Source organism: Alligator mississippiensis, chromosome 6 (genome assembly GCF_030867095.1).
Source record: "Alligator mississippiensis isolate rAllMis1 chromosome 6, rAllMis1, whole genome shotgun sequence".
In the NCBI taxonomy this organism is placed as follows: Eukaryota; Metazoa; Chordata; order Crocodylia; family Alligatoridae; genus Alligator; species Alligator mississippiensis.
The window spans coordinates 66,554,999-66,617,731 of NC_081829.1; the positions used below are offsets into that span (position 1 = coordinate 66,554,999).

General features: G+C 45.6%; 1 protein-coding gene and 1 pseudogene across 2 annotated transcripts; both read left to right on the forward strand.

Annotated features, from left to right (window-relative positions):
• The first annotated feature begins 654 nt into the window (after positions 1-654).
• On the forward strand, positions 655-11,245 carry LOC132243308 (uncharacterized). 2 transcript variants are annotated; one of them, XM_059729945.1, is made up of 4 exons: positions 655-787; positions 4,054-4,164; positions 6,554-6,671; positions 9,873-11,245. In XM_059729945.1, exon 4 carries the CDS (start codon positions 9,907-9,909, stop codon positions 11,077-11,079), a length of 1,173 nt encoding a protein of 390 aa, XP_059585928.1. In that variant the 5' UTR covers positions 655-787; positions 4,054-4,164; positions 6,554-6,671; positions 9,873-9,906; the 3' UTR covers positions 11,080-11,245. The 2 variants fall into 2 exon arrangements, with proteins under 2 accessions (XP_059585928.1, XP_059585929.1); XM_059729946.1 differs by having other exon boundaries at positions 9,885-11,245.
• A 2,112-nt stretch (positions 11,246-13,357) lies between these two features.
• On the forward strand, positions 13,358-31,433 carry LOC109282395 (lipase member M-like; annotated as a pseudogene).
• Positions 31,434-62,733: the final 31,300 nt, after the last annotated feature.

Here is a 62,733-nt window from a genome sequence, read left to right on the forward strand (position 1 = left end):
GTTGCTTCTCTGTGTACACCGAAGTGAGAAGTAATTGTACCTTTGGTTTTACCTTCCAGTCAGCGGGCTGAGTAATAATCAATGTTTTAAAAGACAGTTTTGCTCTGCTAAGGGACATAGATGTGGGACTGACAGTTTAAGGAACAGCTCTTGGGAGAACCTTACTTATCTCCAAAGGGGGATAGGGATTTTCTCTCTTCATGAATCTGTGACTTCAAGAATAATTTTGATGCTGAAAATTTTTAACATGGCAGAAGCATGTGTTAAAACAACAGTTAGTAGTCACTGGAAATGCTGTTGCAAAATACAACTGAGATAGTGTTGAATGCAGAGGGTGATAAAGAAAAAAACATCTTGGATAAAAAAAACTCAGAGATCAAGCAAAGAATTGGATGTTTTCTCCAGCCCCAAATTGCAGCCTCTTAGCAGATTGTTTGTTTAAATGTTCATTGGTGTGCTCTACTGCAGCATCATTATTGCAATCTACTTTACTTTTGTGGGCTACAGCTTGGGATTTGTTTCTGGTAGTGCCTTAAACATCTGAAAATAACAACTAAGAAACTAGCAGAGAGAGAGGGAGAGGTTGTGGAACAGGTTCTCAAAACTGCTGCTCACAAGGCTGGGAGGGAGGGGGAAAAGGAAAAATGTGGGTTTTTTTCTTTTAATTTTTTAAGCAAGTGGCAGTTCTACTTATTTCTTTACTTTGCTGTTGTTTTAACACTAGAAATATCAGCGCCGTTCCCCTCTGAAGTTTGGTACTGCATCTGGATGCCACAGGAGGACTCTGGTGAGAAATATCTTTTCCCCTCAGTGATTCAGATGGGCATGTTGGTATTTACTAGGGCAGGATGAGGGATTCATCTCTTCTCAGTAATTTTCACCTTGAAAGACAAATTTGTAGTTACTGATGGTGGTCCAGACATGGCAGAATTGGTGTTGTCTGCCAGGGACTAAGTCTGTATTGAATGGGGCAAGTTGTCCTCTAACCAGAAAGACAAACAACTTCAGTTAGGGTCAGCATTTTCACCCTTTTCTTCTGTTGTACATAGGTATTCAAAAAAAGGATCTAAAAATCTGTAATTTCAGTAAGTGAAATGCAGGTTAAACCAATTCTTGTTTTCAAAGCTGCCTGGTCAAGGAGGGAGTTTCTAAGCTTGCATCTCTCATTTATACCATCAATGTACTTTGGAGTGTCTTAGCAGCTCTCTGGGATCACCTTAATCCTTTTTTTTTAAATTAAGTGTTATGTTTCACCTTTGAGACAGAGCCCCCTGACAGAAGTCGTACAAAGTTGTGGTCAGTGTGCTGACATTTCAGGATGTTGGACCATAGTCTAAGGCCTCCTCTTGAGGTCACTGAGCATAAGGTGGCTGAAAAATACAAGTTGCTATAGAGGCATTGGAAACAAAGATGCACTATCTGGGCTAGGGAGCCCAGAGAGTGCATCATGTAAGTTTTTTTCACCTGTACAGTTGAAGCTAAGGATATATTCCTTGGGGAAAAGAAATATTCCTTCAGATACAGCCCACATGGTAGGTCTGGATTATTTCATTAAATACAATATAGATGGGCAGTTGAGGGCTACAGTTAGGAAACATTAGACTTCAGGTTGCTGGTGCAGGTCTTAACAGCCCCCTTATGTATATGCTTTAGCATGGGGTGTTCAGTTATGAGTTGATTTACCCCTTCCACCCTTCCCCTCTGCTCAAAAAAATATATAGTTGATGGAACAAACAAATATTTCCCCTTATCTCACTCTCAAAATGATTTCTATTTTTTTAAAGAGAAACTGGTTTGGAAAATTGAAGATGAGGCAGACCCACTGCAGGGTTAGTTTGTGTTTGAACCGAGTTCATCAACATTCAGCACTTGACTATAGGCACTGCCTGGTCTACCTGTTACATGGAATTCATTTCCATTGTTGTTCTCAAAAAGCTTCCGGTGGCTCTGAATCTGATCAAAACCTCAAAGAGAATTCTTGCTAGGGAAGCAGCTCCAGAAATTCTCATTTTCCTGACCTGCTCTGGGTGGTCTCAAATGGAGATATGATGGGGCTGAGCAACTGAAAGTTGAAGTTAGGGAGACCTTTGCCCAAATAGGCCCTGCTTAGCTCTTATTTTCTTATTCATAGCTTGCTAATGGTTTGTCAAAGAATCTCCATTTTTCTCCACTCCCAATTTAAAACTTTAAGTTTGTGAGAACATTAAGAACCAGTGTTTACTGGTATAATGTGAATGTAATATGTGTAATAGCAGGAGGAACCAGGGGGCAGTCTGCAGAGCTGTGCTGACTGTTAATTTGGACTACAGCTCCTAGAAAACCCCAGGGATGGGAGTGGGGGGGTGGGGGGGTGGAGGGAGGCAAGGGAAAAGGGAAGAGGAAGCTTGAGGCTGGCATAAGGGGATCAGTGTGCAGAGATCAGTGTACACATGAAACCTGTTCAGTCCTACGCAAAGGAGTGCACAGTGGACTTGGAGATCACACTGGTGTGGTTACCCAGGACTGTAGACCAGGTGTTCTCAAACTGTGGGTCATGACCCCCTGGGGAGTTGTGAGCAACTTAAAAGTGGGTGCAAACTTCCCAGGAAGTATGTGCAGTAGTGCAAGGAAGTGGTGTGTGATGATGGCACAGAGTGGTGGATAGCTGCCGCGTGCGAGCTCCCTGTCCCACGCCACCAACATCTAGCACTCAGGGTCACAGTATCACAAAGTTTGAGAACCCCTGCTGTAGACAATAGGTGGAGGAAGAAAATAAGATTTGGGGTGCCCTAGGAGCGGTGCGATGACATGTACCTCCTGCACGCTGGCTGTGCCACCTGCCCAATGGTGGAAGGCATGTGGCATCATGCAGCTGCTGGGGCTGCAGTGACAGCCACCTCCACCCCATACATAGATTGGGGGGGGCATGTGCCCCCTGTGCCTGCCCTGTGGGTGTGGGTAGCGGCAAGAGCCTTCCCTCCCCTGCGCCCCTGAACAAGCCCCCCCAGGCAGCAAGCATTCCACAACCCACCCCAGGGTTCCATTCACCCCCCCCCCCCTGCAGGGCCTTGATCTGCACCCCCCATACCTCTTCCTTCCCCCATGCCTCTTCTCATCCTCACTTTTACCTGCTGGGCGCTGCTCCACACATGTCCGGGCTGGGCTGAGTTCTCAGCTTCCTTCAGGGTCCAGCTGCTCATCCCTTTCTGTGCCTGCCCATTCTCCTCACTGCAGCCACCTGGAGCCCTTGCCTGGGCTGCCTATGTTTGGTGGGGGCTAAGGCCCATTAGCTCTGGAATTCTGCTGCCTATGCTGTAGACTGAAAAAATTGGATTCAGACTTGGGGGCAGCTGGAGGCTACTGTTTGAGCACTTTAGGAATGAAAGATATGTTTGGGGACATCTCTGGAGGTGGGTGTGTGGGGAATTAAAGCACTGTGTGAATGTTACCACAGTGTTGATGTTTCTGTTCTCCAAGCTTTTTGTTGATTTCTTGCTGTTTTTCTCTATACCCCTCCACATGATCAATACCTTATTTAAACTATAGAATCCAGAAATGGGAGCACAGATTTTTATGGCTTCCCAAAATTCTCCTGTTCATACATCAAGGGATTCTATTAGTCATGTTATTGCATATGATGCTCATGATCAGTTAAGTGTAAGTGCCAACTTCTTTGCAGGGGGTCTGCTTAATAGGATACAGTCACCATTCTAGTAAATAACCTCAATTCTGTGTTCCTAAAACTGTTTGGTATGTCCCATTTCATTGTGCAACCTAAGAGTTGAAAATATGATATAAAAGTATAGTTAATTTGTTTATCAACATTTTAAATAGCTTCCCCCCTCCTCCTTCCCCTCCCCACCCCCCCCCCCCCCCCTGCTACCCCATGGTAATGCTAGGTTTTTGCCTGGTGTTAATGTAAAGATAGGTTGCAGCAAACATGGCACTAGTTTCTCAAATTCTATGTTGATGATCATTTAAAAAAAAAATCACAGTGTACATTCCTTAACATTAAATGAAGTCTGTGTTAATATTTAATAAAACTATTTTTTATCCAGTACATTTATTTTGCAGAGAATGGAGATGTGGCTGTTTATTGTGGCACTGTGTCTGACGCAAGGAACAGGCAGATCAAAGGATAATGGAGGAAAAGGTCATGTGAATCCTGAACAATTTATGACTGTTGTAAGTTGTCTTCACTGCCAAGTCAACACTACAATACCGCTGCAATACTGTGTAATATGACTGAGCAAAGAATGAGTCTATGCCATTGAGAAAAGCCTTATCAGGTTGCTCCTGAAAGAGGTGGGAGATTAGTGCAAGATCTACTAAGAAGGAGCTATATTCAGCCTTTTTCTGTGTTTTCATCCTTTATCGTGATGAGCTTTCAATAATAGTGGGTGCCCTCAGCCTAATAATATACATGTTATTATTACATGATTAATTATTTGATGGTGCAATGTGTTAAATCTCTCAAGTTTCATTAGAAGTTTCACTGGATTCTTGTATGGAGTTGTAAAAAGACACTGAACAATATTTTGCTCCTCAGTTTTGCTAAATGAGTGAGTAGGCAGCTGTAAGTAGGCTTGTGCGAGTAGGCAGCTATTTGATCCGGGTTTGGATCTGGCTGCTTCAGATACCAGCGATCCAATCTGGAGCTCTGGACTGGGGTCCCACTTCGATCCGACCAAAGTAGCTCTGAAGCTTAGGAGCCGCCTCGGAGATCCGGCCATAGGGTATAATGGGGAATCAATGAAATATCTATAACTTTGTTGTTTTTTGTCTGATTTGGATGAAACTTGTAGGGCTGGTAACCTCTGCTGAGAGCATGAAGTCTGCCAAGACTCAAGGTGATAGGTATAGGGGTTTGGGGGAAACTGCATCCCAAATTCTTGAAAGCAAAACTCATGTCACGTCTATGTGTTACAACACTGGGGAGTGAAAACTGCAGGGGTAGTAGCCCCTGCAGAGGCCACAAAGCCTGCCAAGTTTCAAGGAGATAATTGCAGGGGTTTGGGGGGAACTGCACTTCAGCTGCAGACAAACAAAACTCCGAGCAAAACTCATGATATGGGTGACAGTGTGTGTGTTAAGGCAGAGCAGGTGTTAATTGTTGCTCGTTAACTCATTAAGACCTACAAAACCACAGACTAAGGAGAGGAAATAATCAATACAGACAATCAACTGCCCCAAGACAGAGACAGTCAGTTGCACAAGCATCCCTGTCACAAGTTTTGCCTGTCAGTAGCTAGAGGTACAGGGCCCCAGAACCCCCCTGCACCTATCTCATTGACAGCTGGCAGGCTTTGTGGCCACAGCAGGGGCTACCATCTCTGCAGCTTTAACCCTGCTGCACTTTAATACACACAGTGTCACCCATGTCATGAGTTTTGCTTGTCTGCAGCTTGAGGTGCAGTTCCCCCAAACCCCTGCACCGATCTTCTTGAACTTGGCAGGCTTCATGCTCGCAACAGAGGCTACCATTCCTGCATGTTTCATCCAAATATACTTAAAACAACAAACTTATAGATATTTCATTGATTCCCCATTATACCCTATGGCTGGATCTCCGAGGCAGCTCCGAAGCTTTTCTGAAACAGTTCAGAAGCTCCAAACCACTTTGGAAAGCCTAAAGAAGCCAGCACTTTGATCCAGACATGCTGCTTCAGATGCTGAAGTGTCCAAAGCTTCTCTGGATCCAAAGCATGGTCTGAAGCCTTGCACAGCCCTACTAAATGGCTCTGGATTCTTAACAGAGGCATAGATGGGCAGATCTATACCTGAGGCAGCCAGGATGCATGCAGAGGGAAGCACATAATACCACCATGCAAAGTGCAGTGGCAGCTATTGCACTGAGGCAGCAGTTATTTTTTGCCACCCTACAAAAACAGTTGCTCCTCAACCCAGTTGCACCCTACTGCCCCAGTTGCTTCTTGCTTAGTTACATCACTTGCTCTTAAGTGTTCCTCCAAAGCTGAATATTTTCAGGATGCCTCATAGTTATGCTACAGGAACTGAGGTTGTCAAACATTCAGAAAAAGTTTGAAAGATCAGAATTTGGGACCCAGACTTGCTTTTGTTCCATTGGTGCAACAGATTTAATATTTGTATTCTAAGTTCCTTATTTACAATTTTATCCAGAACTGACATTTTGTTGTCACTGACAATTGTTTCTACATGGAAAAGGAAACTCTAACTCTTTAGAAAGCATGATGACTTTTTTCCTTAATACTCCCTTATTTCATCAATATGCTAAAATTTGGATTAGTGAAAAGGTTGAAATTTGTGCAGATTTGGAGAAAAGTTTTTTCAAAGTACGGAGATGCTTTTACACAGCTAATTCAGTTTGAACTGAACCTCTGACTTCTACAAACTAGGCACGATTTCAGAAGCTGTACAAATTCTCAGAGAAGTTTCCTACTTTTTTCTGGTTTGTGCCAAGAGAACAATATAGTTTTGGAAGCAAATTCACATGGCTTTTAGTATTTTCCATGCCTTATCTGAAATCTGGGAAGGTCTAGAGCTTAAAATAATATAAACAAGACACTTTGGCAATTCCTGTTTTATTTCATAGAGAGAGATGATCCACTCCAAAGGATACCCCAGCGAGGAGCATGAAGTCCTGACAGATGATGGCTATTACCTTGGCATGAACAGAATTCCTCATGGTAGAGACAGTCCTGGGAGCACAGGTTGTTCCATTTTGTTTGACAATAAAAATGCAACATGAAATAATGGTTCTGCTCTGATCCCAGAGCCATAATTAGCTACTAAAGCAAATTCTTAAACCCCAACTATGGCTTCTGAAGCCTAAAATATGATACTACCTGGAATCCTTACATCCTCATGCATTTCCAAACTTATTTCTGAACAAGAAATTTGCATAGTATAAAAAAACCCTTTGTCCTGGCTTCAGTGTGTGGAATGTGACAGTATAGGTCCGTGGCTAAGGACAGACATTCAAAAAACCTGAGCCTGAATTGATTCACTCTTTGCAGGTTAGTATAAGCTGTGCAGCTTAAAATGATTAATAACTGGACAGACAAGGTTCCTTGGGTGAATTTGATATCTTTTATTAGACCAACACAAATGGTTGGAGAATAGTTATTAAGCAAGCTTTCGGGTTCAAAAACCCTTCGCCAGGCTAAGGACACTGCAGCAGTTGCTGTGTGCTCTTCCTGGATGGAATGAAAAGTAAACAAGCCAGGGGCTGGGCTGGGCTGGGGAGTCAGTTGCCAGGCAGATTGTAATGTATCAAAAATCCAATGTCTGTGTTTAGTCCCTGATCTCTAGTATCCAGCAGGTTGATGAAATGGAGCTCATAGGCTTGTCTCTGGGATGTGTTGTGTAAGTTTCCCTTGAGGATCAGGACTGAGAGATTGGAGAGAGAGTGGCCCTCCTGTGAGAAATGTGCACCCACCAGTAATTGGGTGTTTCTGTCTTTGATGGATTTCCGGTGTGCGTTCATTCTAGTGCGCAGTTGTTGTCTGGTCTCTCCTACATATCTTCCATCAGGGCATTTGGTGCATTGGATGAGGTATGCTACATTCCTGGAGGTGCAGCTGTAAGATCCTGGGATGCTGATGGCTCTGTTGTGGGGTGTAGTAATAGTGGAGGTGGTGGAGATGTGGGGGCAGGTTTTGCATTTCTTGTCATGGCACGGTCTGGATCCTTTTGGTGTGTTCTGGGGTTGAGGAAGTTTGCTTCTGGTGATGAGGTTGGCAAGGTTCGGTGCTTTTCTGAAGGCTAGGATGGGTGGCTCTGGAAAGATTTTTTTAAGAATAGGGTCTTTTTCTAATATGGGTTGCAATTTTTTGAGGATTTTCCGTATAGGTTCAAGGGATGGGTGATAGGTCATAACCAGCGGTGTGCGATTTGTGGGTGTTTTTCTTCTGTACTGCAGCAGTTCTTCACGTGGTATCCAGGTGGCTCTTTCAAACGTGCGATCTACCTCTCTGGAGGAGTGTCCTTGCTGGGTGAAAGCCTTTTTAAGATTGGTGAGGTGGTATCTGAGGGCTTGGCTGTATATCACAGCTTTTTTGGTGTGTTTCGGGTGATTGCTGGTTCTGTGCAGATGCGTGTGTTGGTCTGTGGGTTTCTTGTATACTGTGGTCTGTATTTCACCCTTCTGGATACTGATCATTGTGTCTAAAAAGGGGATGTTGGTGCTGGAGTATTCTAAAGAAAGTCGGATGGAGGGATGGTGATTGTTGAATTTCTGGTGGAACTCAATTAGAGATTCCCGGTTCTCACTCCAAATGATGAAGATGTCATCGATATATTGTAAGTACAGCAGGGGTTTGATGGTGCAGTTCTTGAGGAAGTCTTCTTCCAGGTGGCTCATAAAAAGGTTGGCATAGTGTGGGGGCCATTTTAGTGCCCATAGCTGTTCCCATCATCTGGAGGAAGTGTTGATTATTAAAAGTGAAATTGTTGTGTGTGAGGGTGAAGTGTATAAGCTCAGTGATATCTTTGGGTCTGTATTCTGGGTTGTAATCTTGCTCCTGTAGATATGTAAGGCAGGCATGGATGCCATCCTGGTGTGGGATGTTGGTGTATAGGCTGGTAACGTTCATGGTGGCTAGAAGTGTGTTGCTGGGAAGGTGGTCTATGTTTTTAAGTTTCCATAGCAAGTCTGTGGTGTCTTGGACAAAACTTGCTCTGTGGGTGACAAGCGGTTTTAGGATGGATTCAACAAAACCTGATATTTCTTCAGTTAGGGTCCTGTGGTTGGATATGATAGGTCTGCCAGGGTTCCCTTGTTTGTGGATTTTAGGGAGCATGTAAAAAGTCCCTGGGTTAGGTAGTGGGGGGATCAAGGTCTGTAGTTTTTCTTGTAATCTCGGTGGAAATGATTTGATGGTATTGTTGAGTTTTTTGGTGAAAAGGGGAGTAGGATCTTCTTGTAGTGCTTTGTAGTAGGTGGTGTCAGAGAGCTGTCTGTTGGCTTCCTTTATGTAATCCTCACGGTTTAGGATGACTATGGCTCCTGCTTTATCTGCTGGTTTTATTACTATTTGGTGGTTCGATCTTAGAGATTCTATGGCCTTTTTCTCTGGTAGAGAGAGGTTGTGGTGGTGGCGGTGTGTGTTGCTGATTATTTCATTGTTCATTCTTTCCCTGAAGTAGTCAATATAGCGGTCAAGGTTAGGGTTTCGTCCACTGCGAGGTGTCCAATCTGATGTTTTTTTGGGTTTTTTGGTATTGATCTTTTCTTGAATGTTGTCAGAGGATGAGTTGTTGGGAGTGGGTTCAGTGTGGTCGTGGAAATATTCTTTGAGGCGCAGGCATCGGAAGAATTCTTCTAGTTCTCCACATTGAAGTATTTTATTAGGGTATTTTTCTGGACAGAAATTTAGGCCTTTAGAAAGGACAGATTTTTCAGTTTTGGTAAGCACGTGTGGGGAGAGATTGATAATATTTGTGGGTTGGTTGCTGCTTGCAGTTTCATCAAGTCTGAGGTTGGAAGGTCATAAGGTGTTGGTGTTGTTCCTCTGATGGTTGTTTTGTGGCTGGGGACCTTATTCTTGGAGTAATTTGTCCCATTTTTTCTTTTTATGTAGGATGAATGCTGTAGAAAGTTTTTCGTAGTCTTTTTGTATCTGCTGTTTATTGTCAGGGAACATGCATGGATTTCTATCTTTTAAGTTGTTGTAGTGTATGACGATTTCCTTCCTGAGTTGGTCTCTTTTGGAGTAGAGTAGGTGAAGTAGATGATTTCTAATTTTCTCTGAGGTTCTTCTGCATAGCTGTACAGCATATTTGGAGTTGTGTGTAGTAGTCAGGGGATTGTGGATGTTTAGTCCTCGGGGAATGAAGTTGTGTTTCTTGCAAAGGCTTAGAAAATATATGTCGCTGTTGAGTCTGGCTTCTTTCTTTTTCATGTTGTACAGTTTCCATTTCAGACGGCTGAATTCGATATCTTCCATGTTGTATGCCAACCTTTTTATGAGCCACCTGGAAGAAGACTTCCTCAAGAACTGCACCATCAAACCCTTGCTGTACTTACGATATATCGATGACATCTTCATCATTTGGAGTGAGAACCGGGAATCTCTAATTGAGTTCCACCAGAAATTCAACAGTCACCATCCCTCCATCCGACTTTCTTTAGAATACTCCAGCACCAACATCCCCTTTTTAGACACAATGATCAGTATCCAGAAGGGTGAAATACAGACCACAGTATACAAGAAACCCACAGACCAACACACGCATCTGCACAGAACCAGCAATCACCCGAAACACACCAAAAAAACTGTGATATACAGCCAAGCCCTCAGATACCACCACATCTGTACTGAAGAGAACACCCGGGATTGCCACCTCACCAATCTTAAAAAGGCTTTCACCCAGCAAGGACACTCCTCCAGAGAGGTAGATCGCACGTTTGAAAGAGCCACCTGGATACCACGTGAAGAACTGCTGCAGTACAGAAGAAAAACACCCACAAATTGCACACCGTTGGTTATGACCTATCACCCATCCCTTGAACCTATACGGAAAATCCTCAAAAAATTGCAACCCATATTAGAAAAAGACCCTATTCTTAAAAAAATCTTTCCAGAGCCACCCATCCTAGCCTTCAGACAAGCACCGAACCTTGCCAACCTCATCACCAGAAGCAAACTTCCTCAACCCCAGAACACACCAAAAGGATCCAGACCGTGCCATGACAAGAAATGCAAAACCTGCCCCCACATCTCCACCACCTCCACTATTACTACACCCCACAACAGAGCCATCAGCATCCCAGGATCTTACAGCTGCACCTCCAGGAATGTAGTATACCTCATCCAATGCACCAAATGCCCTGATGGAAGATATGTAGGAGAGACCAGACAACAACTGCACACTAGAATGAACGCACACCGGAAATCCATCAAAGACAGAAACACCCAATTACTGGTGGGGGCACATTTCTCACAGGAGGGCCACTCTCTCTCCAATCTCTCAGTCCTGATCCTCAAGGGAAACTTACACAACACATCCCAGAGACGAGCCTATGAGCTCCATTTCATCAACCTGCTGGATACTAGAGATCAGGGACTAAACACAGACATTGGATTTTTGATACATTATAATCTGCCTGGCAACTGACTCCCCAGCCCAGCCCCTGGCTTGTTTACTTTTCATTCCATCCAGGAAGAGCACGCAGGAACTGCTGCAGCGTCCTTAGCCTGGCGAAGGGTTTTTGAACCCGAAAGCTTGCTTAATAACTATTCTCCAACCATTTGTGTTGGTCTAATAAAAGATATCAAATTCACCCAAGGAACCTTGTCTGCCTATATCCTTAGACCAACACGGCTACAACCTAAACCCCTAATAACTGGACAGACATTCTCTGTTAAATCAGGAAATACAGTGACATGCCTACAGTGGCTGAAGCCAGAAGCTGGGTGGCACTGGAGCATGCCTGCCAGCCACTGCCAAAGGGGAGGGAAGAGAGATGCCCTTCAAGGCTCTCACCCCTCCCTGATGGAGCAGAGGGGGCATGGCCAGGCACCAGCCAGGGTTAGCAGGACACACAGGATGCCAGCCACCAGCCTGGCGTGGAGGGAGAAGGGGGAGTTGCTGCCAGATTCAGTAGTAGGGATGGGATCAAAAGTCCTTTCTCTGAAGCAAACATGTACTGAACACAACAATTTGCAAAGCATACAAAGGGGAACTACCAAAAATCTCTGCCTAAGTTAAGATACAGCCCAGTCAAACACAGCATACACAATTTAGTCTAACTTAAAATGTAAAGTAGGAAGACAAGAAAAAGTCTAGCATAAGTCTTACTAACCCTGAAGCCAGAGTGTCTCCTTACAGCCAGGCATTCAGAAAGGCTTTGTTTAGATTTTAGAAGTTCAGCTTTATAATGTAAATGTAGCTATCTGCACCTTCCAACCTTTGGTCTGCAACTTCCAACCGGAAGCTGTCTGCAACTTCCCTTAACTCCATCTCCAGCACATGTGTGATGATTGTCATGTCTTTGCCAACACTTCTCACCTCTCAGTCTGGTCCTGCAGGTATTAGTTCTGGGCTCACAGGCACAGGGCTTGGATCTGCACATAGGGAACTAGCTTGCCTCTCTCCCCCTCTCTGGGACTGCTTTGGAATTAATCTCATCCCTGGCCGCAGGCAAGCTGGACAGAGGTAGGCATTAGTTACGTTTCTGTCTGGCTACAGGAAAGCCATGGATGTGTGGCTGGGGTTGGCAAACTCCAGCTGTGCTCCACTGCTTTGCCAGCTGAAGAGAGATGGGATGGAGGGAGGAATTTGCCTTGGGGGCCGTGGCAGGAGTCTGGCCATGCCCCACCCCTGCTTCCATTAGAGAGCAGAGGGGAGGGGATAGCCCAGCTCTCTGGAGCAGAGCCTAGCTCAGAGAGTATGCCAGGATGCTGGGGGTCTCTGTTTTAACTGAAACCAGCAAGAGGTCTGAGACAGACATTACATAAACTGGTTTGGGCCAAATCAGTTATGTCTGATACTACATTCAACCTGGTTTATCTCAAACTGGTTTCAGCTACTTAGAAACTGGTTTATATGCATGTTATGTGCACATCTGTTCTGTTACAGCTTTAAATCAGTTTCTGATCACTTAAACCAGTTTATGTGTAATGTCTAGCCCATGTGCCTGAGCCCAACAGGGAATTTGATTTTTCTCGCCATCTTCTTGAATACCTATATTGATTGCAAGGGAGAAAGTTGGGAATCTGTACAGTGAGAGTGATATTTTAAGGTTATTGGTCATCAGACTGAGTCCTGATTCAGCAAAAATTGTGATGCATAGAGTTGAATGTGTATGGGGCCTTCATATGAACTGGTATGGTCTGTTGTTCACAGAAAGGGGATAAATAAAGTTTTAGGCTTCAGGTGTGCTAGTTAATTATGTCATTGAACAAAGTAACTATACTGCTGTGGAGAACCCTTAAAGTTCCCTTGCAAGTCAAAATGTTTACCAATTAGAGGCATTTAAGAGATGGGGCTAGAGGGACTCACCTATGAGTAGAGACAAAAGTTATATGTGAGTAAATTTCTGATGAAATCTGAGTAAGACTAGGAAAGCCCACTGTGATCCTACAGAGTTCCATTGGTAAAGGAGGAATGGATTATGCTCAATCATTTCTCTCCCAAGAATTTTCACTAGTCTTTCTGTCCAGTCATTTCCTATCTTCTTGGAAGCCAATCATGCTAATAATGGAAGATTAATATAAATTATCTTGAAAAGGTGATGCCAGCACTCGCTGTAATTCTAATTCAGTTCAGAACTACTCTCCCCCAGAAATTTTAAATAAAACATTCCCTTGCAGAAGAGGAAGGGGTCAGGTTATGACCATACAGTTGGGAGTATGATTTTGTTTGAAATCTTGAAAAAAATTATTTTGTTTCTTTTTCAGGCCCCAGGCCTGCTGTGTTGTTGCAGCATGCTTTGGCTTTAGATAGTAGCAACTGGGTTGCTAATCTTCCCCATAACAGTCTGGGCTTCATACTAGCAGATGCTGGCTATGATGTTTAGCTGGGAAACAGCAGAGGCAACAGCTGGTCTCGAAGGCACCGGAATCTCTCTGTTGATCAAGAAGCATTTTGGGATTTCAGGTAGATTTCATACAGCAAATTGTATAGAAACAACCAAGAATGGAAATTTTGTGATTCATCCTAGAGATGCTATCCATGCGTCTATATGGAAACCGGTGATCATTGTCTAAGCAGTCAGATCTTTCGGCTTAGTGGAAGCAGGTGCTGGTCCACGATGGCTGAGGGGAATTTGCTTTGTGCTGGACTCATACAGCAGTGCTAGGCTACCAGGTCCTGTCTCCCACAAGAAGTGAGTGAAGGAAAGAAACATGCACTATTAATCCTGATAAATATTATGGAAAACTATAAACCAAGGCAGAAGTAGGATAAATTGTGTTTGGAAGAAGCAGCTCTGGATGTGACTCACTCTGTGAAATCCTCTGTATTGCATCCTTTGGTTCTCTTGTTGTACTGGAGATAGGTAAATAGATTTCCATTTCAAGGGAGCAGGAAATTCTGGTTGCTCAAGGGAGATCCAGTCCCATCCCACCGTTGTATAGGCAGAGGTGAGTATCCTCACCTGGCTTTCACTTGATTTTGCAATGCACCTTTAAATGTATGGATCTTCAAAGGCTAAGAGTGACAGGCCTGAGGGCTTGAGTATGGAAGTTTAGGGTTAATGAGAGACTGTTTGTTTGTTTTTTCTCTTACAGATAATTGTATTATTTTCCTTCCTAGATGTAGAGATGATTTATAAGCTAGAGCTGGCACTAACTTACAGAGCTCAGTTGAGAGTATTGCAAGGAGCTTTTCTCAGCTGCAACATGCATTAGCACAACTAAGTCCTCAGTTTTTAAGGACTAAATCTGCTTGAAAGTCAGTCTTTTCCATTATTAGGATATCTGCAGCTATTTATAATTTTAAACTGATCTGATTCAAAAAGCCATGGTATTTACTATTACAAGTCCAAAAATCAGTAAGACATTACTACTACAGCATGTACAAGAAATCAGTAAGACATTACTACTACAGGGTCAAAGATTGAAACTTCAGGATGGCAGAATTAACTGTTGTACATATTAACTAATATCTGGCATACCTGTGATTTTCTAATGATCTTGTTAGTGTAGATGCACAGAAACTGAGACTTGAATGCAATTTTATCTTTTTGTTTTTCAGTTTTCATGAAATGGCCATCTATGATCTTCCAGCCATGATTGACTTTATTCTGCACAAGACTGGACAGGAGAAAATATTTTATGGTGGCCATGCTCAGGGCAGTGTTATAGGTATGTTTCAGGGAAGAATCTGGTTGGGTATACTAGAACCCAATGTTTGGTAACCTCAAAGAGCAAGGAGAGTTTGGTTTGGATTTCCATTCCTTTTTGATGGGCCAGTGTATAGAATTGGTTAAATCAGGAACTTTTTCCTGGAATCTACACTCAAAACTTTGTTGGTTTCTATTTAAAAAAAAAAAAAAAAAAAAAAGTGCAACCTAAAAAAAAAAGCGATTCCCCTCCTTCCTCTCCTCCCCCTGCCGCCTGCCCCCTCCCACTCACCTTTTACCCCTTGGTTATCTTGTGGTCCCACCAATTATCTAGCTGGCTTCCTGCTTCTGTTGTACTTTAAATAATTTTATTAACCTAAGCAGCTTTTGCCAGATGCTCCTTGAATTTGCTCTTGTTGTTTGCCTTATTACACTTTTATGTTTAATTTGCCAGTTTGTGTGCTTTCCATTTTCCTCATTTGTGCAGGTCTGTTATTTGAACAACGCCTTCTGTTTTGTTTTTATTGGACAGCTGTTTCCTTTTTGTTTTCTTTGTATGCTTTCCCTGAGCCTCTAATACAGCATTATTTAAAAGCTTCCAGTCTGCCTGTAGAACTTGTGCATTTTTGTCAGCTTTTTTTAACTTCTTTCTAACTAACTTCTTCCTTTATATGTAAAAGAAGTCTCTTATTTAGTGATTTCTAGCAGATTGAGCTGGACATAGAAGATCCATTAGGTAATAGGCCTGTGCAAAGTGGAAAGTATTTGATTCAGATTCAGTGGGACAGTGATTTGATTTGGTGATTCTAATCACTGCCCCAATTCAATTTGGTTGAATCTGAAGATATTCGGTGTCGAATCTTATTTGACCATGCAGATAGGCAGTGCTGGTGGGAGCAGCTGGGAGAACAGCCGGAGAAGCCCCAACTTGAGCCAGCAGCCCCAGGAGAAGCCGCTGCTCCCCAGCTTGACCCCTCCCCGCTGGGGTGACACAGGGAGTGCTGGCAGCCGTGGGAGAAGTTGCAGGGCCTGGGGAGGATTGATTGGAGATCTGTAGGGATTGCACTGGGAGCTGGGGAACTGAATCTGAAGCTGGGGGAAGCCCCTGTTCATTCCTCCAGTTCCTGGTTCGATCCCCCCCAGCTTCCCAATCCTGCCCTCAGCTCCCCAATCATTTCCACCAGCCACTGTGGCTTCTCCTGGGGCTGCCAGCACTTCCTGCCTTACCTGGTTTGGCGGGGGGGGGCAGCCAGGGGAGCAACTGGATGAGCTGCAGCTTGAGCTGGCAGCCTCAGGAGAAGCCGCGGAGGCTGGGGGATCAAACTGGGAGCTGGGGGGCCGAAATGGGAGTTGGGGAATTGAACTGGGAGCTGTGGGGAAACCCCTGTTCATTCTCCCCAGCCCCATATCATTCCCCTTAGTTCCCGGTTTGATTCCCCCAGCTCCCTGGTCACAGTGCCCAACTCCCCAGTCATTCCCCCCCAGCCCCCACGGCTTCTCCCGTGGCTGCCAGCACTGCTTGCCTCACCCCAATGGAGGGCAGCCATATGAGCAGCCAGATGAGCTGTCACTTCTTCTGGGGCTGCCGGCTCCAGCTGGGGCTCATCTGGCTGCTCCCTCAGCTGGTCCCACTGGCACTGCCTAGTACCTACCTGTACAGTCTATGGACAAAATTTCTGAATCTCTCTGTGAGGATTCTGATTCAATTTGGAGAGATTAATGGGTTTCCTGATTCAATTCAAATTTGGAGATTCAGCTGCTGAGTCAGGCTGAATCTCCTCCGAATTGAATCGGATACTGAAGCTTCGCATGGCCCTATATTAGGTAGTAGGACTTAGACCTGGCTTTACTTTCCCATGAAAGATAATTAAAGTTTTTGACACTTTCTTATAATTGTACATTCTTCAGTTCACTCTAATGCTGTACTTGTTTTCCATCTGATTAATTATTCAGTAGCAAACTTGATTTTTTTTTTTTATGACAAAGATCTATGAAATGAGGTTCAGGATAGTTATTTAATTGAAATCTATGAATAAATGCTGGTCGGCATTATCATTTGTATCTCTCTTTCATCTTTTGTATGATTACTGTAATTTTTGGTGATTTCTCAGGTTTCATAGTGTTTTCAGTCATGCCACAGCTGGCTCAAAAAGTCAAAATGCTTTTTGTGTTGGGTCCTGCATACACACTCCAAAATATCAAAGGCTTTTTACAGATCTTTGGACTTCTTGATGTGATGCTGAAGGTAGGTGATTTATCTATAAGTTATTAAGCTAATGAATAAATCATTGTGTCTCAAATCAAAATGGAACTTCATTTTCCTGGGCTTACTGTAAATCTATTCTTTTGTATACCCCTATTTGGCTGACACAGATCCTGGGGGGAGAGCCAAGAAGATATATGGAGGGAAAGAAAACCCTCCCAGGGCACTAATAGATGTGACCCTTTGTCACATGATCAGTCACTGAAAGCATTATACAGCTGTGCACTGACAAAAGTGCATGACCCATACTGGACAACCAGCATGGGTTTGTTGCAGGTAGGTCTTGCCTGACCAATCTCATCTTCCATGACCAGGTGACATATCACCTGGACAAGAGAGAAGAGATTGATATCATATAACTGGACTTTAAAAAAGCCTTTGATTTGGTGTCCTATGATCTCAGGGGACAGGGGCCGCCATCTGAGACATTGCGGAGAAGATCCCTAAGCTCCTCCAGCCCACAGTCCACTATCCCATGCTCCTTATTCATGTGGGCACCAATGACATGTCTCGGAGTGCTCCCAGCCAGGTCATGAGGTGCTACAGGGATTTGGGAGTGGGCTAAAGGGTCTTGGGACACAGGTGGTGTTCTCTTCAAGCCTACCAGTTTCGGGGTATGGGCTAAGGAGGGAGAGGAGGATCTGGGGGGACTACCACCACTGCTGGCCCACTGAACAACCCTTGCAAAGCCTGCAGGCCAAGGCACTTAAGGGAGGCCACCCCTGCCCCAGCCATGGTACAATCTGTGGGCAAGGCAAGAGCCCCCAAGGGGACACTTGCCTGTCTGTACACAAATGGCAGGAGTTTGGGGAATAAGCAGGAGGAACTCATCCTCCTGCTTAACACAAATAATTACGATGTCATAGGAATAATGGAGACCTGGTAGGACTCCACCCATGACTGGACCAAGGGTATAGATGGCTATACCCTATACAGGAGAGATTGAGTAGATAAAAGGGGCAGGGGTGTAGTTCTCTATGTTAAGGAAAGATATGAGTCCCTGCAAGCTGATATTGGTGACCAGAGTGGATGACTGGAGACCTTCTAGCTTAAAATCCAGGGGAACACAGCACAGGGGACACAACAGTGGGATCCTACTACAGACCTTCCACCCAAAGTCAAGAGCTTGATTAGGAGTTCACCCGGGAACTGGCTGAGGCCACATGCTCCAGGACTATGGTTATCATGGGCGACTTCAACTACCCAGACATATCGTGGGAGGGTCACTCAGCAAAATCTGAGTGGTCGCAAAGCTTCCTATCATGCGTGGATGACCTCTACCTGACTCAAGAAGTCTACGGGCCAATGAGAGGTAAAATGCTGCTCAACCTTGTACCGGCTACTGGGAATGACCTAATCAGTGACCTAGCGATTGATGGGAAGCTGGGTGACAGCAACCATGAGCTTATCACCTTCCCCATTTCCCATAAAGCTGGCAAGTCAGTCAGCAACACTGAAGTCCTTGACATCAGAAAAGCCGACTTTGACAAGCTCAGGAGGCTTGTCAGTGAGGCCCTAAGGGACCATGATTCCAGGGGGAGGGGAGTTCAGGAAGAGTGGTTGCTCCTCAAGGGAGCAAGCCTCAATGTACAAGCTAATTCTATTCCATCTCGGAGGAAAGGCAGCAAGAGGGCACAGCAGCCCCCCTGGCTCTCCGGGGATCAAGCAGACCTCCTGAGGTTAAAAAGAAAGGCCTACAAAGGATGGAGGATGGGATTAAATCAAAGGAGAAATATTCTGCACTGGTCCAGTCCTGCAGGGAGCAAACCAGGAAAGCCAAGTTTGCAACTGAACTCCAACTAGCTTTGAGCATCAAGGACAATAAAAAGTCATTTTTCAGATACGTGGGGAGCCGAAGGAAAAGCAAGGGCAACATGGGACAACTGACACCCAGGAAAAAGCCAACCTATTAAATGGGTACTTTGCATCGGTCTTTCATCAGTCCCATGGGAAGCCCATGCCCACTACGGGACAGGGAAGTCTGGGTGAGGGAGATCCCCTGCCCTCCATCAATGCCGACCTCGTGAAGGAACACCTTGAGAGGCTGGATGCTTTCAAGTCAGCTGGCCCTGATAATCTACACCCCCGGGGTACTCAAGGAGCTGGCGAGCATCATAGCCCAGCCCCTGGCACAGATCTTTGAGAACTCCTGGTGCTCTGATGTAGTGACTGAAGACTGGAGGAAGGCCAATGTGGTGCCTATCTTCAAGAAAGGGAGGAAACTAGATCTGGCAAAGTACAGGCCCATCAGCCTGACGTCTATCCCAGGGAAGGTCTTAGAAAAGTTTATTAAAGAGGCCATCCTTAATGGACTGGCCAATGCCAACATCCTGATGAATAGCCAGCATGGGTTTGTTGCAGGTAGGTCTTGCTTGACCAATCTCATTTCCTTTTATGACCAGGTGACCTATCACCTGGACAAGGGAGAAGAGATTGATGTCATGTATCTTGACTTAAAAAAAGCCTTCAATCTGGTATCCCATGGTCACCTCTTGGCAAAACTGTACAATTGTGGCCTTGGGCTGACCACGATCTGCTGGCTGGGAAATTGGCTCCGTGGTCAGACCCAGAGGGTGGTAATTGATGGGAGTCAATCGTCATGGTGCCCTGAGACCAGTGGGGTCCCCCAAGGCTCTGTCCTTGGACCCATATTGTTCAACATCTTCATTAATGATGGGGACATTGGAGTCAGAAGCAGACTGGCCAAGTTTGCCGATGACACCAAACCTTGGGGCAAAGCATCCACACTTGAAGACAGGAGGATGATCCAGGCTGATTTGGACAGGCTCAGCAAATGGGCGGACGAGAACCTGATGGTGTTTAACACTGAAAAATGCAAGTTTCTCCACCTTGGGAAGAAAAACCTGCAGCATCCTTATAGGCTCGGCAGTGCTATGCTGGCTAGCACTACAGAAGAAAGAGACTTGGGGGTCATCATTTACCACAAGATGAACATGAGCCTTCAATGCAGTGCTGCAGCTAGTAAAGTGACCAAAATGCTGGCTTGCATCCATAGATGCCTCCTTGCTCCCTGAGGTGAAACGGGGGAGCAGAGCAGTTCTCTGGAGCCAGAAGAGCCCACGCCGTCACTCCCCCTGGCCCCAGCCTCCAGCCCCCAGCTTCAGCCCCTGGCCTCAGCCTCCAGCCCCAAATCCCAGCCTCCTGGCCCCAGTCTCCAGCCCCTGGCGCCCTACCCTCAGCCTCCAGGACCCAGCCCGCAACCCCCTTCAGTAAGTGTCCCACACTGGACCGAGGTGGCGCGCTCATGGACTAAGGTGGTGCGCTCATTTACTACTACTTCTTAGAGGAAAAAATTGGTAGTTGATGGAAGCAAATCATTATGGTGCTCTGTGACCAGTGGTGTCCCCCAAGGCTCTGCCCTTGGACCAGTTCTCTTTAACATCTTTATCAATGATGTGGACATTGGTGTCAGAAGCACGCTGGCCAAGTTGGCTGATGACACTAAACTGGGTCATAGCATCCACACCTGAGGAAAAGCCTAGTGATCTAGGCTGACTTGGATAAGCTTAGTAAGTGAGTGGACACAAAACTGATGATGTTCAATACCAAAAAATGTAAGGTACTCCACCTCGGGGGGGGGGGGAACCCCCCCCCCCCCCCCGTAGTATGGTTATAAGCTCGCCAGTGCTACGCTTTCTAGCACCATGGCTGAAAGAGACTTGGGGTTCATGATTGACCACAAGATGAACATGAACCACCAATTTGATGTTGCAGCTGGTAAAGCAAATAAAACTCTGACTTGCATTCATAGATGATTCTCAAGTAAATCTCAGGATGTCATCCTCCCACTGTACTCAGCCTTGTTGAGGCTGCAGCTAGTGTACTACATCCAATTCTAGGCTCCACAATTCAAGAAGGATGTTGAGATGCTTGAGAGAGTCCAGCAGAGAGTCATGTGCATGATCAGAGGGCAAGAGAACAGGCATTATGATGAGAGGCTGAGAGCCATGGGACTATTCAGCCTAGAAAAGTGCAGGCTCAGGGGTGACCTGCTTGATGATCTTTAAGGTCCCTTCCAGCTCTAATGTCTATGAAATCTATGACTTCAGAGCACTTGAAAAATGAGGGTTCAGATGAAAATATACATTATATGAGGGTTCAGATGAAGGTGCTCCAAAACTGAGAACCTTAATGTCAGTCAGCACAGCTGGGAATAGGGCGCAGCAGATGCAGTCTAGCTCTGCTCCTTACGCTATCTTTGGAATGGAAGGTGGGGAAGGGAGCAGAGGGAGCTTATTCAGGGGGCTGACCAGCCAGGACTGGAGGGTAGGACAGGTAGAGTGGAACCTCTCTGAGGTTGAGGGGGGCTCTAGTCCACCTGTCCTACCCTCCAGCACTGGGTGGGCAACCCCCTGAAGGAGCTTTTTCCTCTCCCTTCCCCCCTTCCCATTCCAAAAACAGCACCAGGTCTTAGAAGGAAGGGATGTGGAGCTAGGGGAAAAGCACCTGCAAAGATGAAGTTTCTTTAAACTTTAGCTCATTTTCTAAACCTGAGACCCAGCAGAAATGTCTGTTGTATCCCTGGGATAGCTGTAACTCACAGTGCTTCCAGCAAAGCACCATGAGTTACAGCAGGGAGCTACATGTCTGTCAGCACCCCCAGTTCTCATAGAGCAACTTAATTATTAAGCAGAAAAAGAGAGAACAAGTGGGGGATAAACACAGATTATGAATTAGTCAGGGGATTGGTATGTCTCCACTGCTGCATACAACCCTTGGGAATGTGTAAATATATTAGTGCTGGTTAAAAATGTACTACAGGAAATTCCAAGGTTTTGGAATATAATTGAATCTTGCATTTGCATGAAAAGGTGTGGGGGGGGGGAGGGGAGAAATCTCAAACTAAAAAAATCAAAAACATTCTAAAATATTGCTTTGACTTGGTTTCAAATTTGTTTTATTTCAATATTACAATAATTTAATTATAAATATTAACAAAGTTCCAGTGATTTGACCTCACTGAAGTGAATTTTTTAAAATTTTTGAAACAATGCATTGGTGCCTTTAACATTTTTTGAGGTAATTTATGGGTGTCTGCCAAAACTTTTGAATTTAAATTAACTAGGAATTTGTTACAAAACTGTGTTTTGTAAAAACTTATTTGATCAACTCTATTATATAACAATGATTTGTATATAACTCTATAGTGACTTAACTTGCCCTCTTTCAGCTTCCCTTCCTCTTTAATTATCCTCTGCTCTTTGTTTAGCTGCATTTGTTTTTTCATATCTGGCTCCCAAGCTAATGGAACATCCCTATTTAAAAAAAAAATAAATAAAAACAGGAAAAAAACCATGATTGGCAAATGTTTTATGACTTGTACCCTACTTCTAATGGGAAACATCCAGGCCTGCATCATTAATCCATTATAATATTATGAAAGCACCCAGAGCATTATGGGAACCCTGTCAGCCCTTTATCTCTAATAAAGCTTCTTTGTGCAGCTCTGCTGGGGCTGAGTTCAAAATAGTCAGCTCAGCCCATATTCTCTGTGGGGGTGGGGGGATGCAATAGCAGGGGAGTGCTACATTCACACTACATAATACAATAATGTATACAGTGACTTATATTTTTGGATAGCTACTGATAGAAACTTATTTTGTAACTCAGGATGGGCAATTATTTGGGTCTGTGGGCCACATAGGCAGTTTTGGGAAGCTATTGTGGGCTTGTCGGCACCCTCCTCACCGCAACACCCTGTAACAGCAACCTCCCCCCTGCAAGAGCCCGGAGCCTGTGTGCCCCATAGCTTCTCCCCACCACCGGCACCCAGCCTCAGCTTCTGCCAGGCAGCCACTGCAATCACTACTGCTTAATGTGAGTGGGCAGTCTGGAGCAGGTGTGGCCTGGGCTGGGGTCAGGACTGTGTGTGGGTCCCGGCTGGTCTGGAGCTGGTCCACTCTTGGTGTGGTGCCAGGGCTGATGCCATTTGTAGGTCCCTGCCAGACTCCATGGGGCTGGTGCCCGCAGTAGCAGCAGCTGGAGGGAGCTGCCACCACCCAGACTGCCTAGAAATAGAGTCCAGCTATGGAGCTCCCCAGCACCACTATATGCCCAGGAGTGGTGGGATATGTTACAGACCAGACAGCAAATGGGCCAGGCAGGACCGAGGAACCTATCGTGGGCCAGACTAAGTCCCTCTGTGAGCCATGGTTTGCCCACCCCTAATGTAACTGTTATATCCACCCATTGTCTGTAGTGATAACGTGTAACCAAACTCTCACTTCAAGGTTTTATTACATTTGGGGTTACAGGGATTTACCATGTTCATATGACTACAGAAGCGTGAAGATGTAACAGGCCCCTGCAACACATTACATAAATTACACAATTAACTGGTTAATTGAAGAATAAATTTAGACTGGGCACATGTGCCAAATAAGTACCATGCCATAAATATGACTATCTAGCTTTGAAAAGAGCCAAGCAGCTATAAAACTACTGCTGAAAATGTGTAACAACTGCATAGTTATTTTTTATCTAGCTTTAATCTGAATGTGTAACAAGGCCCAGAATAATTTAGCTGATTGGAGCTTATGTACACTCTCAAGTGGCAATGCTCCCTGGACTTTTAAAAAAAAGTTTAAAAGTTATGCTTACCTTGGAAATTCTCAAGAGCAGGCTAGACAAACATTTGACTGTGATGATTTAGTTAGACAGTAGCCTTCTTTGAGCAAGGAGGTCGGGCTAGATGACCTTCTGAGTTTCCTTTCAGCCCTAGTTTTGTACGATTCCAGGAAAAGTGCTGTCAGAAAGTGCTAATTTATTAAAAACAAACAAAAATGAAAAACAAACAACAACACACACTTTTGATGGGAATTCTTCAGTTCAAATAAAAATATTGGCAGAAAATTCAGTCAAAATCAGTGTGGGAGAGACTGTGAATGTGCAGCATGCTCACCAAGACGTGGCAATCCCACCACATATTTGTAGGAACTTCAAGTGCCAGATCTTGCCTGATTGTAAGTAGTGATTTCAACTTGGGTCTGTCACATGTTTGATGAGAACCTGACATCACAGTCATGGGTCATTTTGGGAGGCTCCTTTATTTGTACAATCTCCTTCTGGTTTACTTGGAATTTTTTTTAAGGTGGTGTTTTTGTTCAGGTGTAGGAAGATATCAAAATATGCAGTCTCAAAATAATCTGCAAGATGTAGTTCTTCTTTTCTAGTGAGCCAACTTGTCAGGGATGGATGTGTGTGGCACCAGAGCACAGTGCAATCCAGCAGCCTTGACCAATGAATTGTCAAGATCAAGAGAAAAGCAGGGTAAAGAGATCCTAGTTGAGGGCTGCAATACTACAGATTCAGGGTCAAGGGTGAGGGCAGTGGCGTACCGATGGGGGGGGGGCAGGGGGCAGCAGGGCCCATGGCCCCTAGGCATTGACCTTGGGGGAGGCGGTGGCCGGGCCCTTCAGAGTCAGGCAGAGAGGCCATGGTGCCTCCTGCGTTTGGTGTGTAGTTTGCTGCCCCTCCTCACCCCCCCCAGCAAATTGTAAGTTTCTTCAGATGTTCTGGCCAGAAATTCTGGCTGCTGCTCCTCCCCCCATATCCGGTGTGCTGCACTGTTAATTTCCCCGCAGAAGTGCTGTTGGATGGGAGAGGGGCCTCGCACTCTGCTTGGATCATCCCCAGGGAAAAGGGGGGGGGGGAGCACAAATGCAAGCATTGGCCCCTGGGCACTGGAGACCCATGGTACATCACTGGGTGAGGGAAGAACGATACACCTTAAAGAGGTAGCTAGATAGTTCATCTGAAGGCAGGGTAGATTGGCAAATTGTAGACTAACTGAAGTAGAGATGCAGAAGCTTTCCTCAGCAGTGGCTTCATCAGATGCTATGAGTTGTTGAAGAATACTTACACAACTCTGATTATATGTGGAAATCTGCTGTGACTTCTACACACGAAAGGAAATCAAAGGAAGTAGGAAATAATAAGTCTTTCTTCCTTCTAAAGGTACATTTTCTTGTCAGTCATAGAATGAAGGTTACAATCATTAAAAAGCCTTTGAAGGCACCAGACAGTGGCTAGGGATGCTGAATTATATCCCTTGTGGCAGAGCAATGAATATATGAATGAGGTGTGGGTGTGCATGTGTGTGTGGTGTTGCATACACATGCACACGTGCACACAGTATTATAAACAGGAAAGGGAAGAAGGAAATCCAAAAATTCAGTAAATCCAAAAAAGATTGAAAGGTTTGGGAGAAAAAGGGAATATCTGCAAGCTTTTTCTGTGTCCTGGGACTAGTAATTGCAATTAACTGCAATGCCATGAAACATTTCTATTCCTAACTAGATTCATTAAGGGTGGGGGGGAGCGGTGTTTGTGTGAGAGAACAGTTTCATATATAAATCAAGAACTGGAGAGAGAAGATCAAGAGAGACTTCCATCCTTGACAAGACTCCTCTCTCTGTCCAGAAAACCCCCCAAAACTGCAATGACCTCACATCTCTAGTACAGTGGTGATCTTTTTTTGTTTTCTGTTAGAAACTCCTCACCCAATTAAATTCTCTTACATATCTTTTCTGGAAGAAACGTTTCCATGATTAAACCAGGATTTAAAACTATTTATATCTATTAAGTTATGAAAAACTATGATTACAATATATTTTGAGAGCATTATAGAGAACATTATCCTTGTGTTTACACAGCTTATATTCGGCAAGAAAGAATTCTGCCTACTGAATAAGAGACTGAGAGCATTTACTGCTAGGATGTGCAGCAATCCTTTAATAGACAGACTTTGTGTCAAAGCCCTTCTCTATATTGGTGGATGTAATGAGAAGAATTTAAATGTGGTATGTATACCATTGCTTCCACTTTGTATTGATCTGCATTTGTCCTAGATGTGTGAGAATCTTTATAATGTTGGAAAAATGAGGGAGTCTTCACTGTTGCAGGAGCTAACAAACTGAAGTCATTACATATTCAGTTAGGATCTGTTATCTCTATTGATTTTTCCATCCAATAACTTTAACATTTTTTCACATAGGCCTGTACTTGCTTATTAAGCCTGTGTGAGTAGGCAGCTATTCGATCCAGCTTCAGATCCGGCCGCTTTGAATGCCAAGGATCTGATCTGGGTTCCCGCTTTGATCCAGCCGAAATGGCTTCAAAGCTTTGGAGCCGCCTCAGAGATCTGGCTGTAGGGTATAATGGGGAATCAATGAAATATCTATAACTTTGTTGTTTTTTGTGTGATTTGGTTGAAACTTGCAGGTGTGGTAGCCTCTGCTGAGTGCATGAAGTCTGCTAAGTTTCAGGAAGATCGGTGCAGGGGTTTGGGGGGTACTGTACCCCAAATTCTTGAAAGCCAAACTCATGTCACGTGTATGTATTACACCACAGGGTGGCGGAAACTGCAGGGTTGGCAGCCCCGGTGAGGCCACAAAGCCTGCCAAGTTTCAAGAAGATTGGTGCACAGGTTTGGGGAAACTGCACCTCAAGCTGCTGACAGGCGAAACTCGTGACATGGGTGACACCGTGTGTGTTAAGGCGCAGCGGGCTGAAAGCTGCAGGGATGTTAGCTCCTGCTCAGGCCACAAAGCTGCAGTAGGAGCTTTTCATTGCCTCAGCAGGGGCTACCATCCCTGCAGCTTTCACCCTGCTGCACCTTAACACACGCAGTGTCACCCGTGTCACAAGTTTTGCTTGTCCACATCCACGCAGTTTCCCCCAAACCCCTGCATTTATCTCCTTGAAACTTGGCAGGCTTCATGGCCTCAGCAGGGGCCAGCACCCATGCAGTTTTTAGCCCACTGCGCCTTAATGCACACAGGATCATCTGTGTCAAGAGTTTCACCTGTCAGCAGTTTGAGATGTAGTTCCCCCCAAAGCCCTGCATTGATCTTCTTGAAATTTGGCAGACTTTGTGGCCTCACCAGGGGCTACCAACCCTGCAGTTTTCACCCCCCTGTGTTGTAACACATAGACGTGACATGAGTTTTGCTTTCATAAATTTGGGGTGCAGTTCCCCCTGAACCCCTTCACCAATCTTCTTGAAACTTGGCAGGCTTCACGCCCTCAACAGAGGCTGCAACTTCTGCATGTTTCATTCAAATGGGACAAAAAACAACAAAGTAATAGATATTTCATTGATTCCCCATTATACCCTATGGCTGGATCTCTGAAACGGTTCAGAAGCTCTGAGAAGCTTCGGAAAGCTTAAAGAAGCCAGTGTTTCAATCCAGACATGCCACTTCAGAAGCTGAAGCATCCAAAGCTTCTCTGGATCCAAAGCACGGGCCGAAGCCTCACACAGCCCTATTGCTTATTTCATTCGCATGTCTGAAGACTCTGTGGAGATAACAGGCATTTTTTTCCATGTAATGCCATGAAGAATTTCCATTCCTAGTCAGTGTATTCTGAAGGCACTGCAGAATAATTTAGGTGAATGTCATCTAATTAATGCCAGCTCAGTGATCTTTTAGCTTCAAAAGATGTGTTCTTGTGAACCTAATACTTCTGTTTCATTAGTAATTTAATTCCCTGAATGAATACAGAAGTTTTCAAAAATTATTCCAGGTTCTCAGAACCCCTATGAATTTCCAGTTTATTGGTAGTTCTGTGCCACAGCTGTTGAGAAACGTCCTTTTGCTTCCGGAGAAGTTTGTCTTAGCCCACCCATTTAGAAAATCCAGACATCTGAAATACTTCACTATCTTTTACAGAGCTGGACAGATGTGTACATATCAAAGTTTCCAGACTATACATCTGTAAAAAATATTCTTCACTGGGGTCAGGTACAGTTCATGAAATGTATGATGACTATTAAGCAGTGCTGTTTTAAATTATACTATGATGAGGTTTGACTTTCTATCATCTCACTTGATTTATCCAATCAGAATTTAATTCTGAACTATTCTGGAGAAGTAGATTATGCATAGTAAATTATGGGAATTAAATTACAATTATTCTTATTACCTTGGTTGGCAATAAAGGAAAATAACCCATGTATCACGTGTGATCTATTTACATCCTAACTCTTTTAGGCCAACCTAATTTTCAGGTGTTTTCTGGGGGAATGTCACTAGATAAATGATACTCCTTTGTCAGTTTCTCTGAAAGGGGTGATGATTCTGTTCATAAAAGATAGTGTGTAAATATTGCTCTCATTTTCTTTTCTTTTAGGTCAGAAAAACAGGAGAATTTAAATACTTTGATTATGGCTGTAAGAACAAGGAGAAATACAACCAGGTAAGGAGTTGTTGGCTGTTTGGAAGGATGATGATGAAAACATAGCAAAATGAGTAATGGTTGGATTTTGGCACTGGGACAGTAAGATGGGACATGGCAGAGGAGCTGTATTCTCTCTGGATCCTGGTGTTTTAATCAGCACATGGTTGTTTCTTGTCACCTGTTGTATTTCTTCTGAAACAAATGCAAATTCTCATATTCTTGTAAATCCTTATATTCTTTATACAGGGAAATTTCAGGATGGAATATCCTATGACAGTAAAAGCCATTATTACTTTAGTTCTCTGCTGGACCTTATAGAGCTCTTTTTACATTACTCTCTTAAAGTAAATGCAAATAGTTTGAACAAATCCCAGTCCTGATGCATCCTATCTGGGATATCTTTTTCTTGGTAAAGGGAAGATCCCTGTGTGACACACCACTGTTTTGCTTTGACAGTCATTTTGTGTAAATGTTCATTATGTCAGTAGTCTTTGAAAAACTCTCACTTTTTCTACCAGACCACTCCTCCCTTTTACAAGATAGAAGATATGATCGTGCCTACAGTGCTGTGGAGTGGTGGCCAGGACTGGGTTTGCCCCCCTGAGGACCTCTCCCTTCTCCTACCTTGAATTACCAATTTAGTTCACTACAAGAATTTTCCTGACTGGGACCACTGGGACTTCATTTGGGGATTGGATGCAGCTCAGCGTGTGAAGTCCTTTATCTGATGGAGAGGTATCAGTGAAGGAGATTTTCTGCTCTTAAATTAAGAATTCATTTTATTCCTATAATTTTTGTACGGCTGGTTGCTTTTGTGCTTCTTGGGAGTTGTGGTTTCCAGTCTACATTTTTCAGGAACCACTTTGCAGTAGAGGAATGAGCTTTCTGAAGGCAAATCTTGCATTCAAGTGTCTTGCATCTCCTGGACTCCTTCCATTAAATAGACATCTATGGAGTGCACAAGTCTAGGTTGCATACGTACCTTTTATCACCTAATCCTCAGCACCTTACAACCTGTGATTTGTGCTCCTGCTGCTGCAACTGACAAATCCTTCATTTTGCCCATGCAAGGTATATTTGTGCTGTGCTCTGTTAAAGTGATACATGTATAAGTGGCTCCAGCTTTTAATGCTACTGTTTGAAGCAACTGTTCCTTATCTGTCCTTAATGTTTGTGAAATGCATTCCTTCTGGGAAGAAGCAATGTGCCTGAGATACAAGGCTAAATAATTTTCTGTGTTAGTGGAACACATTTAGTAATTGCACCAGAAACAATTTAGGAGATAATTGGAGAGAACAGGCATCTTCCACAACCAAAGCTGCTAAAAAGGCAAGTCTTGGCAAGACAACTGAAGCAAACCAATGAGTAATTATTATGTCAAGCCATCCTGAAGTTCACAGGAGCCAAAAAAGAGTGAAATGGCAGGATGTGATTCTTGGAGGTCATGTCTGAATTCCTTTTTGGTTTATGAATACTCCTCCTGGCTGCAGTGTTCATGGGAGACTTGTACCATGCATTTTCAGCAAAGGCTTGACATGTGGTGGACACACTTTGTATCTATGACAGAGCATCAAGGGCCATCAACACTCAGGGACTCTTCCCTACTGGCACAATAGTTTTCTTATCAACAGGGATCCTAGTTTTCTCTGATAAAAACCCACAACTTCTCTGATTAAAAACCCCCAAATCTGTGTTTTCCTGTGATTTAAAATGAAGCACCACTATGTATACAGGTATCAATTGAACACAATGTTTTATTGATATATTTACAATTTTAAAGCAATTTGGAAGCCTACCAATGCCTCAGTCATTATACTAAAATAAATTCAAAATATCTATAAATTTTGGCTTTTGATTTTGGGTTTTTTATCATAGAAAATCAGAATGCCCCCTGCCCCTTTGCCTCACCAGGATGTGGGTCCAGCTGCTGCTGTCCCTCCCACTGCTTTGTAATGCTGAGCAGTCCTGATATGCCGGTGCCCCTGACTCCCAAGCCATAGCCTCCTGGCACTGCTAGTGCGCCTCACTCCAAACCTGAAGCCCCATAGCCCTGCCAGGGCTCCTCACTCCAAGCCCACAGCCCCGCCAGCCCTGCTGATGCCTAACACTCCTGACCCACTGCCCCCTAGCCCCAGCCCCCAGTGTGTAAGGGACTGAGTGTGTGGGGAATGTGGGGGGGGGCACAGACAGTGGGGCAGAAGGGTCATATGCTTCACAAGATTTCTGCGTGGGGCTGCAGCGGGACTGGACCAGCTGTAGGCAGGACCTGCCTCTGTGACCCAGCAGGCAGGACCCAGTGCAGGAGGGTACACCTTGCCACCACGGTGAGGCTCAGCTGTGGCAGCAGCAGTGGTGCAGTTATACCATACCCCCTGATGCTCATGGGTGGGCAACAGGCATCTTATATGGGTGACCTTGATGGTGAAGCGCTACCTCCCATGCAATTTCCTCCTGCTGGGCTATGGAGGAGGCTTCTGTCCAGTGCCAGACTAGCCATGCTGCAGCCCTGTGCCACACTGTGGGCACAACTGCCAGCCTGCAAGGGGAAACCCACAGTTTCCCATGCTTTTCTCCTTTAAAAGGAAAAATCAATGATTTTCTCCTTTAAAAGAGACAATCCACCTTTTTATCTGACAAAGATGAAAATCCGCAGCAAATGGGAAACCCAGATCTCTATTTATCCATAGAACCAAGGACTTTTTAACTTTGAACACTTGCCTGCTCAGAAATTGACTGATGTGGATGGAGGATTAGATGCTAGAATTTCCCTGGCATGTAGCGAAAAGAAGAGTGAGAGATCTGCTGACTGGTCTTTAAGCAAGGGATGGAGCATTCCCCTGCCATGGGACATGGGAACCTTTTCAAGCCAAGGAAGGAGGAAGCCCAAGAGAAGTGTTGAAACAAACTGAATGTGAAATTTGTTGTGAAGCCTGCTGTTTTCCCAAGATCTGAACTCATAACATGCCCAGTAAGGGCAAAGTCTATGGGTCTAACCATGATATTAAAAAGCCTGTATTCATTTCTTGCTCCATGGTGTTGGAAAGAGGGGAATTTCTTAAGAATTTGTGGTGGACCTAACTGCTCAAACACTTTCTTCTGCTTCCTTATATGTTGACTTCCAGTCAATGACTAACATTTCTCTGTTGTTAATGAACTCTATTAATAGTGTAAAGCTTCTATTGCTACCTTGGTTGGCAATAAAGGAAAATGACCCACGCATCATATGTGATCTATTTACATCCTAAGTCTTTTGCTCAGCTTCTGGTTGGTACAATGCTGTATAAACTTTCCTCTTGTGAGCCAGAGTTCCCACTATGATGTTGCTGATGTATATTGATGTTGCTGCTCATCCAGGAGAACACCATAATGGCTCCTATACAGGCTTTGAGTGAAATTACATGTTAGAACATAGCAAGTGCTAATTGTAAGGAATGTTAGGCTGTGTTAAGGTTAAGTAATGCTAGTGATCAGTCATATTTAAGGGTAATAACTTCCTTAATGTTCCCTGATCAGACCTTCTGCTACAGGGCTGGTGAACAAGGATGTGGCTAGGCGGTGCAAGTCTACTCCGTGCCTTCCCTGCTGGTCAGTAGGGCTGTGCAAAACAGCACCATTTCATTTAAACTTCCATTTTAATGGGACAGTGTTTTGTTTTGAGTTTCATTTTGTTTCAAAGCACTGTTCCATTTTGTTTCATTGAAACTGTTTCATTGTTTCGATGATGTTTCAAGGTTTTGCCCATAGGCTATAATGGGGAAGCGTGAAAATGCCTATACCTTTGTCATTTTTTGGCAGATTTGGATGAAAACAGCAGGGATGGTAGGCATGGGGCATGAAGCCTGCTACATTTTAAGGAGATTGAGGTGCAGTTTCCCAGAAAACCCTTCACCTCAAAGTCTTGTAAGCAAAACTCATATCACTTGTAAGTGTTAAAGCACAGCAGAGTGAAAACAGCAGGCATGATAGCCCTTGCTGAGGACACAAAGTCTGCCAAGTTTCAAGGAGATACGTGCAGGGATTTCTGGGAAACTGCACCTTAAACTACTGACAAGCAAAACTTGTGATGTGTGACTTTGTATGCATGTTAAGGCAGGCCCTGATTGGCACTGGGGCCTCTACACAACATGGTAGTGTGCCCCAATGAAGCCGCCTCCTCCCCTACAGCCTCAGTCCGGTCTGCCACTTTAAATAACAACAGGTAATAACTTAGTAAGCAGCACAGTAGCACCAGCAGCATCTCAGGCAGCCAAACTGTGACAGAGCTTTCCTTTCCTTTCCTTTCCTTTCCTTTCCTTTCCTTTCCTTTCCTTTCCTTTCCTTTCCTTTCCTTTCCTTTCCTTTCCTTTCCTTTCCTTTCCTTTCCTGCAGGAGCTTCTTCTCCAGCAGCTGCCAGAGAACTCTCCCTGCCAGCCCCAGCCCTGGGGCTTAGGTGTACCCAGGGCCCCGCCTCTTTTCAGTCAGTTGACTGGGGACAGGTGCTAGGGATGTAGGTTGTAGTCGTGTTGGTCTAAGGACATGGCACTGGCAGACAAGGTTCTTTGGGTCAATCTGGTATCTTTTAGTAGACCAACTGAACAGTTGGAGAAATATATCTTAGCAAGACTTCAGGTTGAAAAATCCTTTGTCAGGCTGAGGAAGCACCTCTAATTGGTGTGTGTGTGCTCTTCCTGGATGGAAGGAATAGTAAAGAAGCCAGCGGCTGGCATGCAATGCAGGCAAGAAAGCCAGTCAGTAAAAATGGAAATGAAGGTGCCAGGGAGTAAGGGACAGGCTGGGCTGTGAAGGCGAAGCGGGATGTAGCAGTGCAGGTAAAAGTGCAGAGGTACCTGTGGAGTCAGATGTCCGGCAGGTTGTAGTGTGTCAGAATTCCAGCATTTATATTGAGTCCATGAGTGTCTGTACCTAGGAGGCTGATGAAGTGCTGTTCATAGGCTCATCTGTGAAAAGTGGTTTGTAAATTCAAACAAGCACTGAACCTCGCTAATCTCATCACCAGAAGCCAACTTCCTACAGCTTAAAACACACCAAATGGATCCAGGACATGTCATGACAAGGCATGCAAAACCTGCCAACAATATCTCCAGTATGGAGATATCTTCACAATACAATACATATCTCCATCAGGGCACTTGGTGCCCTGATGGAAAATACATGGAGACACCAACCAACAACTGCGCACCAAAATGAGCACACACCAAAAATCTATCAAAGACAAAAACAGAATATGACCTGTCTCCAATCTCTCAGGCCTAATCCTCAAAGGGAATATACAAACCACTTTTCACAGATGAACCCATGAACTGCACTTCATCAGTGTTCTAGGCACAGAAACTCATGGACTCAATATAGACATTAGAATTGTGACACACTACAACCTGCCAGACATCTGACTCCCCAGGTACCTCTCCACTTTTACCTGTGCTGCTACATCCCCCTCCCCTGCCCCCCTCCCCTCCTCCCCCCACCCTGTCCCTCACCCCCTGATGCCTCCATTTCCATTTTCACTGACTGGCTTTCTTGCCTGCATTGCATGCCAGCCTCTGGCTTCTTTACTATTCCTTCTATCCAGGAAGAGCACACACACACACACCAACTGCAGGTGCTTCCTCAGCCTGACAAAGTCCTACCAGGCCCCCCCGAACCTGGCACAGTGCAGTTTTAGTGGTCATGCCCAGGACCACTAAAGGCCTTATCCTTCCCCATAGCCCCAGTCCATACCTCCAAGTTCATCCTGGCACGGGAGCTCAGCAGGGACATGTTTTTCTCCTGCTGGCTGGTGATGCAGTGAGTGCCACCTCCAGCTCTGAGAGCAGGGCATTAAATGGTTTAAAGAAAAAAAGAAATAGGTGTGGATGGAGTAAGGAGGGTGGCATTCACACCATCTGCACCTGGAGTTTGGGGAATGCCAGCAGCTGGAGGTTCACCTTGAGGAACACCAGCTGCTCCACCAAACCAGGATCCAAGGAGGTATGGTAGGGTGTCACTACATCACCAGCAATGCTGAACACCCACACACTTGGAACACTGGTTGGTTGACAGGACAGGTGTTCACAGGCAACCATGGCCAGATCCTGCCACATCTGGCTGCAGCTTATCCAGTAGGCCAAGGGGTCACACAACAGTGGGTCCATGTCCTCAGCAAGATAGGCAGCCACCAAGGCCTGAGAGCTATTTGCCTGATGGTGGGGTCTGGTGCATCTGGTCCCCACCATTGAAGCCATGCCCTTGGCCCACATTGACAGCACTTGTGGTGGAGGAGGAGACTGGCTGATGGATGGCATGCTGGCATGGGACAGTGGATCCCCCTCTTGTATGCTCCCCTTCACCCTCAGGTCACAAATGGCAGCCAGCATGTGGACTGTACTGGACCACAAGAGATCAAACAGTTTCCTGATGCCCTCCTTTAGCCACCTCACCAGTGCCTGCATGTCTGGTGATAACGGCTTGCCCCAGTCAGGAACATTAATCCCCTGGAACTTCTCCATTTGGTTCTGATGTTCCCTCACTACCAGAATCACCTGGCTAAGGAGGGCATCACTAGCACTGAGGGTCTCAGTGGCCTCGAGGAAGGGCTTGAGGACCACCAAGATCTGGGAGAAGGTATCCCACTCAGCTCTGTTAAGGGAGCAGCGGATCCCAATCTCCCCAAGCAAGGCCATCTCATGGATGGCCTTCTTTTGCTCCACCAGCCTCTCAAGCATCAGGTATGTGGAGTTCCACCGAGTCTATGTATCCTGAATGATTTTGTGCTATGGGATATTCAGCTATGCCTGTTTGTCCCACAGCATCTTGCCCTCCTTAATGCTCCAGTGGAAGTAGCCCGCAACCTTCCTGCTTTTGGAAATGAGCTTGCTGGTGGTGCTGGTGCCATCACCAGCAGCTCTGTCCCCCTCCAAGGTGTCCCTGACAATGAAGTAAAACTTGTGTACCACACAGTGTATGCCAACAAAGTTGGCATCATGAACTGTCTTGACTATATTGGGCCAATTGTTGGTGACCATGAACCCACAGGTGAGCTCACCCTGCCCAATGAGCCACCCCTGCACCAAGCAGTTCATGGCCCCCATGATCTCTGTTGCTGTGAGGGTCTCATCCATCACTCTGGCTTGAAGGAGTGCCCACCAACTAGTCACACCAGTGCCCTGTGAGGGAGAGGTATGCATGATCTCCACCCTGGCTGCTCCAGATGTCTGAGGTGAAGTATAAGGCCACCTGCAGACCTGCTTTGCTCAGCTTCTCCCTCAAGTACTCCCTGCATGCCTCATATAGGGAGGGCACCATCATCCTGCTGAAGGTGGTTCATTGCAGGCACTTGGTAGGATGCCATAAGCACCATGAGCTGCCTGAAACCTGGCCACTCAACTAAGGAGAAGGGCTTGTCATCAACAGCAAGCATTTTCCCAATGCTTTAGGTGATCTCGCTTGCCCTTGCAATGTGCCCTGCTTTCTGTCTGCCTTTCCCCCACTGTTCCAGGGTGACCTGCTTCTGCTTTGGGGGGATGGTGGCTTTGGAGTGAGAGGGGGACTTCCCTTTAGGCACACTCCTGCTGGTGCCAGGCTGAGGGGGAGCAAGGGCAAGGAGGTAATGCCTGCAGAGATGCCTCAGCATCCCCATGGTGCTCATGTGTTTTGTTCCCTGCCCTGGCTAGTTTTGGCAGTGCAGGCAGATAGCATATGTGGGATCATCTGCCAGCTCAGAATGATCCCAGACCACACTACCCACTCACTTCTGGGGTGCGGGTGCATGTGTGGATGCTGCAATTTCCCCCTCTTCAGCAGGCAGAGGCACAGCAACAGGAGGAGCAGACTCAGCTGAGCTACTTGCCTCCACAACCTCTATCTCAGCCTACAATAAAGTGCCTTCTGGGGAAGGAGACCTGACTCTATGGGAATCTTGAGGGATGTGGAGCACAAACTCAAATGATTCCTCATCCTTCCGCAGAATTTCCCTTGCTAGGGCACTCAGATCCAGCTCCAGCTCTTCCTCTGGCACTGGAAGACTCAGGATGCGAAGTGAAATGGGGGTGGAGGAGATTATCATGCTGGTGCTGATGCTTGTTGTCATGGTGGTGGTGGTGGTGGTGGTGGGCGGGGTTATGGCTGCTGCTCTTGGAGGGGATGCAGACTCAGGCACAGGCAGTGGACCGGCACTGCTCCCCTCTCCTTGCTGCCTGTAGAACTAGTGGAAGCCTCATGCCTGCTTATTGTAGCAAAGAGGCTGTATGAGACTTCCAGAGGTTTAACCAGATTCACAGTTTATACTTTAAGATAAAAAAGAAATTAAAATGTAAATATTCTTGGCCTACCTCTTTAGAAAATATGAAAATTTAAAATATTTAATTCTCTCTTCAGGGGTCACACAGATATCTACATGACAATACATCTGTAACAACTTACCTGCATTAGGTGAGAGAGAGTTTCTGAAATAGATGAGTATTAAACAGTGATTCTGTTTAGAGTGTTTATCTAGAATTTGACATTCTATAATCTCACTGCATTTATCCTTTAAGAGTTCAAATCTGCTTTACTGGGGTGAAAGAGAGGGTACATAGTTAACCATGGAAATTAAATGACAAATTATCCCATTTTTTCTTGGTCTTGTTTTGAGGTGCTTCTTAGTGAATGGCTCCAGACTCCTGTGACTTTTTCTGTAGGTGGTTAATGGCTTGAAGATTGTATTTAAAGGTTTGCTTTTTGGGAATTGGTTTATAGGTGTGTGTGTGTGTGTGTGTGTGTGTGCATTAGAATGGTTCAGGATTGGAAGCAGGGATTCATTTCTAAAAGCCTGGGTCTCATACAGTTTTCTCAGTGTTCAGAAGCAGACAGGCCATCTAACAAATAAGGACACATAGTCTGAGAAACTGGGGGCATGTACCACACTGTTCTATAACATGAAATAAGGTGGCACCAGCTCACAAGGCCAAAGATGAGGGCCTAAAAATTCCTGTTTTGGGAAGGGTGTGCATGTGATGAGCTTGGAAATGTATTGATGAAACAGAAAATGGACAGTGTGATGAATACAGAGAGACCAGTGATAGCTATGGATGAAGAGTCATCAGGAGGGAAGGGGAATACAAAAGCAGAGACTTGAGAGTAACAAAGGGTTTTCCTCCCCATCCTTCTCAGCAAAAGAGTCCCTGAGAGAGGTCCGTGCCCCCCGGGAGGGGTCCCTGAGGCCACCATGGACATAGGGCCCATCACCAGCCCATTTCATCCACCTCTCATCCACATCTGGCATGGCACCAGAGGACTGGAACAGGGCCAATGTGGTTCCCATTTTCAAAAAAGGGAGGAAGGAGGACCCAGGAAACTATAGGCCCATTAGTCTTACCTTGATCCTGGGTAAGCTTTTTGAGAGAATTATCCTGGTGCATGTCCGTGAGGGGCCAGCAGGGGAGGTTATGCTTAGGGGCAACCAACATGGGTTCATTAGAGGCAGGTCCTGTCAGACCAACCTGGTGGCCTTCTATGACCAGGTCACAAAATCCTTAGATGTAGGTGTCGCAGTGGACATAGTCTTTCTGAACTTCAGGACGGCCTTCAACACTGTCTCTCACCCCATTCTCATTAAAAAACTAGGGGACTGTGGTGTCGACACCTGCACAGTCAAATGGGTCACTAACTGGCTGGAGGGCTGCACCTAGAGAGTGGTGGTGGATGGGTCTTATTCGACCTGGAGGGATGTGGGCAGTGGGGTTCCACAGGGCTCAGTCCTCGGACCCGCGCTGTTCAACATCTTCATCAGCGACTTGGACGAAGGGGTAAAAAGCACCCTGTTCAAATTCGCAGATGACACTAAGATGTGGGGGGAAGTGGGCATGATAGAAGGGAGGAATAGGCTGCAATCGGACCTAGACAGGTTACAGGGGTGGGCGGATGAGAACAGGATGGGTTTCAACACTGACAAGTGCAACGTATTGCACCTGGGGGGAAGAACCAGCAGCATACCTACAGGCTGGGGAACTCCCTTCTCATCAGTGAAAAGTCAGTAAAGGATCTTGGAGTCATTATTGATGCCAAAATGAACATGGGCCAACAGTGTGGGGACATGGTCACGAAGGCCAACCGCACCTTGTCACGTATCCACAGATGCATCTCAAGCAGGTCCAAGGTGGTGATCCTCCCCCTCTATGCGGCACTGGTCAGGCCACTGTTGGAGTACTGTGTCCAGTTCTGGCGCCGCACTTCAGGAGCGATGTGGACAACATTGAGAGGGTCCAGAGGAGGGCCACCCACATGATCGGGGGCAGCAGGGCAGGCCCTACGAGGAGAGGCTAAGGGACCTGAACCTGTTCAGCCTCCACAAAAGAAGGCTGAGGGGGATCTAGTGGCCATTTACAAACTAGTCAGAGGGGATCAACAGGCATTGGGGGAGTCCCTGTTCCCCCGAGCACTACCAGGAGTGACTAGAAATAACGGTCACCAGCTGGCAGAGGGTAGATTCAGGCTAGACATCAGGAGGTACTACTTCACTGTCAGGGCTGCTAGGATCTGGAACCAACTTCCAAGAGAAGTGGTGCTGGCTCCTACCCTGGGGGTCTTTAAGAGGAGGCTAGATGAACACCCTGCTGGGGTCATTTGACCCCACTACTCTTTCCTGCCATGGCAGGGGGTTGGACTTGATGATCTGCTCGGGTCCCTTCTGACCCTACCAACTACGAAACTATGAAACCCCACTGGGATGGGGAGGGGGGGAACTTAGCATTCCACTTCGAGGCTGCTGACAACTGACACCTCAAGAAAGAGCCTTCAGAGTGAAGCCTGTGTCCTGGCTCTGGTGTCATTTCTTGACTCTGATGACAACCCTGCTTTTTGGTTTGTATTGTTTCTTTTCTGTTATCACTGTGTATCAATAAACTTGCCTATTATCGAATGGAAAGGTTGTGGTCAATCTAAGGGTTGGGTCGTTCCTGCCCTCTCTCCCCCCTTCCCCCCCCCCCCCAAACAAGGCATCTGTATCCTAAATCTAGAGCCCGCAATGTGCATGCCACTATTTCCTTTTTTCCTTAAACCAGAGAAAAACAGAAGAATTCAAATAAATACTTTAACTCTGGCTTTAAGGACATGGAAAGCTACAACCAGGTAGGGTGTATCATTGACTTTGTCGCACACACGCGCGTGCGTGTGCGCACGCACGCACGCACACACACACACACACACATTCTGTCCTTCCCTCATTGCTCTCTCTGTGTCTCTCTCTCTGCCTCTCTCTTTCCCTCCCTCATTGCACAGACATGGACACAGAGACACACCCTTCCTATTCCTGGTCCCAGGGTACCAGCATGGGCCCCATGCTTGTGTGTTCCGGTGATATAGCCAGAAGCCACATGGTGCTGGAGAGACTAGTGGGTGGGTGGTAGTGGGCAGGAAAGTGAGGAAGTGGCAGCTACAGGTGAGGTGGAGTGGCAGTGAGTGGGTGTGTGGGAGCACAGCGACAGGTGGGCGGGAGTGTGGGGCCTGTGCTGGTGTCCCAGGGACAGCAGTGGTGGAGCCCAGAGTGGGGCAGCAGGAGTATGGGGCCTGGGTTGGTAGGGGCTCTGTGGAGCCGGGCTGGCTCTCCCTTCTCCTTGCTTGCCTAGTCTGGCCTGGCTCCATAGAGCCACTGCTGGCCCAGATCCCATGTTCCTGCTGCCCCACTCTGGGCTCCTGCTGGCCTTGGCCCTGGGACAGCAGCGTGGGCCCTGAGCTCCTGCCCAGCTGTCACTGCACTCCCATGCACCTGCTCACTCCCATGCACTCCCCCACCTGCCTCCACTTTCCCCACTTTCCTTCCTGCCTCTGCAGTGCTCTGGCACCATGTGGTTTCTGGCTACATGGCTATGACTACAGGACTCAGCAGGAGCTGGCCCGGCCTGGTCCTGAGGACCTCCCCTACCTCCCCCTGACACCCACTCTTATCTGAATTTCTCTCTCTGGTGCAAAGAGGTGAAAACAGCCCCACGGTCCCAAGCCAGAAGCCTCTGCTATGCAAAGGCTTCCAGTTGGGAGGGAGTGGGAGGTAGGGCTTGCTGCTAGGCTCCTGGGTCCTGCCATCAGCTTCCCCTGGGTCCTATTGCTTCTGTCTCCTGTCATCTTTGACAGGCAGCCAGGAGCAGATAAATATTCATTTTCTAAATGTTTTAGGGGCCCCACAGGCTGGATAGAATGGCCTGGTGGGCCAGATCCAGTTTGCAGGCCATATTTTGCCTGCCCCTAACTTAGAATCATAGAAAATTAGGGATGGATGGGACCTCAGGAGGTCATCTAATCCAACCCCCCTGCTCAAAGCAGGACTGTTCCCACCTAGATCATCCCAGCCAAAGATTTGGCTGGCCAGGTCTTAAAAACATCCAAGGTTAGAGATTCTGCCACCTCTCTAGATAACCTGTTGCAGTGTTTTACTCCCCTCTTAGTGAGAGAATTTTTCCTAATATCTAAACTAAACTTCCCTTGCTGCAACTTGAGCCCATTGCTCCTTGTTATCTGCCACCACTGAGAACAATCAGGTCCATAACCTTTCCAACTCCCCTTCAGGTAGTTGAAGGTTGCTATTAAATTCCCTCTCAGTCTCCTCTTCTCTAGATTAAATATGCCCAGTTCCCTCAGCCTGTCATCATAAATCATGTCCCCTAGCCCCCAAACCATTTTTTGTTTCCCTCTGCTGGACTCTCTCCTATTGTCCACATCCTTTCAGTAGTATGGGGCCCAAAACTGAACACAGAACTCCAGATATGGCCTCACTAGTGCTGAATACAGGGGAATAATTACTTTCCTTGACCTGCTGGCAACACTCCTACCGATGCAGCCCAGTATGCTGTTAGCCTTCTTTGCAACAAGGGTGCACTGTTCTATTATACTCAGCTTATTGTCCATTGTAACCCTCAGTTTCCTTTTTTGCCAGTCAGCCTGTCAGCTCCCAGCCTGTAGTAATGCATGGGATTATTCTATCCTAAACGGAGGACTTTGCACTTGTCCTTGTTGAACCTTATGGGATTCCTTTTGGCCCAATCCTCCAATTTGTCTAGGTCACTCTGAATCCTAGCCCCACCCTCCAGCATATCTGCTAGACCCCCTAGCTTAGTGTCATCTGCAAACTTGCTGAGGGTATACTCTATGCCATTTTCTAAATTGTTGATGAAGACATTGAACAAAACTGGCCCCAGGACCGACCCCTGGGACACTCCACTGGATGCTGGCTGCCAGCTAGACACTGAATCATTGATTTCTACTCTTTGAGTCTGATGCTCCAGCCAATTTTCTGTCCACCTTACAGTCCGTTCATCCAGCCTATACTTCCTTAGCTTTCCTGCAAGAATGTGGAGGGAGACCGTATCAAAAACCTTGCTAAAATCAAGATATATCACATGCAGTGGTCTCCCTGTATCCACAGAACCAGTCACCTCATCATAGAAGGTAATCAGGTTGGTCAGGCATGAATTGCCCTTGGTGAATCCATGCTGACTGTTCCTAATCACTTTTCTTCTCCTCCAAATTCATGGAAATGGATTCCTGGAGGATCTGCTCCATGATTTTTTCCAGGGACTGAGGTGAGGCTGACTGGTCTATAGTTCCCTGGATCCTCCCTTTCCCTTTTCTTAATAGGCACTATGTTTACCCCTTTTCAGTCATTCAGGACCTCTCCTGATCACCATGAATTTTCAAAGATAATGGCTAGTGCAGTAGTCTGGGAGCTGATCTTGCCTGTGAAGACTAAGGCAAAGAAGGCATTGAACACTTCAGCATTTTCTGAATCCTCTGTCACTAGGTTTTCTCCCCCATTCAGTAAGGGACCTACTCTTTCCCTGATTCTCCTCTTGCTACCTACATACTTCTGTTCTCAGTTTTGAATGTCAATCTAGAATTGTTTCAGGGTTGTTTTTAAATGGTCCCTGCATCTTTTCCATGGCCTGTGACAAGAGCAGCTGCTTGAGTAAGGGGGTCAAGACCACCACATTCTAAACTTTCAATATTGCCTGCAGCTTTATGATTTCCCTGCCACAAAGACAGTGACACAATGTTGTGAAGACTATCCTAGCTTTGGTAATTTTGTTGGACTGAAGTTTGTGAAAGAGTGCTACCAGAGGTACGTGAGTTTCTCTACAGCTTGATGCACTTCCTCCCTCTTGGTGGTAACTGGGAGAAGTAGAGCTTACCAGGAGCAGGCTGTTATGTAATATCTGCCTTTTTAAGTATAATTGTCCAAAATATGAGGAAGCAGCTGCAAAGTGATCACTTGCATGCACCATCTTGGGTAAAAACAACCAAGCCAGGGCCAATTAGCAAACTTTTAACCAAGTTAACCCTGATAATGGGAAGTAACTAACCCAGGGGGTGGGCAGTTATTTAGGCCTGTGGGTCACACAGGCAGTTGTGGGGAACTGCCATAGGCTGGTCAGCACCCCCCACCCCAACCCAACCCAACAGCTCAGGTTCCGTGTGCCACGTGACTCTTCCCCACCACCACCAACAACACACAGCCTCAGCCCTGACCCTGATCTGTCCCAGACTTACCCCACCAGAGCGGACCATCCAGAATTCATGCACACAGCCTTAACCCTAGCCTCCTGTGTGCCTGCTCCAGACTGCCTGCCCATGCTGAGCAGCAGCAATGGCCAGGTAGAAACTGCTGCTCGGTGCATGGGAAAAGTGCCTCCTCCCCCTCTCTGTTTCTGGGCCCTTCTTGCTCCAGCTGCCTGGAGCCCACACCCGGGATGCCCTGCGGCTTCTCTCCCCTGCCATCTCTGCCACTTCTGGGCTGCCGAGCAGGGCAGCAGGTGGCAGTGCAGAGGAGCTGCAGGGCAGCCTGGGCAGGGACTCTGGGTGTCTGCAGCAAGAAGAGCCCAGTAGCGGCAAAGGGGTGGGGCTGCATTTCTCCCATGCTGAGAAGCAGCTTCTGCCTGGCTGCTTCTCAGCATGGGTGGGTGAGTTTGAACCAGATGCAGCGGGCCGGGGTTGGGGCTGTATGTATGGATTCCAGCTTGACTGGAGCTGGTCCACTCCTCTGGCCTGATTCTGGAGCAGGTGCAGGGTCGGCCAGAGTTGGGGCTGTGTGCATGATTCCTCACCGGAAGCATAGGGTTGGGGGCAGTGGTGGCAGCCAGAAGAAGCCATTGCTGCCTAGAAAGGAAATCCCACTGTGGATCCACCCAAGCCCCACTACGTGCCTGGGGGACAGTGGGACATGTTGGACAGTGCTTGGGTCAGGTGGGACTGAGAAACCTGCTACAGGCTGGACAAAGTCCCTCCATGTGTCAGATCCAGCCTGTGGGCCTTTTATTGCCCACCTCTAAACTAGCCACATGGCAGCAAATAAGATGCTTCATAATTTGAGTGCAAGACCATACCCTGGTTTATACTGTTTTTACTGTTCATAACTGGAAATGGGGTGGAGATACTACAGTCTTCCATCATTCTTGACACCAGCACTTTAAAAAATTGTCTAATTATTAGGGCTGTCAATTAATCATGGTTAACTTGTTAATCGGTATTTTCATTAATTTTCTAAAATGCATTAATTGCGCATGTGGTTTTGGAGCCTGTGCACAGGCTCTGTTCCACTACCATCACTGCTGCCTCCAGGACACCTAGTGGAGCAGCAGTGGCAGTGCAGAGGACCACAGGGCAGCCAGAGCATGGGGTCTGAGCTGCTGCAGCAGTGAGGGAAGAGGCACACACAGACGCAGCTACAGCCTGCAGGCAGCCAGGAACACAGCCCAGTGGTGTGTAGAGCACTGCCTAACGGGTAAGTCTGGGGAGGGAGAAGGGGCATGGGGGAAGGAAGGGGCAAGGGGGCAAATCAAGGTTCCTACAGTGAGCAATGGAGTGGGGCAGGGGCTAGGATGAATAAGTCTGTGGGGCTGGGGCAGGTCATGGGATGGAGGGCATGTGTCCCTGTTTTGTGCACAGGGCAGAGGTGAACTGTGGCTTTCTGTGCCCTGCTGCCTTTGCTCCAGGAGCCATATGCTGGCCACGCCACATGTCCCCTACCTTCCTGATGGTGGGAGGCACAGCACAGCATTGTGCAGTTCTCAGGGCAATGGCAACAGAGCCTCGAGCCCATGGTGCATAGCCTGATTCTACCCTGCACACAAATATGGGGGGCACATGCCCCACCTGTGCCTCCCGTGGGGGTGCATGCAGCGGTGGGAGCCACGACCCTTCCCCCCACACCTGAAATATGGTTCCATCCCACAACCTGCCCTGGCTCTGGCCCTTGCCTCCCTCCCTCACCACGGAGGCCTCAATCTGCCCCTCCCCTGCTCCTTCCCTCCCCCATGCCCCTTCCCCTCCATTGACTTACCTGCTGGGTGGTATCTGCATGTCTGCCCCTCACTCCCAAGCCACAGCCCCCCCAGCTCTGCTGCTACCCCTCACTCCTGACCCACAGTACCCCGCATCCTACCAGAGCATGTAGGAACTCCCCCACCCTGGGCTTCAAACTCCCACCCCTCACACTCACAGCCCCCAACACTTATCACAAATTTCCCACAAGCACCTCACACCCACCCCCCAACCATAATAAGTACCTGTGTAATTTTGCATAATTTGAGATTTTCTGCACATCATTTTGAGTTTTTAGCTGTGCAAATAAAATCGCGATTGATTATGACTAATTTTTTTAATCACACAACTAATTGCAATCAAATTTGTTAATTATTTGACAGCCCTAATAATTATTAAAATTAATGTATTAGATTTGTACATCCATCTTCCCAATAATTGCAATGTTACTGTGCCTTAATCTGTCACTTGATGATTCCAGGCAAAATAAATGAAAATGAACTGAAGCATGAGGCTGGACCACACAATTTAGAGTATACTTGAAAAAGTGAAAGATGAATTATATCCAGTACAGGCACTTGGAAATAGCCTATGGTGACATTGCTTGCTTCTGGCACAATTCAGATCACATTCAAGGGGGTGTACAGAAAAGTTCTCTCCTCCCTTATTGTAGAAGAGGTGCGCAGCTCCTGGTCAATAGTTAGGAATTCTGCACTACAACACATAAAGTAGTTGTGAGAGTTAGGGGTATCCCAGAACAGGATTCATTACTTCTATTTCCATTACCTTGCCAGATTGTGTTGAGAGACTGCTGTCTCTCGGAACCATCTGGAACAAGGGCAGGATTGAATCAAAAGCTTTGATGGAAAGATGATTTTGGATGGGGTGAGTGCTCCAGAGTGAGCAGTTCTGGGCTGAGCCACAAGGGAGTGCTGCAGAGCTTCACCAGGCCAAAATGGTATCTGCATTTTCCATTGTGTACTTTCTATCTGGTAATTGTCATCTGTTTTTTCCTGATACAAAATATTTCTCCTGGCCGGCCTACTAGAAAAAATCTTGGGTTTATTTTAAGTTTCACTTACACTCTGTTTTGTGCCCACTTAGCTTCCTGCAAGACGTGGTCTGTTTATAGCTTGCTCTTAGAATCTTAATTTTTTCCAACTGTTGTCAGTGGCTGTGTACAGATGTTTATTTCTACCAGGAGAGGGGTTATTACAACCATTCAGGATGCAGCCATCCCCTCTCCCTTGCTCTCTGTGCCTTCCTGAGACCCAGGGTATCCTCACCTGGGGAAGGTGAAGGGAGCAGGGCCTGGTCTGCTCCTCCCAGTCCCAAGGGGAAGTGGAGCAGTGAGGGAAGGCTCCTCACACTTGCCCCAGACTGGATGCTAGGGTGCAAGGTGGGGAGGGAGTCTCTTCCACTTTGCTCCTGGTCTCTGGGAACACAGTGGAGGGAGCACTGGATTAAATTCTCCAGCTCCTATCAAAGCAGGGCAATTCAATTTAATTCAATTCAATTCAAATTATTAAGGATTCTGGCTGAAAGCCATGCTCCCAAAAACAACATAACATACCTACAACCATAATATAAATTTAAGCAAAAATAACAGAAATGCAAATTTAATAATACAATAGGGCCAACCATTATTAAAAAAATTATTCCTACTCCTAGAATTGACATAATCAACTACAAATGTAGTGATAAACCAGATCATGAGTCTATAAAAATGTTGTTCATAGGTACACAATTGACTCAGTTAAAAACTTTCAGGATGCATTAGTGAACTATATCTTATATTTTTAATAGTGGAATTGAGGTTGTTGGCTATTCAAGAATCCAGAAGTTGGGATCTAGATTTACTTCCATTCCATGTGTGACATCCACCAGCTGCCAACTAGACATTGAGTCATTGACTACTATCCTGTACGTCCATTGTTCAAGCCAGTTTTCTGTCCAGTTTACAGTGTATTCATTCAACCCATACTTCCTTAGCTTGCTTGTGAGAATGTTTCATAGTTTCATAGTAGCTAGAGTCAGGAGGGACCTGAACATATCATCTAGCCTGGCCCCCTGACACAGGCAGAAATGAATACTGGGTTCACAAGACCCCAGGCAGGTGATCATCCAACCTCCTCTTGAATTTGCCCAAGGTAGGGGCGAGGACCTCTTCCCTAGGAAGTTGGTTCCAGATTTTGGCCACCCTAACTGTAAAATATTGCCTTCTGATCTCTAACCTAAACCTATTCTCCATCAGCTTATTACCATTGTTGTGGGAGACCATATCAAAAATCTTGTTAAAGTCAAGGTATATCACATCCATTGGTCTCCCCACATCCACAAAGCCAGACATCTCAGCATAGAAATCCATCAGGTTGGTCAGTCATGACTTGCCCTTGGTGAATCCATGCTGACTGTCTATGATCACCTTCATTTCCAAGTGCTTAGAAATTGATTCCTTGAGGATCTTCATGGTTTTTCCAGGAACTGAGGTGAGGCTGACAGGTCTGTAGTTCCCCACATTTTCCATGTTTCCTTTCTTAAAGATGGACACTAGATTTGCCCTTTTCTGATCATCCAGGATCTCTCATAATCACCACAGATTTTCAAAGATGATGGCCAGTGCTTTGCAATCACTTCTCACTCAAAATATTCAATATGTGTGGCCAACTTGTGTGTTAGAATCAAAATCAGGCTCTCATCCTAACAGGGGAGCAGCTTTATAAACAAGGCAGTTCTCACACATTTCAGAGATAAGAGATTTTTTTGTGGGGGGAGTAGAGAGTGTCCAACAAGCCCTAAGAAGAGAAGTGACTCCGTCTCCCATGCATTCAAAAGATAAGGCTACAGCTGCAGGAATTAACCTGTCTTGGTACCTAAAATTCCCAATTAAGGATGGAAAAATTCCAGCTATATGATCACATTTTACCAGACACCCAGTGCATGAAACGCACATGGACAGTGTGGTGGGAAAAACCTTAGGACCACTTAACAGCAGCTGTGAGTTGGTTAGCAACACTGGAGACTATTCCTGGGTTAGAGCCAATTGATACACTAGGACTGTTATGAGAGTGTATGAGTAATGATGACAATGTGGCTTTCTGAGTGTAACAGAGTCATGGCTGCAACTCTGTTACTAAGAAAGGGCGACAGGTGAGGATAGTTGCCATGGCAGAGCCACACCCACGAGAGCCAATGAGGCTTTGGAAGGAGGAATAAGAAGGCGAGGAAGCCGGAAGGAGGCTGCCTTCGGGCACCTCCACATTGAGAGAAGCGGGCGAAGAGCCCGGCGACCAAGGATCCGCAGGAAGGTCCAGAGATCGGGACTCACCACACCGGACTGGTGGATCGGCGACCGGACTGGTGGACTCACTGGCAACCGGACTGATGGATCGACGTCCTTCGAGGTGCGGTCTGCCTGAAGAAACCAACTGTGGCGGTGAGTCATGGGGAAATGGAGTGGCGGCGTGGCGAAAGCCACGGCTCCAAGTCAGGCTGCAGCAGGGCTGCCCAGGAAAAAGGGGTGTGGGGAAGAAACGCCCTATCCTGCCCCGGGAGAAGTGGGACCCAATCCCTCATCCAGCGACAGAGAGAGAGGGTGGAAAAAAAAAAAAGCAGAGAGAAAAGAAAAAGGAAAACAAGCAAATAGCCACGATACGCAGGCTGACAGAATGATGCCAGGCAAGCCCGGCATTATTGTTAATTAGCCACTAATGAGGCAACTAGCGGCTGATCACTGAAACTGCCTCTAATATTTGACATCTGAGCCAGACAAAAAGGATCCCCAGCACTCCAGAGAGTCCTCGGTGTGGGTCCGGCAACTGCTCCTTTTCATTTCCAACTGATGTTTCTAGAGAGAGAGAGGGTGAGACCCTATTAAGAATAATAAAACACCTGAATCAGAAATCGAGCACGTGGTCCTTCCCGTGGGTACCCACGTTAATAACATCTCTTCCCTCCCCCCAATTGTGTTAAAGATTGAAGTTGTGGCAGGCGAGAATAGTGGGGTACAGGGGTACCCAGCTCGAACCCTCTGACGCAGTTTAGAATTTAAAGTGCCAAAACCAACCTCTGAACATAGATTGTTGGAAGGCTTTAATAAAAAAAACAGCTTGGCAAGTGACAAATCAAATTAAGCTTGGAATCAAAGGCAGCCCTTTGTGTGCCAAGGAAAAATTTGCTTTAGTAGAATTAGGTGGAACAGGAATTTTGGGCAGTATGACACTGCAGAAGTTGTTGGTAACAGTGGATTTGGTTAACTGGGATAGGCAAGTGGATAAAGAAGAGCTTAGAGTGGGATCAGTGTAGCCCTGAAAGCAACTGAGTCCTTGGAAATACCCAAGGATTGGAGGCTTGTGCTGCAGAACTTGGCACAGTGGGCACAGACCAAAAGTGAGTATGGAAAGATTCAGGCATTGGAAGTGGCAGGAGGAGAGGATCCAGCTCCTCAGAAGCTGTATAAGTTCCCATAAGAGGCTGTTAGCAGTATCAGAGAGATCATCAGTAACTTGACGCAGCAAGAGGTGTATCAAGGAAGCAGCAAGGAAAGACCAAGTCAAACAATAGCCCTGTTTGGCCAGTGTGAAAGTGGTAGAAATACTTGGCAGTTGACAGTGGATTAGCAAGCACTAAACAAACTAACTTGAGCCTAAGTACCTGGGGTAGCAAAATTCCCAGAAATCATATCCTCTATTGGTGAAGGAGCGAAGTGGTTTTCTGTGTTGTTCTTGTCAAATGCATTATTTGCAATCCTGCTGCACCTAGATTGCTGGTATAAGTTTTCACTCACCTTTCAGGATAGATTGTACAACTTTACTCAAGTTCCGCAAGGATTTCACAATGCTTCCACGATATGCCATAGTCATTAGGGGTGTGTGAAAAGGGCTGTATTCTATTCAGATTTGGCCCAAATTGGGGACAGTGATTCAACTCATTGATTCAGATCGCTGTCCCAATGCGATTCAGCTGAATCTGAAGATTCAATGCTGATTTGGAGAATCAGCGATTCAGCCATAGACACAGCTTTAAATGTTTTTTCTACTAGGTGTGGTTCATGAATGCTGCAATGGTGGAGCAGATGGAGCATCCCACAGGAGTGCAGGGGGCCCTCCCATGTGCTTGGCTGCAGACCTGGAAGTGGACCAGAAGTACTTCCGGTCCACTTCTGGGTCTGCCACTGAGTGCATGGGGGACCCCCTCCACCCCGGGTGCACCCGGGCTCAGCAATTGGCCATGGGGGAACCCTGGGTGCTCCCCCAGACCCAGGAGGCACCAGTTGCCAAGCTGGGGAGCAGAGGGGGGCATCCCTGCATGCTCCACGGTGGACCCAGAAGCTGACCAGAATTGCTTCTGGTCTACTTCTGGGTCCACCGCCAAGCATGCTGTGGACCACACCACACTCCTGTGGGGTGCTCCATCTGCCCCACCATCTCAGCATTCAGGAACCACCTGGGACCTTGAGATATGCAGAAAAAACATTTAAAGCTGTGTCTATGTCCGAATCATCGAATCTCTCCGAATTGATTCAGAGGGTTCCAATTCGATTCAGAGAGATTAAAGGGCCTCCTGATTCAATTCAGATTTGGAGATTCAGCTGCCAAAAGAGACTGAATCTCTGCTGAATTGAATCAGCAACCAAAGCTTTGCACAGCCCCTAATAGTCATGTCATTAAGATGTGGAAAAAACTGGAGGACTAAGAGAGAAGGCATGTTTTGTCTAAGGTAGATGATATCGTTCTGCTTGGCAGGGGTGAAGTGAGTTTCTAGACCACACAGAGAAAGTACATATAATCATACAGGAAACTGGTTCAAAGAAAAGCAGAACTGGTTAAGACTTCCTTTAAGTACCTGGGAATACAGTTAAGAGAGGAAGGACAGTCCCTGGACCAGGAGAAGGTAAGGCTGATTACACAACTACCACAACATACTGACATTGTCTCTCATATCCTTCAGTCCCTTTTGTGTCTAACTGGATTTTCCAGAGAATTCGTTAAGGGCTACATGGCAAAGGCTGAGCCATTGTACCAGCACCTTGAAAAGGGAAAACTCTGGAGTTGGGGAATGGAGTAGGACACAATAGTATCAGCTTTAAAGGAGGCTGTAACCCAAGCTCTTAGCATACCCCAAACAAGGTCAATCCTTTGTGCTTCAGCTAGGATCTACCACTCAGGGTATAGGAGCTGTGCTACTGCAAGATCATGGCACAGATCTTAGGCTGGTGGTGTATGCATCCCAAATGCTTACATTAGTGGAGCAAGGAGTCCCCTCCTGTGAAAGAGAAGTACTAGCTCTAGTATGGGCACTCCAGCATTGAGGTGGGAATGTCGCCTGTGGTTCTTAAAACCACTCTCACACTGGTTAAGTGCGTGCTGTCAGGGAAGGCAAGTGAGGGACCTCAGCTGGCTAAATGGACCTTAGCATTGTTAAACCATAATGTGCAGGTAGAGAAAGTTCCAAGCCTATCCCCAGTAGTACCATGCACTTTAATTGCGGAAGGAGATGAACACCAGTGCCCCCTACCAAAAATAATGGGTTCTGCCAAGTTTCCCTTTCAGGTCACATCATTGGAGGTGGACTAAGTGCTAGCATCACTGTCCACCAGATATTATGCTTTAACAATCCCCAAGCACTTAACCCTTAAATGGAATGTGAAATATGAATAGAGACAACTCTGTGTCCTAAAATCAAAGTTTCACTTAAAGCAGACAACTCAGTGTCTTAAAATTCAGCAGCTTGGACAACTTGGTGTCTTAAAATCAAAGTCTAACTTTTAACTTTTAACTAAAAGAGTACAACAAGTACTCTTTTAGTAGTTTCTATTTTCAGAGACAGAAAAACATTCAGTATAATAATCTCACCCAATCCCAAATGTTACTTTGCTCAACAGAAAAGACAGCCACTCAATTCCTGGGCTGGGACGGTCCAGACAGGTGTTGAAGGCTGGATTTATGATGATGATGAACTTTCTTGCTCCCCCTTCCTATGTTTTTCTTCAACTTCACTTCTTTGATGACTCTTCACTTTCAGATGGGTCTCTCTGCAGTTAGCATGCTGTCCATCTTTTATCTTGTCTGCATATTCCTTTGTCTAACAGATCCATTACGAGCACACCTCTTAATTTGGCCTTTTCCCAGTGTCTTACTTCGAGCATTGTCCATTGGTCTCCCTTATCGCCTTTCATTAATATATCCAATTCTTTCATCCCTCTGATTCTGCTGGTTAGTGCCAAGTTCAGTTAATTGAAGCTAGTAACAAGGCCATAGCTAAGTTATGTTAAAAGAACTTCTCGGTGATAAAAAAGAAAAGATATAATATAATGAGCACCAAAGAGCTCTACAAAAATAACTCAAAGCCAGCTAATAATAAAAAATAAAAAGTTAATAAGGACAAACTTAAGCAATGATTAAAGAAGGCTAAAGTATAAACAAGACTATAAACAGATACAACTTCAAAGCATTAGTCATAACAAGCTACCCTAACAAGAGGATCACTCTGGGGGTGGGCAATGAACGGGTCCTGTTACTAAGAAGGAGGGGAGTCTTAGACTGGATTTGCTGTGGTGCAGGTACTTTCAGTTTACCAAGATCTCCAAGACTGCTATGGTTGTGGTAGAAAGGTGATAACCACACTCAGCACAGACAGCTGAGGCTGGAGCATGGGCCTTGGAGTTATCTTCAACCCAATGCCCTATCTGATTCAGATTGGGTCATTAGAGTATTAGCAGACTGGCTACCAGTTTGGAAAAAAAGGGGGATGAAAACCATGGAGACCGGCCCCAGCAGCACGTAGCGTGGCAGGGAGCTGCTCCAGAGTTAGGATTTTGTGGTATTGACAGCATGGTCTGGAGCCAGGGCAGAGCTGCGATCCACTGCCCACATGCCCTGAGCAGAGGCATGCAGGCAGTAGATCCTGGCTCTGCCAAGGCTCTGGACCATGCTGTTATCACTGCAAGATCCTGGCCCCGGAGTAGTTCCCCATGCAGCTGTGTGCCCTATCAGTACTGCTGGGGCTGGTCTCCATGGAAACCCTCCCCCCCCCCACTGTCACAGCACAGCTGCTCCTGGGTTTTCCATGGAAACTCAGTGCAACAATGCGGTCAGGGGCTGCTGGGAAATGGAGTCCAGCCGCTGGCTGGATCTTCCATTTTGCCCACCCCTGCCCTAGAAGGTTCCCTCTCCTCTCCAAAACAGCCTAGCTGACCTTATATCCCTTAGCGTAACATCACCTTAGCCTTGTCCAGTCAAGGAGTGCCACACTCCATTCTCTCTCAACCAATTTGCCTGAAGAAGTCTTTTCTCCCCCTGGCCAATTACATCAGAGGATATTTCATCTCTCACCCAGATACAAGGCCACAGCTTTCCATATGCAGAGCACATTGCCAGAACAACAGAGGTCATCTTGCCCATGTGGCCAGTGCTGTATATAAAAACTGAAAGCTTGGACAATGTCTGTTGCACAAAAATGCAAGACAATGCATTTTTCTGGGGCAAGGCTGGATTGTGGTAACAAGACTGCCACAAGAAAATCAAACTCCACTAATGGCTCACAACCGATTAGGCATCGAGACAGTGGAGTGCTTGCAGTACCCAATACCAGACCCATGCCATAAAATAATAAACAGTGATGGTTAAAATTGTTAGCAGAGACTTAACCTGCTCATCACATGTGTGTATCTAAGAGATCCAGTGAAGGCAAGGAAACTACATATGCATTTCAATTGGCCTAGCAGCTAAAGAAAACAAAAGGCTAAATATGCATCTCAAGAGAAACTTGTAAAAAAGGTACATGAAGGATATGACAAATGCACTCTCCTCATATTTCTGAAAACAGGCATCCAATGTCTAAGGTGTTACAAATGTCTCAACCATTCAGTGTATGTCTGGAGTTTGGTAAACAGACCATCACCAGTAAAAGCTACCACAGATTTTCCCCATTGATAAACAAGTACCCAAAGACAGGTCCGGTAATGCCTCTAAGCATCCTGTTTGATCACTCGAGGTCCACCATGTATCATTGCAGGGGCTGCGAGAAACACAAGTCTTCACACCTAGACAAAATGAGACAAAACTGCCAGCAAGATGTGTGCAGTTCAGGGAAGCCCAAGAAGCCATCCTGTTACCCAGCTGATAAGCAGAGTATCCACACTGTAAGGATCCAAGTGTGTTGTTTAGTTTTGTAGCTTGTTGGTAGTTATTAAAACAAGACTTTCAGCTATTCATCAACTGAGTGTTGTGTCAATTTGCAGAGCGCTAAGTGTAAAAGCCCACTTTTTAAGTGCACCAGCCAGACTGTGTGTTTTTTCCTCAGGAAGAGGCCAGAGGAGAAAAGGAAAGGAAAAACAAAACAAAACACAATACACAGCAACCAGAGGCACACACACTGCCACACACAGCACAAGTATCTGTGTGTTACACATATATGAACGTTTCATCTGAAATTAACACATGTCGTGTGCATGTGTATAAATACACACATGCATATATGCACCTGCACATGCACACACACAATTTTCTTCCTATGTGTTTTCATCCCCTGACTTTCACTTGGAAATTCAATCTAGAATAAAACTTGAGAGCTCAAAGCAAAGTTCAGTGAGTAGGCTTTCTTTTTTTAGTCATTGGGAACATCTCAAAAGATCAATTGTCCCAAAAGATAATAAATTAGCAAAGTGTACTCCATACTTGATCTGAAGCCCAACAAAGCTGGCCCAAGTTTGGGTGTGCTGTAACATTCTTGAGGAGAATGTTACATTTTAAACTAAGGGCTTTGTTACATGGTAATTTTGAGCAGCTCCTGGAGCTCTTAATCACTTGACTGCTTGAACATTAACACCTTAAAGTGTTTTTAGATCTTATCGTAGGGCTCAAAGTTTTGCAACTCCAGGGCAGGATTATCTCTGATCCATACTCCCCAGCTCCTATTACATTAAGGTGTCACCTAACCCCACAGATGTGTTACCCAAGTGAAGTCTAGGATCTCTCACAACCTCACCCATGGAGCAGGGATAAAAGCCCATCATGGCTCACCAGGCCTCTAGTGGCAACTCACAGCTACAGCTCCTAGTTCTGCCCCTGCTCACCAGGCCTCTCATGGGAAGTCAGAGCTATGCAGGTGGAGGACAGTCAGGGAAGGTTTTCAGACTAAAAGTGTGACTGCTTCAAACTTCAAGCAGTCTAACTAACACTGATCAACATTTGTTCAGCTCTTAGCATAAGGTGTAATGAGACCTTAAGGTTCCATGTAGAAGTAATTTTAAGGGTTAAAACATGAGCATTAGATTCTATGAGTATATGATAGATGTGAGCAGTGTGTCTTTCAATTGTCTATAAGAGCAGGCAAATCAGTTTATTCTACTTGCTCCTAAGCTATGCCCAAGTCAGTTCCTAAAATACCTATGAACAATTTGTCAATCTTTTGTAAACTTGAAATGAAACCCTAATTTAAGTATTACTAGGAAATCTTTATCCTACTCTTTTCTCATGTCCCCATCATACTAAGCACCCTGTCCACTTATTATAGGAAAGGAGTCCCTACCCTAAGAAATTAGCTAACTAATTAACAAAAGATGCAGATAGTGAGTGTGATAGACAGATGGAAAACAGGGAGGAAAAGTAACAAAGAACATATTTTGATATTAAATCTCATTTTATTATATATATAATATATGATATTATATTTTTATATTTATACTTATAGCAAGTAATATTTTAAGGGCTCTTAAGTTTACTAACACTCTGCCAGGTTCTCAAAATAATGTGGGTTGCCAGATTATTGGCATTTTCATGTTACTGCTGTAAAACAGTGTGATTTTTTTGCTTCAACAGAAATGTATTTTGTTCTATTTCTTTTGAAAATCTAGATATCTAAAATGCTTTTTTTTTTCATTTGCAGAACTGAGTAGATGTATACTTTTGTAAGTTTCCAGAACATGTTTCTGTAAGAACATACTTCCATTGGGGTCAGGTAATATTTCTGAAATTTATCCCATTAACTTGTGTTTATTTTTAAAATATATTATACCAGTCCAATTATCAGGTGTTTTCTTGGGGAATGGCTGTGGAGAGATTCCACTCTTGTGTGGATTTTCCTGGAGGTGGGAATGATTCTGGTCATAAAAAAATAGTGTGGAAAATTTGCTCTCATTTTCTTTCCTCTTCTAGACTAGAAAAACATGGGCACTAATTTAAAAATTTTTTTTTACTATGACGGTAAGAACAAGGAGAAATACAACCAAGTAAGGAAAGTTGTTGTCTTTCAGCAAGGATGGTGATTTAAAGCTTGTATAATGATAGTAGAGTAATACCAATTTTGCAAAGCTTTATAACACAGAACTCAGTTCTCACGCATCTTAATTCTGCCTTTTTTTTTTTGCATGAAGAAAGTTCAGAGCTACACCATCAGGAGCATTCTGCATTTCTGATGTTAATCATTTTTTGTACTTGTTCTTCACCTAATGTTCTTTGAAAACTCAATCAATTTTTCTCCACCAGACCACCCCTCTTTTCTATAAGATAGAAAGTCTGACTCCTGGTAGCAGTGTGGAGTAGAGACCAGGACTATATTTTTTCACCCAGGTATATCCCGTGTTTGCTTCCATGAATTACCAAGCTGATTCACTACAAGCATTTTCCTGACTGGAACCACTGGGATTTCATTTGGGGCCTGGGCACAGTTCAATGCGTGTATAGTGAAATCCTCTTCCTGGTGAAGGAGCATCTGTGAAGTAACATGTGCTGTTTTGGGATTAGGGATTCATTTTAATCCTCTGTTTTGATTACTAGGTTGGCTTTGGCTAGATGTCAAGTTATTGTTTTTTATTTTTAAGTAAAATGTATGTTCTTTGAATTACATCATGCTCCCATTTTTTCAGAAGGTCTTTCTCTGAATGTAGATTTCATTTCCTGAATTTTTATATTTCACCTCTTGCCAGGGTTACTTTTTTCCCTGTGATTCTGTACAGCTCAGAGGGTGAATGTAGAATTGACTTGACCATTTAGCTGTCTCATAGCCTGACTTAAATCCCGTGATTTGGGTGGCCTGCATTAGGATTGGATCCAGCTGCTTCTAAGACAGGGGTGGACAATTATTTTGGGCGGAGGGACACTTACTGAGTTTTGGCAAGCCACCAAGGGCTGCATGACAGGCAGCCCAGGACAGATAAATATTAATTTTCAAAAATTTTTAGGGGCCCCGTGGGCCGGATAGAATGGCCTGATGAGCCACATCTGGCCCATGGCCCACATTTTGCCCATCCCTGTTCTAAGCACCTTAAGACTGGGTGAGAATTGCTTTCACTCTCTCGGTTTATGAAAAGGATTCCTAGGTGCTTTCCTCATCTCAGGTCAAGGTACTGGGCAGGAGACACTGTGGCGTGGATAGCAAACCCCAGATCCCAGTGCCAGAGCCCTGCTCAGGCCCCATTTGCTTAGGCACTTCCCACCTTCACCAAAGCTCCATCTGATTCTGGAAACTCTTGTTTCCTAGTTGCATCTTTCAGGGGCCACTGGGCAGTATAGCAATGAATGCAGGTTTTCTATAGACAGGGCTTGCTCAGGGAAGTGAATTCGAGTGGAAGCATTCCCACCTTCAGTCAATGCCACTGCAGGAGCAACAGCTGGGGACTTGCTTTTGGGTCTTAGAAAAATAAGAATCCCCCCTTCTTTCCCTCCATGCACTGTGGCACTTCCCTAACCCTCCCCTTCACTCTCCACTGCTGCCACTGTCTCTGGCTGCCACCGGGGTGGGGCAGCAGCAGAAGTGCTGCAACAGTGGAGGAGACTTGAGCTTTGGAATGAGAAGATCAGACCAAAGAGGCTGATACAGTGAATATATTTTAAAAAAGGCCAGAAATAAAGCATCCTTATTAGGCTCAAGCAGGCCAAAGGAAGACTGGTAATATTCAGGGCTTATTCAAGGGCTTAGGGTTCAGAAAGGTTTAAAGAAAACCAGTGCTGGGAAGGGCCTGGAAGAGACTAAGGGGAGATGCTTAATAGGACTGAGTCCTGCAAAGTGGTCAACAATCTTTAAAAAGGACATGGTAGAGGGGAGGACCAGCTGTAGAAGACCACATACCAGGAGATCATGAGGCATCTCAGTCATAAGGGATACTATTCCCTGTTAGCAGCTGATCTATCAATTGATGTAACATCAAGCTGTGGCATTTTTGCTTAGTGGGTAAACTAGCAGTAAGAAGAAGATCTGATTCATAGAGACTATTATGATCTGTGTTGTATACATATGTTATTCACTCCTTCCAGTAGCTGGAGTATCATCAGTAGTTGCCAACAGCTGTATTGTCTTTATCTTCTGCTGTTACTTCTTGCTATTATGCTTGAAAAGGTTTCAGTTATAAGCTCTGTTTGCTGTCTGATATCTCTGCTGTATCTCAGAAGTTTCTAGAGCAGGGGTGGGCAAAGTCTGGCCTGCAGGCTGGATCTGGCTGGCAGTGCACTCCATTTCCCAGCAGCCCCTGCCTGCATGGCTGGGGCTGGTCTTCATGGAGACTCCAGCACAGCTGCACTGTGATAGCAAGGCTGGGGTTGCCATGGAAATGGGCCCCAGCCATGCTTGCAGGGTGCATGGCAGGACAGGGCAGGGAGTTGCTCCGGAGCCACTGGGATCTTGTGGCAGGGGCAGCTTGGTTGGGGCCAGAGCAAAGCCACAATCTGCAGCCTGCACACTTGGGGCAGGAGTGCACAGGTAGTGGATCTTAGCTCTGCCCCAGTTCAGGTCCATGCTATCATTGCTGCAAGAAGCCAGGGCAGAGCTGTGATCTGCTGCCTGTGCACTCCTGCCTGGAACATAAAGGCTGTAGACTTCTGGCTCCTTGCAATGGTGACAGCATAGTTCTATGCTGGGGCAGAGATGAGATCCACTGCCTACACACTGCTGCCCCAAGCATGAGGCTGCAGATCATGGCTCTGCCCTGGCCCCAACCAAGTTGCCCCTGCCACAATATCCCAGTGATTCTGAAGCAGCCCCGTGCCCTGCCATATGCCCTGCCAGCGCAGTTGTGGCCAGTCTCCATGGAGACCCTAGCCTTGCTATCACAGCACAGCTGCAGCTGGGGTCTCCATGGAGACCTGTCCCAGCAATACGGGCAGGGGCTGCTGGGAAATAGAGTCTGGCTGCTGGCCGGATTGGCCATTTTTCCCACCCCTGTTCTAGGGCTTCATACCAAAATCTCTGTGCTACCAGGGGTAGAAAGGAAACCAGCACCAATCCAGGGAGTCTGGACCAGTGGTTTCTTCCCAAATGCTGTTCCATGTAGCTGCTACCTTGGGCTACACTGAGAAATTGATGTAGCCAGGCCATCTTCCTGGGACTCCTTCACCAACTAGGTAGTCTTCTATCTGGAAACCAGTGAGATTACTGAGGCTGACCAGTATTCAGGTTTATGATGATCACTTGCTTGCCTCCCTGACAAAACTCCCTGATAAGTTATGAAATCCTCACATTACAGAAAAATAACTCCTCACCAACGCAATCTGAAACAGTTATTGTCTTGATTAAAATGCAAGTCTAATCAGCTGCTGGATGAAGGAATTGCCACATATATATCTGAGTTGCATCATATACAGCTGAGTTGCATCTTAGTTGCATCATATATAGCTGAGTTGCACCTGAAAACTGTAATTTTGGAAGCTTTCTTGAGTCTCTGCTAAAGGACTGACTTGTGTGTGGGGCTCAAGAAGCCCTACAATGCAGATTCCTTTTAAAGCTAAATGTAACCTTCTTGATTGTTCAAGAAGAAAAACAACACTTGCCTGTGACACTGCATCTGAGTATCATTGGTGTAAATTCTGTCAACTGAGATTCACCCAGTGAAATGCAAAGGGGATTCTCCATAGAATTTGCCAACAACACACAAGAAAATAAGTTCATTTATTGCCATGGTGGAGAGTCACAGACATACATGCCATTTCCATGATGTTAAATGCAATCATGGCAAGTGCAAGGGTCCCATTGAACAACTGTTGTCAAACTGTTGTTCAAGCTATGGGGATAAAAAAGCAACCAAAGAGGGTACATCTTCAGCTGCCACAAATACCATTGCTTATCTGAATGAAATTTCAGCCTGTAGATGTTCACTGATGTCTACATTACCAGGTGGGCTAGCCCTGTGGAAACATCATGCTTGCAGAAAACCTACAGTACAGTCATGCTCCTACATCCTCTGTGTCTTTGTCATGGAGGTAGACTCAGAATCTGAATTTACCTTAATATGAGAAGAGACATACAAATTACTATGGCCTTGTAATTGTCCTCCTATTGGTCCATTATACAGGTGGGCCTTTGTACACTTCTAACCTTTTTCAAAACCTTTGCTAACATGAATGGCATGTGCCCCTGGCGGTGGGGGGGGGAAGGGGAGGGGCACGGCTGTGCTAGCGGTGGTGGGAGCCCAGCAGCGGTGAGCAGGGAGCTCCTGCAGATGCCGCACGCACTGTTGGCAGTTGGGGGTGGGGGGAGTGGCAAGTGCTGACCATAGGTCGGCAACCACCCACTGGCACTGCTAGCAGTGACAGCAGTGGCCAGGGGCAATCATGTACCAGTGGTGGGGTGGCAAGCGGCGACCGCCCACAGGCACTGGCGACAGTGTTGATGACATCTTTTTCATCTTTTGCAGGGGGTGCACTGCCACACGCAGGGAGTGCACGTGTACCCACATGTACCCCCTATGCATTGCCTCTGTTTGCTAACTTCCTTTAGGATATCTTGAATGGAGTCTGTCAACACTGAGTACTGGAACTCTATGTTAATGTAAATAGAATTCCCACAAGTTCAAAAGTAGAATCAATTTATCGCAATCTAATATCCAAGAAAAAGCTGAAGCTGCAAGCATTTCTGGGTTTGCTTAACATCTACAGTTCCTTCTTAAAAGACAAGGCCATGGCTGCTGAGCCTTTCATGTATTGGGCAATGATACAATGTGGAAATCTAATTAAATGTCATGACAATGCTTTTATTGATATGAAGTGACTTGTTGTTATCTAATGGCTTTCTAATTCCCTATGATATGGAGAATTCCCTTTTACTTACCTGTTATACTTCATCTTGTGATCACAGAGGCTTTTTGAGTCATCTGGTCATTGGAATTGATGAGTGGCTGATTTATTTACAACAACAGCATGTCAATCCATGAACAGTTAGAGGCTGAAGCCCTGAAGGACTACTGATGATCTGCTGATTTACAAATGAGTTCAGACATCACATGAGCAAAGATCTGTAGGCCAGTAATAAAATATTTATCACCTTGTCCCTTGCTTTGCTAATATATTCAAGGATACAAGAGGAAAAGGTTTTATACTGATGAATAATTATAATGACTATTGAAAAGTCTATAAACAATGTACTATATCCTTAGCCGTCAGAAATTTATATAACACTGGCTAACTAAGATGACACTGAATATATTTAAAGTGTGGAACTTGAAGTTTATTGAGGCTAATAAAGGTTAGGCATTAGAGATATGGGCTAGTATGGAATTAATCTGTATACTAGAAAAATCACTGTTTCATCAATATAGCTTGTACCCATTCCCCAAACAAATTAAGCTGCAACAGAAGAGAGAGGTATTCCTATATGTCAGCATTCTTGCTCAACTTTGTGGAGAGAGGACATTGGGAATCCTAGCTAAATATTTCATATTATGAAAACTCCAAATGCTAGGCACTTGGCAAACGCGGAGGTAATCCTTTCCTGAAAACCATGCAATTAGAGACATAAACACCAGAGGTGTAGGAAGCTCTTTTAGCGCTCAGGGGAGGTGGGGAGAGGGTGTAACAGGGAGGCAAGCTCTGTTACATGGGACATTTCATGGAAACTTACTGAGAGTCGGAGATGTGAGAGCAGGCATGGTGTCATTAGGCTGTGTTCTGCCATGGAAGTTCTCCTACCCTGAAAAGAGTCTTCAATCACCGGAAAAGGAAACAGTGGGAAACAGTTAAAAGACTGTTGCCAGCAAGTCTCTACCCCTGGAAAGGGGCAGAGTATGAGAGAGAACAACTGAGTGAGGTTGTGGCAACCTGCATGGAGGTGTAGGATCTCATTAGCAGCAGCTTGTGGGAGGAGAAGTGGTTTCCCAGAAAAGTGGAGGTAACTTACTTGAGAGAGAGAGAGAGAGGTGAGATCCCCCTAGTAGACTGGGAGGATGAGCTGTTCCTGTAAACTGTGAGCCAGACCCTAAAAGGAAAAAGACAAAGGAGAATAGACTATTAAGGTTAACTTGCTAGACTAACAGTTCACTGGCTGTAAGGACTGTGAGATATTGAAATTGACAAGACTGGATAATGTTCCATGTGTGTGACCACACCGGGTGTTTTCTGCAAGAGGTATTGAGGAAACAAATATAAGCTTGGCTATATGGTTCATAATATTCTTTTAATTATTTACGTATTCTCTCATCAAGGCGTGGCAGATAAGTTGGCAAATGAAGATCACAGGCAGGTTTTCAGACCAAGAAAAGAGAACCTCAAGTCACCTAACTTACCTGTAACAGAGGGGGTCATACGGAACCCTGAAGAGCAGGTTGGTTGGGGATGGTGCAGAGTTTACCCTCTCTCCACTCAGATGGAAGATGCTACTGCTGCTGCTAAGAAACAGGCAGCAGCATAGGCTCCCTGAGGGGTTCCCCCTTCAACCTCTGGCCACAGAACTGTGCCTCCTATGGCAAATGTTGGAGGGAGGGATGTCTTCCCCTTTCCCCCCTTCATGTACATTGTTGGCCCAGGGTTGCCCCTGTCCAACATCTATGGTGGGACAAGGGTAGCACTTCTGTGGCAAAGATGCCTCAGTGGAGGTGGCTACAATGGCACTCTTCCATTGCAGAGCTAATAGATACCTGCTGCAATAGTGGCAATCTGTTACTACCCTTTGTTATGTCACCAGTTTTCTTTTGATGTGGTATGATAGAGGGTGGCACCCTCTGTTTTCTCACAATTTGTGTCACCATAAAATATTTTTCAAAGAAAATATAAAAAAGGTATTCAAATTCAGAAGAACCACAGATCTTGTAAAATAGACTTCAATTTCTTGTTTATTTTTTGGATCCAACACAGCAGGGGCATCTAAAACAAACTGAAGAGGATCTTTGAAGAAAAAAATAAGTTACTAATACAATGAATTATTAAAATTATTAAGGAACAAATGTATGAGGAAAAATGAAAAGTACCATTTGTGATTAGGGATGCCAGGGTAAAAATCAGTTAATAGGACATGTGGATATGTGAAGGTTACAAGGACACAAGAATGTGCAGGTTAC

Coding starts and splice junctions, on each gene's coding strand:
- LOC132243308 (XM_059729945.1), top strand. CDS start 9,907: ATGTTGTATGCCAACCTTTTTATGAGCCACCTGGAAGAAGACTTCCTC.